Below are 60948 nucleotides of genomic sequence, written 5' to 3'. Positions count from 1 at the left end.
TTGACCATTTATTCCTGCCCTTTGTTTCCTATCTTTTAACCAGTCACTGGGTCAGGAGAAGACCTTCCCTCTTATCCCACGACAGCTTCCTTTGGTGAAAAGCCTTTGGTGAGGGACCTTGTCAAAGGCTTTCTGAAAGTCCAAGTACACTATATCCCCTGGATCCCCCTTGTCCACATGCTTATTAACACCCTCAAACAATTCTAAGAGGTTGGTGGGTCTTAGTTACCTTTAGCAAATCTGGGCTTAAGTGACTTCAAGGTCACACACGGTGTGTGTGATTGATCTGGGGCTTCTAAATCCCAGATTAGCACCTTGCCCCGTGGGCTATGCCTGCCTGTGACAGCGACCTACCTACTCTTCTCGATTCACTCTGTCCTCTTGGGCAAATTGCGTTCCCGCTCTGTGCCTCAGTTTCCCCAGCTGTAATGGGGAGCCCTTGCATGAGCTGCTTTGAAAGCCAGGTGAGAAGCCGGCTGCAGGGGGGTTTTATGGCTAAGGCACTTGCCTGGGGTGCAGGAGAGCAGCGTTCAGCGCCTGGCGCGGTTGTGGGCAAGTCATTTAATCTCTCTGTAAACCTCACCGCTTCTGCTGGTGGTGTCGGCGCAGCAGCTGGCACAATGGGGCTGCGATCTGAGTCGGGGTCTCTGGCTGCTACCGCAGGGCAAATAATACATCGTAAGACAAGGGAAGAACTCCCGTACTTTCCTGCCCCCGTTACCTGGGGCACGGTGAATGCAAACTGCACTTGCTTAGATTCTACACTGCATGGGAACGCGGGCCTGGGCCACTGTTTGTAAAAAGCCCCAAGCACAGCGATTGCTGAGAAATACCCAGGCTCACGCCTGACCCCCTCTGTGGCCCAGAGTTTTAGCTACAGCAGGCTGGGGGAGCTGGAGGTCTTGGAGATGGGTTAAAATGTGCCACCTCTCTGCTGAAGGGAACGGAGGGTGACCAGATGTCCCGATTTTATAGGGACCGTCCCGATTTTGCGGGCTTTTGCTTATATAGGCTCCTATTATCCCCCACCCCGTCCCGATTTTTCACATTTGCTGTCAGGTCCCCCTAAGAGAACGTGCCCTGAGCTACAAGCACGTTCACTGCAGCGGAGAGGTCTCAGCCCACCAGGCCATGCAAAGCCCAGGGGCAGCACAGCTGCCCAGGCTTGCAGCACCTAAGGAGAGAGAGCGTGAATAGAAAATGGAGACGAGCTGGAGTCGTGCCAAGTGTTTCCCAGCGAACTACATGTCCCAGCATGCCCCTGGAGCCTCTTCTGAGCATGTGCAATCATCCCTGGTGCTGGCATCTGATGCAGGGAGATGAGGACTGAGCAAAGCTGGTTCAGAAAGCCTTGGACACAGAATCATAGAATCAGGCTCTTAAGCAAAGGAAGCTGTTGTGGGATAAGAGGGAAGGTTCTCTCATGGGTCGGTAACTGGTTAAAAGATCGGAAACAAAGTGTAGGATTAAATGGTCCGTTTTCAAACTGAAGAGAGGTAAATAGTGGTGTCCCCCAGGGGTCTGTACTGGGACCAGTCCTATTCTGCATATTCATAAATGATCTGGAAAAGGGGTAAACAGTGAGGTGGCAAAATTTGCAGATGATACAAAATTACTCAAGATAGTTAAGTCCCAGGCAGACTGCGAAGAGCTACAAAAGGATCTCTCAGAACCGGGTGACTGGGCAACAACATGGCAGATGAAATTCAGTCTTGATAAATGCAAATAATACACATTGGGAAACAATCCCAACTATACATATAAAATTATGGGGTCTAAATTAGCTCTTATAAGCAAAGAAAGGGGTCTTGAAGTCATTGTGGATAGTTCTCTGAAAACATCCACTCAATGTGCAGTGGCAGTCAAAAAAAGCAAACAAAATGTTGGGAATCATTAAGAAAGGGATAGATAATAAGATGGAAAATATCATATTGCCTCTGTATAAATCCATGGTACATTCACATCTTGAATACTGCGTGCAGATGTGGTTGCCCCAGCTGAAGATATATTGGAATTGGAAAAGGTTCAGAAAAGGGCAACAGAAATGATTAGAGGTTTGGAACAGCTTCAGTATGAGGAGACATTTATAAGACTGGGGCTTTACAGCTGGGAAAAGAGACGGCTAAGGGGGGATATGATAGAGGTCTATAAAATCATCACTGGTGTGGAGAAAGTAAGTCAGGAGGTATTATTTACTCCTTTTCCTAACACAAGAACTAGGGGTCATCTTATGAAATTAATAGGCAACAGGTTTAAAACAAACAAAAGGAAGTATTTGCACAGTCAACCTGTGGAACTCTTTGCCAGAGGATGTTGTGAAGGCCAAGACTATACCAGAGTTCAGAAAAGAACTAGATACATCATGGAGGATGTGTCCATCAATGGCTATTAGCCAGGGTGGACAGGGATGGTGTCCCTAGCCTCTGTTTGCCAGAAGCTGGGAATGGACGATAGGGTTGGATCCTTTGATGATTCCCTGTTCTGTTCATTCCCTCTGGGGCACTTGACATTGGCCACTGTCGGAAGAAAGGACACTGGACTAGATGGACCCTTGGTCTGAGCCACTGTGGCCGTTCTTATGTTCTGACCCTGCACCCCTCCCTGATGAAGTTTCTGTTGAAAAGTGCTGAGGTCTGGCAGGCACAGCAGCTATGCGCCCAGAGGTCAGAGTGGAAATACTCCGGCCAAAGCCAGCTCTCGATGTGCAGAGCCGTGGGGGCTTGATTCCTACGGCTCCCAGCATACAGCGCAGTCACATCCCCGTAGGAATGTAATGGCCAGAATGGAAAGTGGCAGGGTGTGGCTACTACCGTGCCAGGCAACCACATGCTCGGGGGGATGGCTGCAAGTCTGCATGGAACAAAACCACATGGGAATGTTGTATGATTCGAGCACGCATGCCAGAGACCCCAGGCAGAAGCAGGGCCCAGTTGTTCTAGACGCTGGACAAGCACATACTAGAAGACAGTCTGGGTCTGGCAAAAACTGCTGATGTATAAAGTGAACCAAACCTGCCCAGCAAGGGAGGTTTCAGTTTGAAATTAGGAAGAACTTTCTAACTGTAAGGGGAGTTCAGTTCTGGGACAGACATCCAAGGGAGATTGTGGGATCCCTTCACTGGAGGTTTTTCAGAACCAGCTGGACAAACCCCTCAGGGATGGTCTAGGTTTATTTGGTCCGGCCTCAGCGCAGGGGGTGGACTTGGTGACTTCCTGAGGTCCCTTCCAGCCTGACATTTCTATGGAGTGGTGATCTGCACAAAGGGGACAAAATAGATTGGGCTGTGTCTAGTGAAAGGCTTGCGGTGGGGCTGGTCAAAAAGTCTCCATCAAAAAACTGGTGGAAAATTGGGGGTGGGTGGGAGTGGGAAGGGGTTTGCTGAACCACTTCTTTTCTTCCTTTTTTGCAAAAAGTATCTGCTTTCCGTGGAAAATTTTGATTTTATGTAATAAAGATGAACATTTGAAAACGTAAACATTTTGCTTTCCAGCCAACATTTTTCAGTATTCCAAAAAAAGAAATTTTTTTCCCACTGAAGTCAAAAATTCCGCTGGAAAATTGGCAATTGCTTATAGCCCCCGTTTTTACACATCTACACTGTGATACGCGGGTGTGGGCATCCCCTGAGGACATCTGGTGTTGCCTGTTCCTTAGTGGGGTAGAGGTTGCTAGAGGCTGCCGGTATGTCCCCCCAGCTCTCTGTGTCCATTTCCCTAACTCCCTAGCTAGTGACTGTCTGAGCCCCTATGGAAAGTGACCCACCCGCATCCATCTACACCAGCGCACACACGTGTAACATGCGTCTGACATGCAACATGTCCTTTCCGCACCAGATGAGTGAAAACAGCCCCAGCCCCCAGAGGGCCAGAAAGCAGGGCACCAAACTAGGACTACCAATCCCACAAAACACTGCAATACAGCAGAGTGGGTGGTGCTACCACACCCAGAATGCCAGGCAACAGGACAAAGGCGGGGGGTTGCGATACCCAGAATGCAATGCAACAGAACAAGGTGGGGAGGAGGAGCTGTAATACCCAGAATGCAATACAGCAGGACAGATTGGGGGCAGGATGCTGCAAAGCCCAGAATGCAATGCAAGAGGGCGGGAGAGAGGGGGTTGCAATACCCAGAATGCAATGCAACAGGACGGGCAAGAGGGGGTGCAATACCCGGAATGCAATGCAATAGGAGGAGCTGCAAAGCCCAGAATGCAATGCAACCGGACAGAGGCCGGAAGATGGGACTGCATCATCCAGAAATGCGACAAGACCCCGGGATGGGACTACAAATCCCAGAGTGCAACGCTGCAGGGCTACGATGACTGAAAATCCCAGGGTGCATTGCGATTGGGCTCTCCCACGCAGGACTACAAGTCCCAGCGTGCAATGCTGCTTGTCCTGTGAAGACTCGTGTGCATAGTGTATTGCAACTGCAAACTGCTGCTGGAGGGGCCTGCGAGCAGCAGAAGAGCAAGGAGAGAAGGGGTGCGGCTCCCTCTGGCTCCTGGGGGTTGCCCCCTGGCCCCCCCCTGCTGGGTTGCTTGGCTTGCACGCAGGGGCTGTGGGGCAGGGGAGTAGGGGGGTGCTGGGGGGTAGGTGCTGCACGAAGCAGGGCTACTGTGAATGGGGACTAGGCTGACTAGACAGCAAGTGTGAAAAATTGGGACATGAGGTGGGGGGTTATAGGAGCCGATATAAGAAAAAGAGCCAAAAATCGGGACTGTCTCTATAAAATCGGGACATCTGGTCACCCTAATGGGGACCTGAGCAGGCTTGAAACCCCCTGGGAAAAGCTAGCTCCCTGCTGGTGTCCCACTTAGAATCTTTGCTTTCCCCCAGCCAGGACTCCTGGGTTCCTTCCCTGGCTCTGGGAGGGGAGTGAGGCTTTGTGCGTTTCAGGATTGTGGGGAAGGGGAAGAGACTGGGAGGTAGGACACCTTGGTTCTGGTTCCTAGCTTAGCCGCTGATTTTCTCTGTGACTTTAGGCCTGGCCTTGGCTGGATCTGCTGACCTGTGACCGCCCTCGCGGAGCAGCGCCATGCGTCTGACCGCCTTGCTCGCCATGGCGGCGAGGATGAAGTTGCCCCCGGACTATCGCCACGGCATCTATCGGCCCTGGACGGCAGCGGCCAAGGCCAACAACCCCCCCGGGCGGAGACGGAAGAAAGTGTTTGTGGAGCCCATCAGCAAGGAGGACTGGAAGGTGTTCCGCGGGGACACGGTGAGCCCCAGCCATAAGTCGTCCCCCTTTGGGATTGTCTAGCATGGGGCTTCGCTGAGTTTCCGTGCCCCGAGCCGGGGGGTCCTGAAAGGAGTTCTAATGGGGATTTGTTGGGTTTCAGGTGGAGATATTAATTGGGAAGGATGCTGGGAAGCAAGGAATGGTGAACCAGGTCATCCGAGCTCGCAACTGGGTCTTTGTGCAAGGTTTGAATACGGTAAGGGAAGGACAGTGGGAAAGCCTCAAATCTCCTGTGTGTTGGCCAGTGGGAATCAGAACTGTTCTGCTGTGTGTCACATGTCCCATACTGCCAATGAGGATTCTCCTTTGGCTCAGGCAGCTGGGGCTTGGGCTCTCAGTGCAGGAGGATCTGAGTTCTATCCCCATTGCTGCTTGGGTAGTTCCGAGGCTCTGGTGTGCGGTGCCCAAGGAACCCCGAGAATGACTGTGCAGTGAGCCTGTTCCAAGCCCTGGGGCAAGTCACTCCTCTCTCTGTGCCTCAGTTTCCTCATCTGTACGATAGGGCTTACCTACACTATGTGGGTTTGGCTGTGAGGATTAATCAGCTTGTAATGTGCTGCAGAATGGTGGTATTATTCCCTCCACTCCTCCCCAACAGTCACTAGTGTTAGTGATGTGAGAGTGTAAAAGGCCACAATCCGGTTCAGCCACTGCCCTGGCCGGGATGGTCTCCTTGTCCGAGGGACCCCGGGGCGAGGCCAGTGGGTGAGGAAGAGGCGGCGGGTTGAAACCCAGCTTTCCATTTCCAGCATTACCACTACATAGGGAAAACCGCCAATTACCCGGGGACGTACATCGCCAGTGAGGCACCCTTGCTGCTCCGACAGATTGCCCTGGTCGACCCTACGGACAGGTAATCCCGACCCGGTGCTCGACTGGGCACGCTGGTGTCCTTCCAGCTGCCCGCGGGAGGCTGGCACTGTGTTTAAACCCTCACCTAAGGCACTGCCTGCGGCCATGAACCTACCAGATCTGTCTAGCCAAGTAGCATTAGGCCTGGCCAGTACTTGGATGGGAGACACTCAAGGTTAGAGTCTAAACTCTTTGGGGTAGGGCCTGTCTTTGTTCTCTCTGTACGGCACCTGGCACCGGGGGGGTCCTGGTCAATGACTCGGGCCACTAGGTGCTCCTGTGAGGCAAAGGGTAATAAGGGAAACCAAGAGTTGGGCTGAACATGGCAAGGAATCAATAGGAAACGCAGAATTGACCTAGTGTGGTGCGAGGGGGGTGCTGTGCCCTAGGGAGTGGGGGGCAGGGGCTCAGTAAGAGGTGCTCTGCCCCGCGCCAGGGAGTCCGTGCTGACCCCAATGCCCCAGCATGCTACTAGGGGACACTGTGCTGGAGGGAACAGTAGAGGGTGCTCCTTCCTCTGGGTGAGCACTAACTGCAATGCCCTTGGTGCAGCAAGAGAGACTTCCAAAGATGCCAATAAAAACCTCCCCAAAGGCTTTTGGCTGGTCTGAGCAACCCCTCCGGGGTCTTGTCTGATCCCTCCGCCCCCTGCCCTTTCCCCCTAGGAAGCCCACCGAGGTGGAGTGGCGCTATACCGAAGAGGGTGAGCGAGTGAGGGTGTCTCTGCGAACCGGCAGGATCATCCCTGCACCTGTCCGCCAGCGCCGGGACGGCATCATCCCAGAGCAGTGGAAAGGTGAGCGGTTTGCCGGGGGCTTCTCCCACCTGGCCCCGGGAGATCCGCCATTGCTTTCTGTTTGGGCACCTTTCAGCAGTTCCCATCAACAGGGCTGAAATGGGATGGTGTCTGCAGCATGTGGCACACTTAGGGCCTGATTCTCAGTCGCTCCAGCCCTGTGGCTGGCTCTAAGCTGCCTTTTGTGCTCTGTGTTCTGGAGCTGCACAGACCTTGGTGTAAGTGAGAGCAACCACAGAGCTGCTCTAATTTGCAATCTGCTTCCCAGGGCCAAGTGGCTTTCCAGTGGGCACTGGTGACATTTTCCTGAGGGCGTGGGGCTGAAAATCAGGCCGAGGAGTTTAAAGCATTCTGTGGAGCCTGCTTCGCCACTGGGCCAGGGAGGGGATAGTGTTTCCTTGCGTTATTTGTACTGTCAGTCGCCCCACAGCCTGGAGCACTGACTGCATTTGCAGCTGATGGCTCGGGTGAGGAGCCCAGGTCGGAAGAGCCTTGGCCTCACCCAGACTCGAGGAAGCCAGGAGTGGGTTTTGTCACACACCTCTCGTTAGCCCTGTTTCCACTGACGTTCGTTTCCCGTCTGGGAAGCGACCGTATAAACCCACGTGGCTTTTGAGTGTTGCCTTGGTGATCCCAGGTCCCAAGAGATGGGCCTGATTCTTCCCTGCCCAGCATGTTGTGTCATCGCTGACACCAGCATGGACCCGATCAGAATGGCGGCAAGCCCCTCCCCCTGGATCTGTGCCTCAAGCCAGGCTCGTTTATTCCTGCCCTGGGCATGATGTGGCCCGGTCCGATTCCCCTGAGACGTGAGCTGGACTAGAATTTGGCTAGTTCCAGAGCTGGGCCGGCCCCACAGGACTACATTCGAGCTCTCTCGCATACAGCTGGGCTGGGCTGGCCCCACGGGAGCGAACCCCCTTCTTCCCCACAGCCACCTCTGCTGTGCAGATCTGAGGTGCAAGGGGTGCTGTTCTCCACAGGGTCCTGGAGACGGGGCCAAGATCGAGGTTGTAACATGCTTCCCCTCCCCGGGCAGATGGGCCAAAGGACACCTCAGTGGATGATGCGCTGGACAGGACCTACCAGCCGTCCCTGAAACTATTCGAAGAAGAAATCCTGGAGCTGCAGGGCATCGTGGAGACGCGTCGAGCCAAGAAGTCCTATTGGTATTAGCACGTCTGCAGCTGTCTCTGCCTGTGACCCCGGCGCTAATGCCACATGGCTCGTGGGCGGCCCACTCTCCTGGAGTCCCCAGTTGTCTTCGTACATCTGGACAGCAAAGGTCTTGCTGCCCAGCCCAAGGCGACAGCTGTGGCTGCAGGCCCTTTGCATTCAGGGCCTGCCCGTCCCGTCGGCTGGCAATAAAGACATCCTGACCCCTTTTGTACGCCAGCCTTGGCCATATTTCTTTCTGAGCCGCAGGGCGCGCATCCCTCCTGTGGCAGCGAACGTGGCCTCTCGCTGCCACCACCTGGGCAGAGAGCCGAGCGGAACTGGGTCTGGCTTATGGATCCTGTTGGTTACGGCAGAGCGCGAGTGGTAGCCCGCTGTGCTCGGTGCTGTACAAAGCCAGTCCCTGCGCCACAGAGCGGACAGTCTGACCAGCCGCGGGCTCGGGGAAAGGGGTACGGCACCCCCGAGGAGCCAGCGCAGCAGTGGCAGCCAGTGGCATGGCAGTTTCCTGGGATCTTGTGGGTAGGTTTAGTTGGCAGGGGATGGACTGAACGCAAAGAAGGGGGGAGGGCATCTGAGAGAAGCAGGGTGGGAGTGGAAGGAGAGGGCATGCAGCTGAGTCTGAGAGACAGTGGGGGAGGGCTGGAGCAAACAGCCAAGCCACACAGGCCGAGACAGCTGGATATCAAATTCCCCCCCAAGCCTAAACTGGGGAGGGCAGAGTAGCCCCATTTGGCCCCCGTGTTTGGCTCGGCCTCTGGGTACAGAGGAAGGAGGCCTGGTATCTGGGGTGCCAGTTTGGGATCAGATCCTAGCTCTGCTACAGGCTGCATGGGTGACCTTAGGGCAGTCACTTAATCCCTGTTCCATTCTGTAAGGAGTGGGGTGGGGAATGATAATTCCTTCCACCATGCTGGGCGGGGGGGGGGAGTGGGATAAGTACCAGAGGGGTGAGCACCTCACAAGCTGGGATGTAATGGGATCCATAAACTACCCCCATTAGGATTAACATGGTGTGTTACGGCAGCGCCCAGCCTCGCCCATCGTGTTCTGCACAGACCCGTGGGAGAGTTTGTGCCTGTCCTCATGTAGACAAGGCAGGGAGCAGTGAAAGACAATGCAAACCTGGTGGTACATCCCACTGCTCTTTTGGGGGTTGTTTATTTTGGTTGAGAGGATCAGCTGAAGTTGGGGGGAGGGATATGCAAGGCCAGGAAGGTTGGGGAGGCAGGTGGAGGTGCAGAGCCTTGGCAACCAGCCAGTCAACATAAGAACGGCCGTACCGGGTCAGACTAAAGGTCCATCTAGCCCAGTATCTGTCTACCGACAGTGGCCAATGCCAGGTGCCCCAGAGGGAGTGACCCTAACAGGTAATGATCAAGTGATCTTTCTCCTGCCATCCATCTCCACCCTCTGACAAACAGAGGCTAGGGACACCATTCCTTACCCAGCCTGGCTAATAGCCATTAATGGACTTAACCATCATGAATTTATCCAGTTCTCTCTTAAACCCTGTTCTGGTTCTAGCCTTCACAACCTCCTCAGGCAAGGAGTTCCACAAGTTGACTGCACTGCGTGAAGAAGAACTTCCTTTTATTTGTTTTAAACCTACTGCCTATTAATTTCATTTGGTGACCCCTAGTTCTTGTATTATGGGAATAGGTAAATAACTTTTCCTTATCCACTTTCTCCACTTCACTCATGATTTTATAGACCTCTATCATATCCCCCCTTAGTCTCCTCTTTTCCAAGCTGAAGAGTCCTAGCCTCTTTAATCTTTCCTCATATGGGACCCTCTCCAAACCCCTAATCATTTTAGTTGCCCTTTTCTGAACCTTTTCTAGTGCTAGAATATCTTTTTTGAGGTGAGGAGACCACATCTGTACGCAATATTCGAGATGTGGGTGTACCATGGATTTATATAAAGGCAATAATATATTCTCAGTCTTATTCTCTATCTCCCTTTTAATGATTCCTAACATCCTGTTTGCTTTTTTGACCGCCTCTGCGCACGGTGTGGACATCTTCAGAGAACTATCCATGATGACATCAAGATCTTTTTCCTGACTCGTTGTAGCTCAATTAGCCCCCATCATATTGTATGTACAGTTGGGGTAATTTTTTCCAATGTGCATTACTTTACATTTATCCACATTAAATTTCATTTGCCATTTTTTTGCCCAATCACTTAGTTTTGTTGTCCCTGATTCGCTGCTGCAGCAGGGCCCTGCCGGGCTTTCTCTGGTGCCCGAGGCTGGCTCCTCTTGGACTCTTCCAGCCCACAACATGCCTTGCAGCCTCAGGAAACAGTGCCGGGGAGGGAAGAAACCTCCCTGCCCTTGAGTGGGGCTGAAGGCGGAAGGATTGGTCCTGGGTGGGCCACATCATCTCGCTCCCCATGTGCAACTGCTGCCGAACTTTGTGAGGCTGCTACAGCCTGCCACAAGCAGCCCCGGACTCCGCCAGTGCCTGCCTCTTCGTACACCGAGCGCCTGCTCCTGTCCCGTACGCTGTTAAACAGCTGCCACGTTCCTCCCCAGAGGCCGCGGCAGGCGATTCCCCTGCATCAGTGGAGGCTGGTATGAGTCAGTCTTCCCCTGCCAGGGTGGATAACGCAGAGTCCAGCCCAGCCTTGGCCGCCACCAGCACTAGGTTCCGGGGCGAGAAGCTGGGGTTAAACAGGGGAATCAACTGGCACTGGAAGCCTGCAGGGAAGAGTGGGAGGGACACAAAGTAGTTCACGTGGGGGCGGCCCCTGGGTTTGTAGTGAGTTCTTACAGGTCAGGCTGCTTGTTCGAAAGGATCATTTCCCGCCCCCTCCCCCAGACTCCCCAGCCGCACACATTAGCCTGGTGAAGAGGTGGCAGTAGAGACAGGAACACACGTGCTCGCTCACTGGGTGAACGGGAGGCCGTACGGCCGGACCCGCTCACTAGCCCAGCAAGTGGGAGCCGTACAGAGGGGGGCACGGGCTTGCTCGCCTGGCGAGGAGGTAGCCTGGGGAGTTACTGAGGCCAGGGCTCTGTGGCCTACAAAGGGCAGCTATTGGCGAGGTGAGGGACAGGGGACGGGAAAACACTCACCAGCTGCATCCAGCATCCCCAGGATGAACATGCTTGTCCATGCCAGGTGGAGGGTTTAAATACCTCCACGCTAGAGACAGACAGCTACAAGGTGCAGCTCAGGGTAAGGGCAAAGGGCTGGAGCCCACCACTACCCCAGTGTGAAGGAGCCGGGTGTCTGTGCCCTGGATCCCAGGCCAGCGCCGGGGGTGGGTTGGTCCGAGGCACTCACCTTGCTCCTGCAGGTAGATCATCCTATCCAGCAGGATGAGGGTCTCCACCAGTGGCGCCAGCAACAAGGCCAGGCTGAAGAAGGCCACCACGTTCTGTTGCTGGGCCAGCATAGTGTCCACACAGGCCCGATCCAGGGGGGCGGCGGGGTCCAGCCCCACGCACTGCAAGCCCAGCTGGGCGTACCTGCCAAGGGGAAATAGCATGGCCCTGTCAGCTCAGCCGGAGCTGACGGGACCCTGGCAGGGCCCCAGCCCAAGACCCCCCTCCGCACTTGCCACCCTGCCACTAGCTCTAGCCCCCAAGCCACTTTCCCATCCCCGAGCAGGGAAGGGAACCCAGGGGTTGTATACCACTCATGCATATACAGCTTTGGGCATCCGTTGTCAGACATAGCATGGGGAGCAGACTGGGCGTGTGCCCAGAGCCCACGAACCCCTGAGTTACCCTCAGGCGAGTCAGTCAGATGGCACGTTTCTGTGCCTCAGTTTCCCCAATCTGTCAGAAGTGACGAGTCGTGCCCCTAAGTTGTTTAAATAGCAATCAATGGGAGTGGAGAGACGGGTGCTAGGAACCAGGGGACAGTTGCCTCGGTCACTTTCAATGAGGTTCTGTATTCAAACAGCCCCCGAGTTCTGGGGAATTTCTGAGCAGGATCAGCTCTCCCATCTCCAGTAAGAAGCCAGAACCAGAGCCCTGCCTCTGGTCTCCCCGGCTTCTAGGGCTGTCGAGATGGGATGAGGCCTGTCTCTGCTGCGTGGCAGTTAGTCAGGCCAGACTATGCTAAGAGACACCGCGCCGGCTGACTCACTCCTCGAAGGCTAGCTGGTGGGCCTTGTTGATGGTCTGCACTCCAAGGCGTCTCTTGGCTGGGTCAGCCGCCCGGATCAGCGTCTCCAGCATGGCGCGGTAGCAGTGAGTCCGCAGGACGGGGCTCTCGCTCCTCAGCCGCAGCACGTAGTCCTCCACGGCGTGGCAGGCCACTTCCCGCGCCTTGTAGGAGAGGGCATGGCCCGGCAGGCCGGCCACCCAGGCGCTCAGGGGGTAGCCATACTCAGGTCGGTGGGCGGAAGGAGGGGGTGGTGCAGCAAGGCCAGGGGGGGTTGGCTCCTCCTGAGTGGTGAGCTTCATGTAGCAGCAGGCCACCGAGGTCATAGCCACCACGTGGGGGCAGCGGGTGAAGTGTCTGAGCAGGGCTACGCTGAGGTCTCCGCATGCGTGGAGGCCGGTCAGGAGCAGCCTGCCCTCCGCCAGCGGCCCCAGGGGATTTACTGCCATTGGGTGGCTCGGTTGATAAAGAGGGTGAGGCCCGTTGGGAATGCAGCCACGGCCTCTGCTTCTGAAGGGATCTGGGGATCCCCTCTGCTCCTCTCTTGCAGCAGCCATGCAGCCCCATCCTCCTGTCCCCTTCTCTCCAGCCTTGCCTGTCTCTGCCCTATCTCTGCCACCCCTACAAAGGGCAGTGGGGGGAATGATCTTCCGTGGCCCTGGCGAGTCGTAGGTGGCACCGGCCTCCGGGGACGGGCCGCTTTCTGCCATGGGAGAACGAGCTGAGTCTATTACTGACCGCGGTGGAAGGAGGAATTCCTGCCATGGTGCTTGGGGGTTGACCCACCCTGCCACATGACTCGGCCCACGGAGGGAGACCTCCCCCGGATCCTGCAGGAAGGGAGAAACAAGGAATCACAGCCAGCCACTCAGCGGTGGTTGTCTGAGCTCAACACTGCAGCAGCTGATCAGACTAAGGATCTGGCTAGGCTGGGGTTCTGCTTTCCAGAGAGGCCAATGCCGGCTGCCTGAGAGGCAGGTGCAAACTGCGCCGTCCCAGTGGGCCACCATGGAATAAAGGGATGTTCCTTCACCTCTGGCAGAAAAGGGTTAACTCCTAACTGCCTGAGCTCAGGATACCCTGGCCGTCCTGATCGGGGGCAGCTCAGATCCAGTAAGCTGTTAACGAAAAGTCACCCAGCAGAGCCAGGATGAAAACCCCAATCTCTGACACCCGGTCCCATGCCGCAGTTACTAGACCAGGGGTGGGCAAACCTTTTGGCCCAAGGGTCACATTGGGGTTGTAAAACTGTATGGAGGGCTGGGTAGCGAAGGCTGTGCCTCCCCAAACAGCCTGGCCCCCGCCCCCTCCCACTTTCTGCCCCCTGACTGCTCCCCTCAGAACCCCTGACCCACCCAATCCCCCCTGCTCCTTGTCTCTTAACTGCCCCTCCCAGGACCCCCAGCGCCTAACCGCCTCCCAGGGCCCTACCCTCTATCCACCCTCCCTGATCCCAGTCCCGACTGGCCCCCTGACCCTATCCACACCCCCACCCCGACAGGCTTCTTGACAACCTATGCCTATCCAACTCCCCCATTCTCTGTCCCCTAACCCCTATCCACACCCCTGGCCCCCTGACCTCTGCCCCTTATCCAACCCCCTGGCACTGGCCCCCTTATCAGGCCGCTCAGAGTAGAATGTCTGGCAGCCGTGCCGCCCAGCTGGAGCCAGACACGCTGCCGCGCTGCTCTGCGGGAGAGAGCAACCCCACCGCCCAGAGCACTGCCCACACAGCAGCATGGCTGCAGGGGAGGGGGGACAGCAGGGGAGGGGCTGGGGGCTAGCCTCCCCGGCTAGGAGCTCAGGGGCCAGGCAGAATGGTCCCGCGGGGCCTGTAGTTTGCCCACCTCTGTACTAGACCACGCTCCCTCAGCTGCAGCCTAGCTTCTTCCCTAGACAGTCTTCAGGGTAAAAATATGAACATCCTCTCCTTGAATGGGCCACATCCTGGATTTCCTCAGGGTGGGAAGCGTCAGGAGGATCTCTCTTTCCAGCGCCGGGTTATCTGAGCACCTCACTAGAAGAGATGGACCCCTGGGAGGTAGGGGACTTAGTCCCATTTCACAGACGGGGAACTGAGGCACAGGGTAGATTAAGGGTCGCTCAAAGAGCCAAAAACTCAACCCAAGTCTCTTGAGTCCTAAACCAGTGCCCTACCCACTAGGCTGTCTGTCCGACGTGAAGAGCCCACTGATCTGCACAGGGCATTAGCCTTAGGCCCCCTCCTCCGCCCCCACTGCACCGTCTACCTTGGCTTGTCGTGCTTGCTCCTTCTCCAGCGCCCACACCAGTTCTCGGTCAAACTTCGTCGCCATGTCAACCAGGCGTCCATCTCCCTCGATCGCCGTGACGGACAAACCCAGACCGAAGGCCAGAAAGCGAGAGAGATGGCCCTTGAAGGGGAACACACACCGACCGTCACCACTGCTGCCGCTTTGGGGGGTTTTGAAAGCTCCCTTCCCTCCCCCTGCACTGGAAGAGTCAAGGTTACTAGGGAGGGAGGGGGATGCATTTCCCCACACTGGGGCGAGTCATGATTTTTGAGTGCTTGCGTTGGGGGCCTGAGGCGGAGTCCTGAGAACCAGCAGCTGAATCAGCACTCTGGTCACTGTACATCCAATTTCTTCCCCTCCCGCCCCACCAAAGGGCCTGATTAAGGGAGGGAATGACTAATGTCTAACTCAGCCTGAGCTGGGGAGAGCTGAGGAGATAAGTAGCCCATTAACTGCAAGAGTAAAGAGCACAAGAGGGGAGTGAAAAGGCGAGAGAGAAAGCAAGGCAGGGCAGCAAAGCCAGGGTAAAGGGACCGCAGAGACACAACTCCTAGGTGAGTTCGGTCTCCATAATCCATTCAGTCCTTGGCCTCTCCACTAAGGCTGCCAGCGAGGGAAGCAGCTGGCACTGATCACGCCGGTGAGTTTTGGGATACGGTCTCCTGGGAAGTGAATTACTCCCCACTATGTCACAGGTGCCATCAGCTGGCAAGGTCTTAGGGTCACCCGCAGTCCAGGGCAGTACTCCAAATGGGTGACATAAAGATGAAAGGAACCCTGTGAGCCAGCCCATCACCCCTCCTATGCAGCAGGAGACAATGCACCTCACCCCTCCAGGGAAGGATCTGGGACACAAAGTATAATGCAAACCACGGAACTACAGGCTCCCAGCGACCTACCTGGCCAGAGCCAATATCTACCACCTGGTCACACCTGGTGATCTCGCTCAGTTTCTTCACCACCTGAGGAAAAGATAAAGGTAGACTCATCAAGGAACTTGTCAGCAGAAAGGCCCAGGCTGTCCAGCTTGGGTGCAGAGAGTTAGCCACCGAAATCCATGTTGCAACACCTAGGGAGCCGGACCGCTTCTCCGCCGACTTCAGGGTACAACATCTTGACAAACTGGGCCTCTTCTATTGGGCTGCTCAGTCAAGGATGCAGCTAGGAGAACCCTCAGCTAGGAGAACATTGGCCAATGGCCTTCGCACTTTTCCTTACCGTGACTCTATGTTGCAACTGAAAAAACTGTGGGGACCCCCTGATCAAGGGAGGACAGCGGTGACTGCTCTTGGACCTGTGTGTGACCTCCTTTCCCTCTGGACCTGCAACTCCCCAGCTGGAAACCCATGATCTTGGCCTTTGCCAGAGGAAGGACTGGACTCAAGCACTGGTCTTCCTGCTCCAAGAAATGCCATTCCTCAGAGCTGAGGAGAGTCACCTTCTAACTAATCTGATCACTTCATCACCCTGCTACTAGGAATTAAACTATGGAGGCTCTTGCTCATTCTGCATTGATGGCATTCCAGCCACATGGGCTGGAGACACAGTGGAGAAACGGGGAACGATACAGCCAGCCATAGTGGTGGATGGAAGGTGCATGATAATGGAGTGACTTGGTGGCACGTTAGGCTGCCTTTGCTTATGATACAGCATTGCTCTTAACGACTTGTGCTATCCTAGTGCTAGGAGCCTCAGTCATGGACCAGGACCCCGTGCTGCTAGGAATCTTCTCTCTGCGGCTCTGTTCCTGAGCACTCCGTGCCTGTTCCAATCAATAGGCATCTTTCCATCATCTTCAGAGGGCTTTGGGTTAGGCCCCTCATGAACAGTCTTTTCATGCAGGCTGTCTTCCAACATAGCTTATGGGGCTGTAATAAGCAGAGACACCAAGTTCTGGTGAGCTCAGTGCCGCAGGCAATACCGAGACCTCAACATTCACCGCACTGGCCACGGTACCATGCTGTCTTCTTTTCTGCCTAGAGGGAGATAGAGCCCGAGCCAAAGGCCTTTGGATTTGATGGAAAGACTCCTGTTGACTTCAGCAAATGCATCTTGATGCTCCTGGGGATGTGAAGTAGGGGAGGAGGCTAGGATGGGAGAAAGCTAGACCCCAGAGATGGGAGTAGACCCAAGGGCTGCTGGATTGGAGTCATCATTCCTACTGGGGACAAGAAATGCTAGCCACAGACCTTCCCGAGCTGCCAGATTTCATGCTGTTTTTTTGGCTTGACGTGCTTCCGGAAAAGGGGGTTAAGCTTCGAGCTCTGACATCGGTTCTCCCTGAACTCCTCTGGCCTCCTGTTCGCTGACGTGCCGCCTCTGCCACGAGGTGTTCTGGAGAAAGCCAATGTGTGCGCTGTAGCTTTAAAGGCCAGCAAGGAAAGCGGCCACACCACGCTGTAACTGGAAGAACAAGGACCGCAGTTAGTGTATGGACAAGGAGTTCCCATTGCTGTCGCACCAAAGGGACTGAATAGACTACAGCTGTACAGATCACTTCACCCACCGGGGAAATGCGACTACCTCTGGAGTAGAATGCAGCAGCTGTTTAACAGCACAGAGGAACAGTATGTGGAAGTTCAGGATGGGCAGTAATGAAGCAAATCATATCCAAGCTGAACTGAATGGGGAATTTAAGGAGGCAGAATGCTGGATTTAGGCCACTGGGAATACCACCCTGACTCTTGCGAATAAAAAAATTCTGTGGTGTCTTTAACGGCCACAAGTCTCTGCCTATCTGTATCTCTAAGCCTTTCCAAAGCACCTGTCAACATATCCAGCTACTGAGTGGTTAGGGTTTCATATCCTCTCTGATAGGCATTTCCCCTATCACCACAGCACTCCCTAGCACCATGCGAGGGCTTTGGTCTAGGACTGACTCAGAGGGAAAAACATCCTCTGTTATAACTGACAATGCAGCCTGCAGACACAAGCCCTGCCTGCGGTCCTATGCCCCTTGCAAACCCCTGCAGCTAAAACAAGCCCGCAGAGGACACTAGTAAAGCCCCTTTAACAGGAGCATGTTCTTACCAAACTTCCTCTGGTTTTCCTTTCTCGAGCAAGACAGCAGCGAGTTGTGGGGAGGGGAGATTGGTGAGCACTGCCCGCCAGGAATAAGGAAGCTTCCCCCAAAGATTATCAGTGAAAAACTCCTGCAGGGAAGAAAGGGTGATGGGGAAGGGGAAAGTTTAGGCAACAGCACTCATCATCCCAGCCCACCCCCAGCACTCAAACCCCAACTGAGATAATGGCCCCATTGTGCTAGGCGCTGTTCATATACATAGTGAGAGACAGTCCCTGCCCCAAATTGTTTATAATCTAAATAGACAAAACTGACAAAGAGTGGGAGGAGAAACTGAAACACAGAGTAGGGCAGTGACTTGAAAAGGTCTCAGCAGGTCGATGGCAGAGGCAGGAATGAATCCCCAGACTTCTAAGTCCCAGGCCAGTGCCCTACATGCTGGACTATGCCGCCTCTCAGCAACGCCCAATCGCGGTTTGAATAGGTCTCACAATGATGTAGGAGTCCACAATGGAGCCATAGAGAGAGAGGACATGGGTGATGTTCACTGCTAACTGCTTCTGCTCCTCCAAAGAGAAGGGTTGGCCGGAGAGCCCCGTCATGGCAGCAGCTGTGGGGTGAACCTGAGAGATGGGAAATGGTGCATGAAGAAAGAGTTAAAACCCCCTAAAAGGAAAAAGGGAGAGACTCACCGAGCAGGAAGGTCTGAATGAATGCGCTTGGCTCCTTTAATTACTCTCTGCAGCCAGGGGCTTCTTATGTAAAGGGTTTGGGGGCACTTCCTGGGGGAGAGGGAAGGCCAGTCCAGTGGGGGCATTCACCCCCTGACATCTCTGCCAGGTTTGGGAGTGGGCTGGTGACGTGGGCTCCTTTACACTAGCAAATGGGCTGAGGTCCAGCCAACTCATTTCCCGTATGATGCTGAAGAGCCCTCTTAAGGTCTGGATCCAAGCTGGCGCCTGAGAAGGGAAGGCCCCATAGCCCATTGCCTCGCGCCACTGCTGCGCTGTGCCGTGCCATACAGGCATTGGCTGGGTGGGGCACTGTGGCTGCACCGTCACACGGCACACTGTGCGTCACCAGGGGTTGCCATGACGTTACACTTACAAGACATTGTTGTGATGTCATGACATGGGGCGCCAGTGCGGCATCACTCAGTGAGGTGTGGCCGTGACATTGTGCTGTGACACCACGTCACTGTGACATCACCCTGAGACATTGCCATGACATTACATTGCAACATCGCAATGTATGGGGCATCAGTGCAGTATCGCTCGGCGAGGCATTGCCATGACACTGGGCTGTGACATCACCAGGAGACGTTGTCATGGCATTACACGGGATAACTGTGACGTCATGCTGTGATGCACCCTGTGACACATACCTAGTGTCGTGACGTCACACCACTGTGATGTCATCGCATGACGCGACGATATGGCATTACCCATGATGCATTTCTGTCTGTGTCGCCAGCAGACGTCACCAGCCCCTGTCCCCGCCCGAGGGAGGCGCAGCCCGAGGCTCCTGCCCCGCAGCGCCTTTGGCCCCATAGAGCTCACCCTCCGCACGGCTAGAGTGCCCAACGGCACATCGCATCCACTCACCGCCAGCTCTCTATGGTCTCCCTCCCCGCAGGACCGCGCACGCGCAAACGCCCTCCCAGCCCCGCGCGCCTCCCGAGGTGCACACGCATGCGCACAATCTCGCCTCTGTGCCTCAGCAGCCTCGGCGCATGCGTAAACTGTTTTACGGCTGACCCTCTCCCCCCCCCTCGCCCCACACACACTCACACCTCCGCCGCGCTCTCCCCTGACGCATGCGCACGACTCTCCGCGGCCCATGCTCCTTCCTGACGTTCGTTGTGTGTCTCTCCCCGTGTGCCCAGCGGCGGGGCCGTTTTCACTTCCGCTTCCGGCTGCAGCTGCCTGGCTTGGTGTGGCCGGCCAAGGAGAGAGGGTGAGGGGGGATGGGGCTCAGTGGGGGAGGGGGAGGGGGTCAGTGGGGGGGATGGGGCTCAGTGGGGGGAGGGGGGTCAGTGGGGGGATGGGGTCACTGGGGAGGGGGATGGGGGTGAGTGGGGGGATGGATGGGGATCAGTGGGGGGAGGGGGTCACTGGGGAGGGGGATATTGGGATGGGGATCAGTGGGGGGATGGATGGGGATCAGTGGGGGAGGGGGGTGAGTGGGGAGGGGGATGGGAATCAGTGGGGGGATGGGGCTCAGTGGGGGAGGGGGATGTTGGGATGGGGATCAGTGCAGGGAGGGATGGGGATCAGTGGGGGAGGGGGTCACTGGGGAGGGGGATATTGGGATGGGGATCAGTGGGGGAGGGGGATGGGGTCAGTGGGGGGAGGGTGTTGGGGATCAGTGGGGGAGGGATCTGTGGGGATGGAGATCAGTGGGAGGATGGATGGGAGATCAGTGGGGGAGGGGGATATTGAGATGGAGATCAGTGGAGGAGGAGGAAGCTTTGGGATAGAAAAGGGTCAGTGAGGGAAGAAGGCATTAGGAACGAGGCCTGGTCCACACTACGCTGTTAAACCGATTTTAACAGCGTTAAATCGATTTAACGTTGCACCCGTCCACACTACACTGCTCTTTATATCGATTTAAAGGGCTCTTTAAATCGATTTCTGTACTCCTACAAAATGAGGAGTAATGCTAAAATCGATATTACTATATCGATTTAGGGTTAGTGTGGACGCAAATCGACGTTATTGGCCTCATTCTTTTACAGTAGCTACCCACAATGCACCGCTCCAGAAATCGACGCTAGCCTCGGGCCACGGACGCACACCACCGAATTAATGTGCCCAGTGTGGACGCGCACAATCAACTTTATAATATCTGTTTTATAAAATTGGTTTTAGCTAATTCAAATTTATCCTGTAGTGTAGACGTACCCTGAGAGGAGACCAGTGGGTGGAGGGGGTATTGAGAGGAGGAGATGGTGGAGTGCTGGGTAGGGACGGGGGAAGAGTAATCACAGAGGGGATTGGGGGTTGATCAATGATAGGGTGGGGAGCAGCAGTGCTGTTGGGGCTGGTAAGGGGTGATCAGTGAGGGAGTCAGAAGGGAAGGGATGTTGGTGAAAAAGGAGGTCATTGGGTGCGGGTGAATGAGGGGGATGGTTTCTCTCTTGGGGGAGAAGTGTCACTGAAGAGGTTATGGGTTCATGGGGGAGGGGATGAGCAAGAGGTGGGGGTCAGCACAGTGTATCATTTTTTAAAAACCCACAAAGAACAAGACACTTCACTGCACCTGCATCTCCCCTGGGGAGAGGATGAGAGAACAAACACGTGGCAGATGTGGGTACCGTTGCTTAATGCATAACTGGAAGGTGCCCAGACGTGGTGCTGAGTGTACGACCCGGACAGAGACTAGACTAGGCAGTAGCAGGGAGTTTGAGTGGAGCAGGATGCACTAATGAAGCACTTGGGGGTCAGTGGGTGGGAGGGTTAGGAGGGGTGAATCTGGAGTCAGAGTGGGCTGGGACTGGGGGAGTTTGTTAGTAAACTTCTTTCAGCTCCCGTGGAGATACGGGCATTGGCAGTGCCCCTAGAATCACTTGCCACCTCTCAGGTACCAGCACAAAGCTGGTTTGGTTGCATCTCCAGCACTTCACTGAAAGGTTTCAATCCAGATTAAAATGGGTTATGCTGAAGGAGTGAAAGCCGTGTCTGTTGTTCTACACACATTGGAGCTTTGGTCTTTTACATACCCCGTATACGTTCCCTAAACCTACATTTTGGTTGGGTATTTTCCACACACAAGGCTAAGGAACCAAACCAAACCAAATCCCAAAGATGAGTCTTTCATTATTGGTTGGTTGATAAACCGTCTAACAAGCTGTCGGATGCCACTCATCCAAATTTCTCATGGTGGTTGTATCTGCTGTAGTGCCACAGACTGATCTCATCAGGTCACAGGCTGAGCAGGGTTGAGTCAGCGTCACAATAATGTCAAACCTAGAAGAGAAACCCAGGGGGTTCCCTGCAGTGTGGTCAGATATTTACTAAATGTTGCACCTGCCCTCTGGGGAAAAGTCCCGGGGCCCATATGCTTTTCTACTGCCAGTGTCGATTTTCAGTTGAGACATAACATGGAGACCTTGATTATTTCTACAAACGTAAGTGTGTTAGTCTTGGTGGCCTGGCCAAAGCCCCAAATCTCAGTCCTCCCTGTACTTTCAGCTGGTTGCTGGATTCTTTACTTCCTGGCCTAATCTGTGGTGTAGCACACACCAAGGAGGGGGCAATTCACTGGGGCATGGAGTGATTCTAATGTGGAGAGAGTTTCTCAAGCACTGAATTCTTCTTATGAGGAGTGGCAACGGTCTTGATTTTCTATTTCAGGTGAGGGCGTGAACCTCTGTCGAGCCGTGTGCATGGGGCTGCCTGCTTGTAGGGTGAAAGAGACTGGGGGCCCTTCTCCATCTTCCCTCCTCCTCATGTTTGCTGCCTTCCTCCAGAACCCACCATGTCGGATTTGATCATCAACCTGGACTTGGGCCTCCAGCAGGCTCCCAAGAGGGGAACCGACAGCAACCAGAAACACCAGCGCTTTGTGAAACGGCGCCGTTTCCTGGAGAGGAGGGGTTTTCTGAAGCAGAAGCAGCTGCCGCCGCCCCAGCATCACCCCCCCAAAGGCCAAGTCTCCCATCAGGACTCCCGCTCGTGGGGGAGGACCAAGAAGAAGTGGCTCGCCGAGGATCAGAACTCTTTCCAGACAGATGGGCTTTCCCATCAGCCAAAAACCTTCCCCAAGGCAAATAACCATTGTTGCTTTGACCAGCCCAGCGCCACCAGAGACTCTGGCTCCGCTCTGCCTTGTTTTCCATCAGGAACGAGGAAGGTGACCTGCAGATCAGCAAAGGCCAGTGGGACCCCTGGGAACTACAGCGCCCAGCCCCTCGCTGGCATGCAGAAATCCAGCCTGCTGAGCGAGTATGACAGCGGCCTGCCCCCAGTGCCCCAGCCGGGCAAGCCCAGCAAAGTGGTGGCCATAGACTGCGAGATGGTGGGCACGGGCCCTGGCGGCCGGATCAGCGGCCTGGCCAGGTGCAGCATCGTGAGTTACCACGGTGACGTGGTGTATGACAAGTACGTCCGGCCCGTTGACCCCATCATTGATTACCGCACCCGGTGGAGTGGCATCAGAAAACATCACATGAAGAACGCCACCCCATTCAAAACAGCCCAGAAAGAGGTAAGTGCCCAGGGCAACGGCTGGGCTTGTAGGGATACAGTAGGGGGCACTTTCCTCTCAGCCCAGCGCCGTGACCGGGAGCACCGTGATGTGCTTGACTCAGGAGGGGGCGCTTTCCTCTCTCAGCTCAGCACGGTGGCTGGGAGCACCGTGATGTGCTTGACTCAGGAGGGGGCGCTCTCCTCTCTCAGCCCAGCACCGTGGCTGGGAGCACCGCGATGTGCTTGACTCAGGAGGGGGCGCTTTCCTCTCTCAGCCCAGCGCCGTGGCTGGGAGCACAGTGATGTCCTTGACTCAGGAGGGGGCGCTCTCCTCTCTCAGCCCAGCGCCGTGGCCGGGAGCACCGCGATGTGCTTGACTCAGGAGGGGGCGCTCTCCTCTCTCAGCCCAGCGCCGTGGCCGGGAGCACCGCGATGTGCTTGACTCAGGAGGGGGCGCTCTGCTCTCAGCCCAGCGCCGTGACTGGGAGCACAGTGATGTCCTTGACTCAGGAGGGGGCGCTCTCCTCTCTCAGCCCAGCGCCGTGGCCGGGAGCACCGCGATGTGCTTGACTCAGGAGGGGGCGCTCTCCTCTCTCAGCCCAGCGCCGTGGCCGGGCGCACAGTGATGTGCTTGACTCAGGAGGGGGCGCTCTCCTCTCTCAGCCCAGCGCCGTGGCTGGGAGCACCGCGATGTGCTTGACTCAGGAGGGGGCGCTCTCCTCTCTCAGCCCAGCACCGTGGCTGGGAGCACCGCGATGTGCTTGACTCAGGAGGGGGCGCTCTCCTCTCTCAGCCCAGCGCCGTGGCCGGGAGCACAGTGATGTGCTTGACTCAGGAGGGGGCGCTCTCCTCTCAGCCCAGCGCCGTGGCCGGGAGCACAGTGATGTCCTTGACTCAGGAGGGGGCGCTCTGCTCTCTCAGCTCAGCACTGTGGCTGGGAGCACAGTGATGTGGTTGACTCAGGAGGGGGCGCTCTCCTCTCTCAGCCCAGCGCCGTGGCTGGGAGCACCACCATGTGCTTGACTCAGGAGGGGGTGCTCTCTCTTCGCAGTCAGTTTGGGGTAAAGGTTTCTGGTGCCTCTGGGAGCTGCCCTTCAGAGGCCTTAAATCCCTGCCCTGCTGGGGCTTGGGGTCCCTTTGTTTCTCCATGACTGGCATGAGGCCTCCCCCATCCTTTCCTGAGGTCCATCAGCCCCAATCTCTGCTGGGGCCTCTAGGCATTACCAGACTAAGAGAGCCACAGGGCCAGGGAGGTCGGGGTGCTCAGCATCTCTGAGGAACAGGCCGTTTGCAGCTACACTAGAGGTTTGAACCCATGCTGAGCTCGCACTGGCTATCCCCAGGCAGTCAGCACCTCCAAACTAGCTGTGCCCAAGGGGGCCAGCGTCCCCTGCTTAAACACCCTCCCTGACCACTGAGAAGCATTGACTCTGCCTATAACCTGTTTTGTCCAAAGCTCACTAGGGGGCGCTCCAGCCCTCCCTTTAATCAAATATGCTGATGCCTTTTTGTTGTTGCCTCTGAGACATGTTGGTGGGTGACGGGTTTCCCCAGTGTCAGCTCGGTGCAGTTGGCTCTCGGTGGCTTTTCGGCACCTTGTGTAATGGTCCAGGGTGCAGCCACTTCGAAGGCCGGTAGTAGCGAAGCTGTAAAACGATGGAGATGGGTTCTGGCCGCGCTGGGGTGAAATAAGCCAACAGGCAGAGCTTCCAGACAAAGCTGGGTCACTGCTGGAACCAGAGACCGGAGGAGATCGGGGGGTGGTTCAGGAGCAGTGTGGGTGACTCAGCAGGGGGTGCTCTCCCCTCTGAGCCAGTGGTGACCCCAGTGCTAGGGAGTGGTGTGGGTTTCTCAGTAGGAGGCACTGTCCCCTGGCGGTCAGTGCTGATCCCAAAGCACTGGCATGGGGCTGGCGGTGCTGTGCTGCAGGGAGCAGCATGGGTGACTCAGTAGGGGGCACCTTCCCCCGCAGAGCCAGCATTGACCCCGATCAGACGGCCCTGACACGTTCCGTGTTGCCTGAGCGCCAGTCCCTGACTTCCCCAGCCCCTGAGCCGCCCTGATTCTCTCTTAGATCCTGAAGCTCCTAGCGGGGAAGATCGTGGTCGGCCACGCCATCCACAACGACTTCAAGGCGCTGAAGTATTTCCACCCGAAATCAGTGACCAGGGACACGTCAAAAATCCCACTGCTGAACCGCAAGGCCGGCTTCCCGGAGAACGAGTCGGCCTCGCTGAAACGCCTCACCAAACAGCTACTGCACAAAGACATCCAGGTACGCTGTGCCTCTGGGACAGGCCCCCAGGCACCAACCATGCCCATGCTTAGCAATGCCCCAGGCCAGGCAGGCAGCCCTAGAAATCTGGGCCCAGGCCCACATCTTCTCTCTTCCTTGCTGCCTGTGCTGTGTCTGGCCATTTCCCCATCCTGAAAGTCCCCCCTGGTTCTCAGCATCAGCCACAGGGAGTCGCTCTAGAGCTGAGCTGCTACTTCAGGGAGGGGCGCCCTTGAGAAGCCAAGGGAGACGCAGTCCCGGAATGGAAAAATAAAGTGCTGTCCCGAGGCTGGCCAGGAGGCCTCACTAGAGAGTGAGGTGAGGCATTTCCTCTCCCAGGAGTTGCTTGCTCTGTGGCCCAGTGGATAAAGCACAGGACTGGGGCCCAGGAGTTCTATTCCCCCGCTCTGTCACTGGGTGACCTTGGGCAAGTCATGTCCCCTGTCTGGGACTCAGTTTCCCCATCTGTGCAGTTGAGCTAATGAGGTCGCCTGCTGTTCTGAGTGTGCTGATCACCTAGGGAAGCAGCGAGTGAGGATCAGAGCTGTCGGACGGTCACACTGGCTAGCATCTCTGATTCTAATACCCCTCATGGATCGTGTCTCTCTTCCCTTGTTCCTCACAGGTCGGCAAAAACGGCCACTCCTCAGTGGAAGACGCCAAAGCCACCATGGAGCTGTACCGGGTGATCGAAGCTGAGTGGGAGAGGCAGCTGGCGCTGAATCCCAAGCAGGAGTGAGTGGCCTTGGGGCTTGCCCCAGTGCTGCCAAGGAAGGAGCAGGTCCCGAACCCCAGAGCAAGCGAAAAGGGGATCAGCAAAACGCAGGGCGGGAGGATCCTAGGCCAGGCTGGGGAGTAGGAGTACGGGCCTGGGGCCAGTGAAAGCAGACAAGGGAGAGGCGGGCGGGCAGCTGGGAGCCTGGTGCAGTGTTTCTGACGCAGGTGGGAGTCAGAGGCGCGAGGAAGTAGCAGCCATCATGCGTCACCGCCAGGTCTCTGTTAGCGCACGTGCCTCACCAAGTGCCGCCTCTTCCGTGTTGTCTTAACCCCGGAGGGGAACTGTGCTACCTCCCAGTTGGGGAGCCCATACTTTGCCTGCTCCCTGGTGTTCCCGGCCTGGATCACGCCGTGGGTTCTGCTGGCCGCCCCTCGTGTCCTAGAACCCGCTTGGTCCAGGCTTCTGGGTGGGATTCGTGCCCTCTTCCCATGTGGACAGGCCCCGCATCATGTTCTCATTCTGATCTGATTTCCATAGGGGGCACGGGCCAGGCAGTGAGTTCGAATCAGACCTTTAGGGGAGAAGATCTTGGGGTCTGAAAGTGACGCTGGTAAATAAACGTCTCCAGAGGTCCTTTCCCTGGGAAGGTTTCTGTGGCACCGCAGTGGTGTTTGGTGGCTTCCCTCCAACACTCCCCCCACCATAGCTTTATTTTGGATCAGAAGTAAGGGACTCTCAGAGTTCCCCCACCCTGGGGGGCAGGGGGGATGGGTTGGCCCAGCTGTTTGCGAGTCTCACTGCCTCTAAGGGGTCTGATGAACGGCCCTGCAGAGCCCCAGCTGGTCGGTTAGTGGTGCTGCACTGGCACAGCACTGATTTATCCCAGAGAATCCGGTCCCAAATTCTAGACCCTGGGCATCGGGGCCTGTGCCACCTGCCATTGCCGGGGGATTCTGAGAGTCAATCCTCCCCGGCCCGTTCCCTCCTTGGCCCCCCGCTGAGGCTGGCAGTTACGCTGGAGACGGCGGTGGCTTGTTAATGCAGGCAGCAGGCGAGACCCACCAGACTCATCTCACACAAGGAGAAAGACTCTGCCGAGACACCCAGCCTGTGCTAGGGTCAGGGCAGCTTCCAGCAGTGAGGCTCTGTACCCTGTCTTTGATCCCCTGAGCCAGCCGGCACCACGATGGTGGCCTCTCTAGGGCAGCATGGGGTCACTTGGGCCACTGAAAATCTCATTAGAGGTCTCGGCTGCAGCTGACTCATCTCTGTCCCCCCCTCCCCCCTTGCCTTTGTGAGGGCCGTGCCTCAGCCTGGGGGAACCCGTCTGGGTTGACGATTCATCTCCCAGCACCATGCATGCGGGTCACCCGGAGCTGCTGCCTTCACTCCCTTGAGTCCAGCAAAGGCCCTGATCTGACTCTAGCCAGGAGGTGCTCTACTACGATTCCCTCAGGTTTTGGGGCCGGGCTTGGCTGAGCGTGGCGCATGGGCAGGAATGTCACTGCAGGTTTTGGGACAAGACCCAGGGGGTGGCCCCGAGTTTGAGACAGCAACGGGTGGGATCTTTGAGGTGGAGCAGCATCCGATCCGCAGTGCCTGGGGGCAGGCCACCAGACAGAGAGGGGCTTCTGGGTCTGTTCAGCAGGCAGGACGCGGGTAGCAGACTTACAGTCTGGATGAGCTTAAGGAAATCAGCGGAGATACCCGCTCCCCCAAACAACCCCTCAGGCTCCATGGGTGAACTGTGCCAGACAGAGAACTTTCGCTATAAGGGATGGAGGGAGGAACTTCAGATACAAGTCTGTAGGAGAGGGAGCATGGTCTAGCAGTTACAGTGGCCGCCCAGGGCGTTGGGAGGGTGAGGTTCTAATCACTGGGGTCATCCTGGGTCCAATTCCGCTCTCATTTACATGGGCGTAAGTCCTTTTGACTTCAGTGGAGCTACTCCTGATTTACATTGACATGACCGAGAAGCAACTCAGGCCCAACAGGTGACCTCATGCAAGTCACGCTGCTGCTCTGTGCCTCAGTTTCCCCACCTGTGAAATGGGGAGGATGATCCTGACCTCAGTGCGGTGCTGCGAGTAGAGCTGGCAAACGATTTCCAAACCCACCACTCTTCATGAATTTGACACACAATTTCGGCTGGTCACCAGATGGCCCGAGGTGGCGGTGGGAGTGGTGTTGCCCTGTACGAAGGGCACTCACCCGAGAGGTGGGGGAGAGTGGCTCAGATTCCCATTTTAGAAACAGACCTGAAATGGCCTTTTTGCCACTGAACCCCAAAAGTGAATTATTCGACCCACTGGAGTTGTGAAGTAAAGTCCTTCGTGATCCTTCACTGGGACGACTCTCGTGTGGCAGCTTGCATTTCAGTTTACGATCTCTTTCAAGTAGATTGGCACTGACTTCTTTAAAGGGCTGGATCCTCTGGCATGGTCATTTCCACCAGTGCAAAGTGGGGGTGAAATGTTGCCTCTTCCGAGCCGCCTCCGTTTCCCCTTTGCTTCGTATTGTTGTCGGTGAAGACAGGAGCAGCAGAGTGCTGGAGAACTGGATCCCAGCTTTAGCAGTGGGGCAGGGCTGGCGTCAGCTCTGGGGCTCCGTGGTTGAGCCGTTCGGTGAGAGGGCTTGCCCAAGTAACGGTTACTCGAATTCGCCTTTGCCGTAGTGCTCGGACCAAACTGTTTGTCTGGGGAGCGGAGCACGGTGCTTTTCACATACATATACAGCTCCGTGCACGAGCATCTTTCGAAATCAGAATGTTTCCGGGTCCTTTAATCCCTGCAGCAATGAACCATTCGGTCCTTTGAGGGAGTGATTTGGGTTGTTTGAAAATAAAATATGTCACTATCGAAATCACTCGTCAAAAAATAAATCCTAAAAGATCATTTCATTTCTGCTTCTGCACTGGGTGTGTGCTCACGGGGGGCTCAGAATGTCCGCAGGGGAGCTGTAGGTCTGGTTCTCGCCAGGGGCACTCTACTACAATTCCCATCAGACCCCAGGGCGGGGCTTGACAGTGCTGGGTCATGTTCCTGATGCCCAGCTACCATGGTGATGGGCAGTGTCTGGCACAACGGGGCCCTGATCTCGGTCGGGGTCTGGGCAGCACCTGGCACAGTGGGGCCCTGGTTTTGGTTGGGATCTGTACACCCCCAGGGGGTGGGATCTTGGTCAGACCTCTAGGTGCTATTGTCCCTCTTCCCGGGCCCTTTGCTAAGCCAAATTGAATTGTATAATGCCCCCCACCCGTACCAGCTCCCCAGTCAAACCTGGGGAACAGAGGAAATCATTGCTTGCATCACCATCTCCCCGGTGCCTAGAGAGGAAGTGACACGTGGGGGTCTTTAAAAATCTGGGGCTTTTGTTCAGACTCTCAGCGAATTTGCGGCTCTTCTCGGGTCCAGATGGGGCCAGACTAATGCAGCCGAGCAGCTGCAACCTAGGGGAGGATTTTGATTCCAATCAGGCCCAAAGCTGCCAGGATTTTGGCTGAATTTCTTCTTGCTACTCTCCAGAGTGCAGGGGAGGGGGATGATGGGGAAAGGGGAGGAAGTTGGGGGGGTGTCTGAGAAAGGGGGAGGGGTGTGTGTGTATTGAGGAGGGGTATATGGGCATGGACAGAATGGGGAGGGGAATGCGTGGGGGGAAGGGAGGGGCTGGGATAGAGGAATGCTGGGGGTGTAGGGCAGGGTGTAGAAAGGGGGACGGGGTGTATGTGTGTGGAGGTGGGTGTATAAGGGGGGTTATTCACACTAGTAGAAGTCAGATGATGAAACCCAAGGACCTGCTCCTCCTCCCCTTCCCCCCCCCCATCTCTCCCGTCTCTGCCCCCCTGGAGCTGGGCTGTGCTGTGACCTCCTCTGACAGCTGAGGCTGAGCAGGCCCTGGAGTTACTGGGGGTGGGGGTGGGGGTGGGAGCATTTCCCACATCTTTGCTGCACTGGGGCCGAGTGCCTGGATCCCCTTGATGTTGCTTTTCCAAATCTAAACCAGTCCGGGAGGGGGGTCAGCGAAGGGCCAGCGGGGGCTGGGGGGGGAGGGGAGTGTGGTTGCAACGGCAGCTTTGTACGCTGGGCGGGGCTGCTGGAACAAAGCACGACCACCCCCCCCCCCCCATGCACTGTGCAGGGTGGTTTGGCAGGGCTGGGATAGCAGGGGGCTGTGGGGCAGCGGCAGAGCTGGGGAAGAGAGGGTGGTCCCAGAAGGGGAACAGCAGGTCCAGGGCCGGCAGGTAGCACTGTGGCCAGGGGCCAAATAGACCAGAGGGACTGAACTCTCCTCCCGCTCTTGCAGGGAGGGACCCCTGGCAGGCTGATGTGTTTGGGGAGGAGGGGGTGTGCCCTGTGCTGCCCTCCCTCTCTGGGCTCAGCCCGAGGCCTCCCCCGGCTCTGGACTCCTGGAGCAGGAGAAAAAACCTCCACTGAACAGCCCTGTTCCCGGGCTCCCAGCGAGAACGGCTGCGTCTGTGGCTGCTGAGCTGTTCTGCAGGTATTTAGGCCCGTGGGTGCAGCGCTGGGGAGTGTGGGGGCCACTGGCCCTGTGGCCAGAGCCCGCTCTCGACACCGCTCTTTGTGCTGCCTTAGGTGCTCGTTAGCAGGAGACAGGACTGATTATAACATCTTCGTGTGGTTACAGCAGAGGGGCTCTGGGGAGCTGTTCCCAGCCCTGGGAGTTTGAGCTAATGGTTAGAGCAGTGACCTAGGAGCCAGGACTCCTGGGTTCTAGGCCCAGCTCTAGGAGTGGATGCGCTGAAGCAGTTAGAGCACGTGGCCGCAGGAGATCTGCTCCTTCCCGCCATTGGATATAGACCCCAGGCATCCTGACTCTCAGCCCCCTTGTATTAACCCGTGCGCAGCTCCTGTTGCATTCAGACGGCCCCCAGGGTGCTGCATGTCGAGGCGGCCGGGGGAGCCGGGGCTGATGGCAATTCCAGGCAGCTGGCCCCATTCCAGCCCTTGCAGAATGGGCTGTGTGACTCTGAGCCAGCCAGGAAATAGCAAGCCTAGGAGCTTTTCCATGGGAAGCACTTTTGAATCCGCTCCTCTTCCCCCACCCCCGGCTGCAGAGCGGAGGGGAAGGGCAAGCCGGTGTTAGGGGGCATGGGGTGGCTGCAGCTCCTGGGCTGAGCTGTAGCCGGGCAACACCTGACAACACGAGCAACGGGAGGTGGGAGTTGAAGACACCGATCTCAACACAGGCCCTAGTGCCGTGTGGGCAGCGAATGCCCCACCCCAGGCTCCTGTCGGTGCTGGGGGATGATTCTCAGTGACACTGGGGGACAGCAGGTGGAAATGGCCCCATAAGAGTCCCCACCCCACCCTATTCAGGTGTGGAACTGGGGGAAGGGCCCTGCATCCACTCTGCTCCAGCCCCCCATGGCTACTCCATGCCTCCTGGGGCCATGGGGAGCCAAGTGTAAGTTAGAGCAGCCCAGAGGCTGCTCTGACTGACCCCAGGGCTGGGCTGTACAGCCCCATACAGGGAATGCAGAGGAGACTTAAAGCTACCTTCCCACTTGCCCCCCGAAAGCACAGGGGTGGAGCAATGTGGAACAGAGGCCTGTGGTTTTTCCTTTGGGCCTGATCCTGATGTAAATCAGGAGTAGCTCCATTCCCTTTAACCCCTTCTTTTCTGCAGTTCCCTCAAACCCTCCCCTGCCTGCCTGGAAGGGCCCCTCGTCCCTTTGCCTTTGCAGTCCCTTCGCTCTGCTGTCTAGCCGCACCTCTGCCTGTTCCACAGCAGTGACGGCCTTTCCCCTGAGCCACGGCCCCGACGAGTTAGAACAGGGAGATTTCTCTTGTCTGCACAGCTGGGAAAAGCCAGCCCCGCTTCCTGGGGTGCCCATGTTCTAACCCTGGGGGAGACTCTGGGACCCTCACCCCTCATGGGGTCTCAGACCCCAAATGTCTACACTGCGGTTTCATAGCCCTGAAGCCCAAGCCCCAGTCAGCTGCCCCCGGCCATGCCATGGGTCTTTGATTGCAGAGCAGATGTACCCACAGGCGAGCTGAACGAGGGCTGTCCTGACTGGGGTTACACAGGGAGATGCTGACGGGAGGAGGGAGAGGGTGTCCTGAACCTTGACCCTCCCCCAATGTTTGGCACTTAGCTCTGCTTCTCCAGTAACTGGGGAAGGCAGGTGTCGGGGCACCTACATTGTGGGTGGGTCCCAATCCAGTAGATGTGCTTGGAGGAGTGCTGCCGGACTGGGCCCCATGGGTGAAGTCACACAAACCAGCTGGTGGGGGGAGTGGGAATGGGACCTCCCTTTAGCCTGGTGATATGGGGGAGACCCCGGTACAAGTCCCTCACTCTGCCTGATGAGACAGGATTTGCAGCTGCCAGCCTGTCAGCTATCCATCCACTCTCTCTCCCAGTCCAACACCATAATTAAATAGCTGAATAATTAACTAGGAAGAAACCTAGTCAGTGGGGAGGGCAAGCACCGGAGAGGTTGCAGATCCTCACCAGGCATGGGGGGGCTGGGCCCAGGGGCGTCCCAGGTGAGTATCAGCACTGCTGGACAATAGGCTATAAGAGAGGTGGGGGTGTCCCACCCCCCCAGCTGTGTGTTTGGGGTGACTGCTCTGAGGGCCCCGAGCTGGTAGGTGGCTGCTGAGACACTGACTAGATCAGGCTGCATGGGTGAAGTGGGAAGCCGAACGCCCAGCCTGGTTCCTGGATCGCTTAGGTGGGAGCTGAAGGTCTGGGTGCCCGGACTTGGAGACACCTGGGGTCCTTTTACTGCAAAGTCGTAGGCACGGAGCAGATTTAGGAGCCTGCGGGTTCAGCAGGACCATGGATCACAGCAGGATCTCAGAATGGGATGTAGCCGCCTGCGTGAAGCCCATCCCGAGTTTCTCCCGACCTCAGGTTCCATCTGGAAAAGGGGGCCAGTTCTCCTTTGTCTGTTTTGATTGCAAGCTCTGCCGGGTGGAGACTGTACAGCACCTGGCACAGTGGGACCCTGATCTTGATGATCAGGTGCCCTTCGCCTGGGGACGGGGCTGTGTGGATAAATACAGAAAAGGTTGGGAGGAGCCCAGATGCTACGGGTGATGGGCTCCCTGGATAGATAGGTAACCATGAGAAAGGTGCAAGGCTGGGACTCAGAGCCAGCTCCTCAAAGGGATTTGGGTTCCTAGGTGTTAGTAGCCTAGATACTTTCCCGGATCGGGGCCTACGTCCCCAGCCGGGGTGGAAGTGAACCCAGATTTCCAGAGTCCCAGCCGTGCCCTGGCCGGCCCTGAACCTTAGGACATGGGCCAGTACCCCTAGGTGGAAGAGCCGAGCTAATACCCTCCCCTGGATAAAGCAGCTGCAAGCTCTGGCCTGTCTGAAGTGCTGGGTGGGGGATGCAGGCAGGAAAGTGGTGGTGTGATTAATTAGGGAGGTGCTCCCTCCCCGCAGAGAGAGATGGCTCCTGCTGATAGCACCCAACCCCCCTCCGACTTGTCTTTTGATCTCCCTGTTGCCTGTCACATCCCGGAGCCAACTTCACCTTGGAACTTCTTCAAGTTTTGCTGTGGATCAGGATGGTTTTGGAGATGAGTGTGTTTTACTTCAGGCGGTGGGGGGTGGGTGGGCTTCTATTCCCAGCTCTGCAGGGGTGAGTGTGATCTAGCAGAGTGTAAGGCTGGGAGTCAGGACTCTGTGTGTGTGTGTGCGCGCGCGCGCGCAAAACTCTGGGAGGGAAGTGGGGTCTAGTGGTTAGAGCAGAGGACTAGAACTCAGGATTCTGGGTTCCACTCCCTCCTTTCCTACTGACCCTCTGTGGCAGCTGATCAAGTTGCCACTCTGTGCCTCAGTTTCCCTATCTATAAATTAGAGATCATATTTCCCTACCTTACTGAGGTAAGTTCAGGCTACTTTAGGAAGGGCAGAGTTGGCTGTGAAGGCCATGTACAGTAGTGGAATACTGTGCCAGGCATGGGATCTGTCATTCCTTTCACTACAGCTCTGTCCTCTTATGGTGAGGTGTGACAGCTGTTTATTAGCACTGCTCCCCAGGGTTCAGTCACCCAGCACTAAAATGCAACCACCTCTGGGGTGGGACACAGTACTGGCTTAACAGCCCTCAACAACGCTGTGCAGGCTTCACTCATCCAACACTGAAATGCAACTGCCTCTGGGGTGGGGTGTGGCAGTGGTTTAACAGTACTTAGCAACACTGCACAACGAAGGGAAATTTGGGGAGGCAGGCCAGGGAATGAATCTAATTAGAATTTGGCCAGGAAATCAGTGTGCTGAAGGGAACTGCCCGGTGACCCCTCTTTAAAAATGTCTCCCATAAAATACAGCTGTCTAATGTTTGCGTCCAACTTTTCTTAGCCGATTTGCTGAGGATTTCCAGGGCCTAGTATGCACCGAGTGGGGGGCAGGATGGATTCTGTCAGGCAGCTCTGCAGGCATCACCAGTCACCCGCCAGCATCTGCTTCCCCAGGACCTCTTTCCTCCTGTGCCTCGATGCCTGTTACAAATGAGCTTCCCCCGCCCGACCCACAAACCCTGAAACAGGTTGTGCCAGAGGGGCTGACAGCCTGGCTAAGTGTTGATGAAAGATAGCTTGGTGGGGCCCTGAGGGGAGGGAAACCCACCGTGCGGCTATAACCTTTCCTGCTGTCAGGCCAGGCCATGTGTGAAAATCCAGCTGATGTAGAGGGAGTGCTGTGCAGCAGAGAGCTCAGTAGGAGGCGCTCTCCTCTGGATCAGTACTGACCCCCATGTCCCTGTCGCAGGGAGCAATATCTTCCCTTTCAGAGCTGAGAAACCGGCTCTGATCCCTTTTGCTCTGGAAAGACCAACACCTACACAGGGAATGAGCTGGAGGTCCTCAGAGCCGACACTGCTGGGGTACCTGAATTTCCAGGAGGGTTATTTTTAGTGATATTTGGGCTCAACAGAATTCCGTTGCTAGAATCCCGACGTTTCTTTTTTAGCACATTTTGAGATTTTTATTCCATTTACATTTTCACCAGGGTGCAAAACGATGTATTGATCAGAGATGTTGAGACTGACCAAGTGAAAGCGATCTAACGGGCGCCGCTGCCCCAGCCCCGTTGAGGCCAGCCTGACGACACATGAAGGCAGGACTCGAAGAACTTCAGTTTTCTTACATTGCCAGACTGTAAATTTCAATTATCTTCTTTCCTGAGCTCCGGTGTGTAGGGTGAAACTGACGTTTGTCGTCAATAACAGTCGGACCCTTCCAAGCCTATTTGTATCTCAGTAGCACAAAGAGATCTTTCCCAAGATCAGGTCCCCATGGCGCTGGGCGCTGCACAGACACTCTGAGACAGCCCCTGTCCCAATTCGCTTGCAGCCTAAGCAGACACAGGGAGGCTTTCGAGCTCTATTCGACAGAGGGAAAGCAGAGGACCAGAGGGATGAGGGGAAGCTGTGGCAGAGCTGGGATTTGAAGCCAGGGCCCATCCACTGCCTCAAACACAAAGCTGTCCGTTTGTCCTCAGAGTGTCTCTAGTCTGTCTTTACCCCTGCACAGCGTTGGATGAAATCCAGCAAGTGCTTTGCAAACAACACCAGGCCCCCCGGCCCCTTTGCCTGCTCATCCTGCATGCCCTGACCCCAGGAATAAATGAAACAAGCCATAAGGCAAATAACTTTGGGGTCAGGTCCCTGCTGCCCCTTACTCCAAACTCAACCGGACCACCTCTGTGCTGACCCCCCCTCCTCCCAGAGCCTTTGATCTGTATAGGTTTGTGGGTGTCCTTCATCCCTCCAGAGACATAACAAAAAATCCTATCTGAGATCTGCTCAAGATACTGCCAGGAAAGACTCCAGGCTTAGCTTTCGTTTGCTTAAGTGTTTTCAATCTCCCCTGTGCGGTGGGAATGGCTGGGATGGCGTGAAGGTTAGAAACAGGCCCTGTTTACCCTCCGTTCTCATCCTGGGGGCCCCGCGAACAATGAAAAGTGAAAACACCCACCCGGCGTTATGATTGCAAAACCTCGGGACATGCCAAACTAATTAAGGCCTTTGGCTAGCTCCTTTCACATCTGCAGGGTTTCTCACACCACTCAGGGAGCTGTGTTTGGGGGAGGGGGCTGCACGGCTACAGGGCGGTGGGGGCATTGGAAACAGGATACGGAGTCTGTCACCTTAAGGTCACCAGTTTGAATCTCAGCCGGGCTGGGTGTGAGCAAAAACTGTCGCAGATTTGTTCAGTGACTTGTGTGAAATGAGTCAGGGGGTGGGAGGGGTTGTCTCAGACCGCCCTTTCACTGGACAGGGGACCCCATGATGCTTGTGGGTCTAGATGTCATGGAGGTGGGAGGAAGGCTAGTCCAGTGGTTAGGATGCTAGCCTGTAAAGTAGGTGATAAAGGTTCCAGTCCTTGCTCTGCCAGACTTTAGATTCACTCTGGGCCTCAGTTTCCCCATCTGCACAATGAGTATAACAGCATTGCCCTGCCCACAGGGTGCTGTGAGAATAAATACATCAAAGAAGGTGAGGTGCTCAGATACTTGTACAGCCCCTAGCACCGTAGGAGGTTCTTTGGTAATAGCGGGAGCCATAGATAGATGCAATTGGCTCCCCAGCCTGTTGCACCCGCTCTGGCTGTGGTAGAGGGACCCCTGTGTAGTGGCTGGGCACAGGATAGTCATGGGGAGAGAATGGGCTGCATAGAAAAACAGGGCTTCTGTCTGTGAGGCTGGGCTTCGGTGGAGCAGATGCCAAGGGCATCAGGAGAACAGAGATCTTGCAGTGCCCAAGTCCAGCCCCTGCATCTAGTGCCCCTGTCTGGCTGGAAATAGATGCCGAGGCCAGAAGGGACCAGCATGACTATCTGGTCTGACCCTCCTGCATAGCACAAGCCAGAGGCCATCCCCACAATAATGCCCAGGGCAGATCTTTGAGAATGGAGACGCCCCTTGGTCAATTGTTCCAATGGTTAAGAATTCCCACCATTAAAAATGTACAGTCTGAATTTGTCCAGCTGCACCTCCCAGCTGCTGGCTCACGGGAGCCCTTTCTCTGTGAGATAGAAGAGCCTGTTCATTGCCCGTGTAGGGACCGTAATCAATTCACCCCTTCACCTTCTCTTTGTTACCCTGAAGAGATGGAGCCCCTTGAGTTTACGACTGGAAGGCAGGTTTTCGAATCTCTCCCAAGGCTTTTCTCTGAACCCTCCCCAATTTACCCCTCTTGAATTGTAGGCACCAGGCCTGTACATGCAATCCTAGCAGCAATTGCACCAGCGGCAAATACAGAGGCAAAATGCCCTCTCTGCTCCTACTCGAGATTTCCCTGTTTCTGCATCCCAGGATCACGTTAGCTCTCTTGGCCCAGGGGCATGCTGGGAGCTCCTGTTCAGCTGATTATCCACCGCAACCCCCAGATTTTTTCAGGGTCCCTTTTCCAGGCTGTTCTTCAGCTGCGGTGAGCGAACGGCAGCATGGCCCAATGGGTAAGTCTAGCCTGCAAGTGAGAAGTCCTGAATTCCAGTCCCAGCTCCACCTTTCCCCTGCTGTATGACTTTTGTCACGGCCCTGCTCCGTGCCTCAGTTTCCCCACCCCCTCTTTGGTCTGTTGAGATGGTGAGCTCACCGGGCCAGGAACTGTCTCACTACATGTCTGTGCAGCGCCTGGCACAAAGGGGCTCTGATCTCAGGTGTGGCTTCTCTGGACAAGACTGTACCACAAACAATAACACAGTCATTGACCCAGATCCTCTTGCAATTGCAAGATGCTGACTGGGTGGGTTTGCTCCTATGGGGCAGTCCCTGCTCCATGTTTCAAAGGAAGGAGATGCTGTCCTTTATCCAGGGTCTCTGCTAACATGGTCTCAGATTTTGAGCATCAGGATAAACTGCTGATTCTGAGCAAGAGTCACCCCTGGCTTACCCGCTAGGCATGGAATCCCAAATCACCACCAGACTGCCTGCTCCTGCTGCCTTTAGGTGTGTCTGCATTGTGTGCTTCCAATCAATCAATCAATCAATCAGGTGCGGCCCAGGGGCCTTTACAAACACAGTTCTTTCCCCTTCCCTCTGGCCAAGTTTTTGCCTTAGTTACAGCCTGAGCAGTGAAGCCAGAGAGGGAGAAATCTGTCAGCAATTGCACTCTGCCCTGGTGCCAAAAACAACAGCCCCTGCCTGGACCCATGGCACCAATGCAAAGGTAAGGGGTGTGGAGGGGCTGGTGGGATGTGTGATAGCATGAGGTTATCATTGCTTAGCCAGGAAACACGTCCAACTTAATGGAGGGTGTTGGCCAGAGGCCCTGGTGATGGGAGCAGAACTCCAGAGCCTGCATGTGATCCTTCTGTCAGCTAGTCTTTGGGGAAACCCTGTCCAGTGACCTATATAGCCCAGCCTAGCGGCCAGAGAGAATGGCAAGGTCTGTCTGTCCCTAGCAGCCCTCTTCATATTTATCACAGCCCAGCCCTGCCTCTCTCCTATCACCAGGGCTGCTACAGGCAGCTGTAGGGTTTGGTAACTTTTGATGTGGTGGCTGCATTGAGCTCAGCGGGTTTTCTAGCCCTGGAACTGAAGCTCTGGAAAAGCAGGGAGCCTGCCATGGGATGTTCTTGTAAGGTTTACTTTATTCTCTGGCCAGCAAGGGTATCTGGGAGTCTCCCTTCCTCCCTGCCAGCACAGAGAGCTTGCTCAGTATTGGCAGCCCCAAGTGTTTCAAATTCATGAGTTGGGCCCCTAAAGTTGAGATCGGATTAACACTACAATGTATTGGGTTCTTTTTATTTTCCATCCGATGTCCGAGCCTTGTGGGGGAGGGGGGCATGCTTTTCAGCTTGGCTTTTCTTTTCTTTAAATGGAAGGGGAGACTGCCCTAACCACGTGACCCCAGGAGCTGGAGATTAAAGGGCATTGCCAAATATGGTGGAAGCTGGCAAGTGATGGGTGGAGGAAAAAACTGCAAACCAACAGGAGCCTCTGTCCAAAGCAAAACATGCTTCTCCTCCGTCCGCTCACCCCTCCTTTCAGGGTGAACAGATGGGCTTTGCAGTGGGACCTGAAGGTTCACACGTGTTGGCTGTGGTGGAGCAGCAGGGGATGTGAACTGTAGAAAGTGCTGTAATGCTAGAAGTACCCTCCGTGCTGGTAAAACACAAAAAATGTTTCTCCTGGCCATTGAAGATCCTTGGTGCCTTCTTGTGTGTGCAAGAGTTGGGGGCTTTAACGCCAGAGAGCTGGCTGAATTCTGAAAGGTGTCATTACGTTTCACCTCCATAACTCCTCTCTGCTTTCAGTTGTATCCAAACGTGCCCAACTTCCTGTCCCTACAGTTAAACAGCTGTTGTCCCCTACCCCAGAGATTGCTGCATTTCAGTGATGAGTGAATGATCTCTGTGCCATGTTCTGTGTGGCTGTTGTATGGTTACCATGCCCCACCCCAGAGGTGGCTGCATTCCAGGGACAGGTTTGTAAAATCTTTGCCTCTAGAGAAATTTGGGGCCCATCAGCTGTACCACCCAAGAGGAATTTAAAATATTCCCCTTCAGAGTCATACTCCTGCATATCACGTCCTAGGAGATTTTTACTTTGATTGTTGGCTGCTGCAAACATACCACACCCACAAAGGAAACATGGCCTTTGCATTTATATTTAATTTCTGTGGCATTTTATGGTCTGGGATGTTTGTAGCATAGGTTTTTTTCCTGTTACCATGGTGTGATAGTTAAACTGAACTAAGCAGTGGCGCTTAAAGCATCCAACCTTCCAGATGTTCGACCTTATTCGAGAAATAATGGAGAAGTGAAATAGACATTAAAACAATTGATCCCCAGAAATATTTCAGCTGTTGGAAAGGACCCACTAGCCACAACATAGTTGGAATAGTTAGTGCGTATATCCAGGGGTTAGGGGGAGTGTATGGGAGACCAGATGTGGAGAAGGAAATGTTCTGGTGATGGATGGAGGAGCTTCATGTGGGGACATGTACCAGAGGAATGGGCTAGCTAGTTCAGGTGTTCCGGAGTCTTTCCCAGCCTGTTCAGGGGTTCAAAGCTAGCCCCAAGGCAGTGGTGATTAAAAGCTGTTTCAGAACAACTGTTCAGCTGCCAGGTTCCACTTCAGAGGTAGATGCATTGCACTGATGGAAGGGCTATCCCTCTGTGGGAAAGCCGTGGCAGTTGCTTAAGCACAGGGAGGAAGGGCGGTGTTAGACTCAAGAGCCGGAGTTCGCGGTGTGTAGCAGGGGTGCTGCTGGCCCAGAGGCCGGTTCTAAGGAGGTGGTGAAGCCACCTGCCCTACCCTGGAGGGAGTGTGAGATGCCTCGGGGATCTGGCCCTGAGGGGCTCCTCCCAAAAACCGTTCCAAAACTGGGGCCCTGTCACGGATCCGTGCTAGAAGCCTAGGATATACCTTGCGAAATCAGACTCATGGTCTTCTATTGTGCTGCCTCTGGCTGTCACCTAGAAAGATGACTGCACTAATTAGCAACCAAAGGTTCCCACAGCACGTGGGGAGTTTGTATGTAGAAATCACCACCAGGGCCAGGAAATAAAGTTTATTCTCTTACTAACCCTCTGGTGTGTAATGCAGCTGTCTCTGGGGTGGAGCATGCCGGGTTGCGTCGGCGTTACTATGGGCTTTGGTAACACACAGTGCGGAAGTCCATGGAGGTAGGAGGCGCCTGAGGTAGACTTGGCTCAGGCTATAGCTTTAAATCTCGCAGAGAAAGTACCACTGGCTCTAGTTGTAGCTCCAGCGTTGCTGAGAGCCTCACAAGCACTAATGGATTTGACCCTCCCAGCACCTCTGGGGGGGCGGGGTTTATTCCTATCCCCATTTTACAGATGTGGGACTGAGAACCAAAGAGATTCGGTGACTTTCCTAGAGACTCTGGCTAAGCTGAGAGTTCAACCCACTTCTCCTAAGTCCCAGCCTCATGCACCATCCCTTCCACCTCTTCCTGTATGAGAAATTGCTCTTCCCCTCCCTGTCAGGGCACAGGTTGGCTGAACCTACTGGCTGCTTTAGTTACCTCCCAACAAGTCTCTGATGCAGTCTAGCTCAGGAGGGGTGGTGATAAAGTGATAGCAGAAGTGGTTACTTGCCCCGCTGCTCCAGGAAATGTGTAACCTGGGGGGCGTTATGTCTAGGTAACAACTCCTCTCTGGGTAAGCTGCAGGGAGCAGGACCTTCTGCCACTTCCTGAGGGAGGTGACTATGCACAGAAAGTTGGGGTGGAGCCAGGAGCAGATCCCATGTCTCCCAAACTCCAGTCCAGAGACTTAACCGCAGGGCTATCCTTCCCCTTTCTTTGGTTGCGCTCTCGTGATCTGATCTTAGCCTGCTTCCTTGCACGACAACGGGCCGCTGTGCAGGGATCCAGCCGAGTGGCCCTCGTGCCAGAGCGACCCAGAGGAAGATGTGAAATTGACTAGCACCAGGAGCTGTTTTGCATAATGCCTGCTCGCAAAGATGAACTGTATTATATGGTTCCTCTTTGTGTTGTCTCCAAGGCCTTGCCAGTTCCTCGGGCATGCCCAGCGTCTCTCTAAGGCCTCGTCTATGCTAGGAGATTAGGTCGGTATAACTACATCGCTATGGAGTGAAAAAAATCCACACCCCTGAAAGATGCCATTAACTCAACTCAACCTAACCAGCAGTGTAGACAGTACTAGGCTGATGGGAGAATTCTCCTGTTGACCTAGCTGCTGCCTCCTGGGGAGGTGGGAGCCAGACCCCTGTGGTTTTAAGTGTAGACAAGATCTAAGAAGCTGAACTGGGATGGTCTTAATACAGAACTCAGCTCCTGTTTAGCCACAGAAATAAGTGGTCCGATTTTTTTCAAAGAGCTCAAGGCCTTGTGTGCTGATCCTCTTTCGCAATCTGACCCTCATGAAGGGTCCTGAGGCCTGGAATATCTGGCCACATGTGTCTTGTCCCATACTGATCACTACTGGTCCTGCGACAGCACCTCCTGTCTGAGGAGCTGTAGGGATGCCAGCCCTCCAGGATTGTCCTGGAGTCTCCAGGAATGAAAGAGTCATCTTTAATTGAAGATTATGTCATGTGATGAAACCTCCAGGAATGCATCCAGCCAAAACTGGCAACTGTAGATCTCCCTGGGCTTTCCAAAAGGATGGGTGGGGCTGGTTTTCCTGCAGCCCTGCCAGGAATTGGCTGGAGGTGACAACCTCTAATGGAAGGTTTAATAGCCACACCCTGGAATGGAATGTAGGAATTAACAGACCCACGTCCATTCAGCCCAGTATCTCGTCTCTAAGGCCTTGTCTAAATGGTGGGGGGAGGGCAGGGCCAAGGTATCTCGCACTGAGTGTTTTGCACACTACCTGTTGCAGCTGAGAGAACCTGCAACACTTGTGTCCGCATGCAGCTGTTTCCTACTTCATTGTGCCTACACTGCGGGGACTTAGTCTGGAGTAAAGCGTTCTGGAGGGAGCTTTGCCTTGCTGCTGAGCTCTCTGCATTCTGGGATGTTTCTCGCTGTGGGGTACAAGCAACTGGAATTCTGGGACTTAAGAGGATCAAACTCAAAAATTCCCCGATTCAGAGGGAGGCGCAAGAAACTCCTTAGCGAGAACCTACAGAATCTTGCCCATGGAAGAAATTTCTTCTGAAGCCCCGGTGGTTGGAGCTTCGACCCAAAGAATCGAAGGTGACAGGTGCTTTCACAGACATCTAGGGCTGGATTCTCAGCTGGGATAAAGCCACCTCTGAAGTCAATGGCACTCCAGCAGTTCACGCTGGCTGAGGATCTGGCCCCAAAGGCAGCTGCATGCCCATAGAGGACACATGTCCACCAGACCCTAATCTCCTGGGTTACAACTTTACGATCAAATGTTCCTCAAACACGAACTAACCAAACATATTAATTCAATTGTTAAAACCACATTCGTTCTCGCAGCCTTTGAGCGTAAACTTTTATTTTTGTTATACAAGCTGCTGAAAGCCATTTGATAAAGTCACACACGGGATGGATCAAGGGTTACGGTCTCATCTGGAAGGATTTATGGCTGCCTGTAACAGAGATCTTAGACACCACTCCGTCTTAGTGGTGTAGCAACTTGGGGATTCGCTCTGTAACTGTCTGCACCAGCCTGAGACTCAGGGATTGACTCCTGGATTCTTTCCTGGCTCTGCTAGGTCAAGTCACTTACCCTCTGTGCCTCAGTTTCCCCTCTCCTCCTTTTGTTTGCAAGCTCTTTGGGGCAGGGGTCTGGAGGAGGTGTGGCCTCTGACTTAGCCATTCTCTGTTGCTACAAGTTGCAGGGGGAGGGTGCACGATAGGCCACACCCCTATTCCTAACCTCGGGCTGCCCAAGGTTACAACATGGCCTTCCCAGCAGCAATCTAGGGGACGTGCAAACAGCCTGCTGAGTGTGTAACAGGCCCCCCTCGGTGCTGATCCACAGAGGAGATGAGTCTGTTACTGCCCCAACTAGCTGGATGGTTCTGGAGATCCCTGGCTCAATCCCTGATACATCTACTATGATCTGGGGCAGGGGCCAGTCTGGCCCTGTATGTGTCTGGGATGATAGAGCTCAGAGCTCATTCAGGCTAAAGGAACAAAGCCTGACATCATCCGGTGTCTCTGCTTCATAAGTAAGTTAAATCATTTGGTTTTTTATGACCCTGGCAAGGTGAAGGGGAAAACTCCTGTCGCTGCCTGCACAATGTCCATGTGCTTCCGGAATCCAACCCTCTTCTGGCCTCTTCTCTTTCCGTCTGCCTGATTCCTAGAAAAGCTTTTTCCAGCTCCTCCCCTGCACCAATAGCCAGCCTGTGGTGAAATGGATGTGGCCCAGGGACCAGCTGTTGACTCAAAGTCCCCCATAAGAGGAACATCTGAATCCAGACAGAAGAAAAGGAATATGGAACATAGGGATCACCTGGCTGGATCAGATCACAGGGTCCATCTGTTCTGCTGTCTTTATTCTGATACTCACCAGTACCAGCTGCTTTAGAGAACCCAGCAACAGCAGAGATGAAATTTTTCCTCAAATGTTCCTTCCTGACCCCCAGTAATTAGTTGTTGGCTGATGTCCTGAAGCATGAAGGTTGGACTTGACATCCCTTTCAAAAGCTGTTTTTGGGAAAGCCAAGTTTCTAAACTCCATGGTCACAAATGACTTAATATGATCACCAGGCTATTTGCATGCAGGGCTGTGCTCTGCTGGGTCAGATGTCACCCTGTGCTGGGGGCTGGGTTTTTATTTCCTTAGGCTAGATGGAGGGAAGGACTGGAGGGTGGCAGTGGAGTAGCCTGGAACAGCTAACCCTGACGCTAGGGATGGACAAAGGGACTTGGGTGGAATAAGCCATCCTTGTGGATTGTATTGCAGCAATGCCTAGAAACTCTTACCCAGATTAGGGCACCATTGTGCTAGGGGCTGTACATATACCTATTGAGAAATAGTCCCTGCCCCCAAGAGCTTATCTAAATAGAGAAAGGGTGGGTAGGGAAACTGAGTCACAGAGCGGGGAACTTGCCCAAGGTCACCCAGCAACTGTGGCAGAACCAGGAATGGTACCAAAGTGTCCTAGTTCACTGCACAGAAGCCCAGCCTCTCCTCTGGAGGGATCCACTCAGAGTATCCCCTGAGGACAGTTCTCCGCTCCTTTACAAGAAGGCCAGCGCCTTCTCCCCGCCCCACTCCACCCCCGTGGTTGATCCAGGCAGGTTACCCAATCTGTTTGTGAGGGTACCACTTAAAATAACCCGGAATCAGGTTCCTTCCTTTTCTCTCCCTACGAGGTCCTTTCTGCTACTCTCACGCCGAGATGTTCCTGGGTCACTTTGCAGGTACCTGATCCTCAAGGCCTGGCCCCCACTTCCCCGAGCTCATTCCCACGAGCCACAAGGCTCAGGCAAATGGACAGCGCAAGGAAGCTTTCAGAGGAACTTTCGTTAGAACAGGGGCAACGACTTCCTTCCTTGTCACTGAAACGGGAAGTCGTAGAAACGTCTGAGAGCTCCAGGGCATAAAAATGATAACTGGCCGCAGAATGGCAGGAATGTCATCTACATGCTCCGAAAGCAACCCTGTCCTGCAATCCCCGAGCATCTGCAAACGCACTCAGGGGGCTGGATGGCTCCGAGTAATTCTGGGGATCGCCCTGTACTGAGGACAGCTCCCCCGCAGCATGTTGTCAGGCCAAATTCTGCTCCCAGTTCCACCTGGAGTAACACTAATCACAGCAACGGAGGCTGTAGGGTCTAGGTTTATTTATCCTTTCTTTTAAAAAGAACAGCCAGGGCTGGTTCTTCATGGGGCCCTTGATTTCTCCCGTACCCTGGCTTGAGAACCCCTGGCTCAAGGGACTGCAGATGGCGCACCAGGATCAGTCCAAGCCAAGTTGGCAAAACTGTTGTCAGCTGACGGACGTTGGGTGGCTCTGTGTGAAAGGAAAGCGGGGGTTTCTAAGGGATAAACCTCCTTAAGGCAAAACAAAAGGGTCTGTTCGGTGCAGTTCCTGGCCTGCTGAATGTCGCTTCCCCGCTTCGTGCCTCAGTTTCCTCATCCGTAAAATCTGACCTCCTTGGTAAAGCGCTTTGCGGTCTGTGGATGGAAAGTGCTAGGTATTGCTGTTACTTACTAAAGCCTCTGGCACTAACCAGCTGCATGGTTGGCCGTCTGGGCACAATAGCCAAGTGTAGAATGAGTCCTGGAGAGTGAGTCCTCCAAGTCAGGCGCAGAGACGCTGTGTTGGACACGCTGCCCAGGACGGCGCTGGCGTGGCTTTTCCCAGCACTGCATCTGCGATCTGATGCTCAGTGGAAGCCATTTGCCTCCGGTTATGTTAGACCTCTCCAGGGGTGGGCCTTTCCTTGTCCTGGGGCTGGAGGGCTCCGCAAATAAGCCGGCGATGTGTTCTTTCCCAAGTTGCAGAAATCAAGAGGACCCAGTGAGTTTACCCAGCACGCAGGCACCTGCCATGGTATTTACCCTGGCTCTTTCCTCTACATCCCAGCACAATGCTAGATTTTACCCCCCCTTGGTACCGGTGGAGGCGTGGGGCCATGGGGAGCCAGTTTGCCTGGGGGTGAGAAGTCAGTGGCGTTGCCACCTCAGCTTTCAGACAACAGGGCCACGTGTCCCATTCACACTGAGGCTCCTTTCTGGCCAGCGTAAGGCGACGCTGCTCCTTGGGGGCGGGGGGGAGTGGGGATGAGGTGCATCCCCTTAACTCATCCAGGGAGGTCTGGGGGTGGTAGCTGGACACAGTCCAAGGCAAAATTGCTCTAAGAGTAATGGTGACTCAGAGGCCTGGTTCTCCGGCTATCAAAGGCCGGGAGACAAGATCGTTCCGTAACGGCCGATGCTCACAGCTAAAGGGGCTGGTGGCATCTCCCAGGGGGCCAAAGTGGGGTCTCTGCATAAGTGCTGGAGCTAGGGGTGCAGGGGGTGCTGCAGCACTCCCGAATTTTGAAGTGGTTTCCATTATTTACAGGATTTACAATTTGGTTCAATGGCTCACCACACCCCCACTATAAGAATTGTTCCAGAACCCCCAGGTCTCTGACTGGGCTGAGCTAATTCTGCCCCCTCAGCCCACTCCCAGCAGAGCTGGCCTGAGGTGCTGACCGTTCTTAAAGAAAGACTAGGTGATCAGACAGGGTGAACGTGGGAGGGGGAAAGCAGGAGAGGGAAGCAGGGAGCTTTTGTTCTGGCCTGTGTTGCTTTCCCAGTCGAGGTCAGCCAGGGTTCAGAGCTGGCTGCTTATCACCCAGACGGGCGTCCTTGGGGAGCCGGTCACCGCGGGTTCCCCCCTTGCGCCTCGCTAGCACTCAGACTCCTGGCTGCCGGTGGCACCACCGGGCAGGAAATGTGGAGCGAGGCCAGCGGGGCACGGCCGGGGGCGGTGGGTTCCAAATCTTGCCCTCTGAGCAGCGGTTACGTGCTGGAACCCATTCGCCTCCTGGGGGAAGGAGAGGGACCGGACCACCCCCTTTGGAGAAACAACCGTCTTCCTTTCCCCGCCTGTGGCCGTGAGGCTGGGGACCTGATCCTCTCTGGTTGAACAAAAGTAGAAAGGGCCTTCCATGCCCAGCCACAGCATGGTGCGGGAGCCGGAGGACTAGGTCCTTGCCACCCCAGGCATGCTCAACCCCTGCCCCTCAGTCAAGTGATGCATGAGAAACCCAGCACCCTGGGCAAGGTACGGGTCTGCAGATGGAGTCACGGGAGCTGGGCCTCCAACCTGGGCCCTTGGAAGCTAAAGGACCAGGCCTCTTAACGCCAAGGCAGGTGCAGTCGGTGGGTTAGGCGCGAGTTACACCAACCCCCAGCCTGTCCCTGAATCACACAGAATCAGAGGTCACTTTATCCACCTTCCTGCCTCGCCCCGTGGGTTGGTGGAGAGCGGGGAGCTCTGGAGGGAGGGGTCCAACTGTGTTTCCACTGGGACACCTGAGGCCTGGCTTCTGTTCCTAGCTCTGCTGGCTGCCCTTGACCAAGTCACTATGCTGCCCTGTGCCTCAGTTTCCCCACTTGTACAGAAAGTGATACTGACTTCCTTTGTTAAAGTGCTTTAAGATCCACCTCTGACATGTACTAGATAGCAGCAGCCAGGTCTTTATTTCCTCCAGGGAATATAGTGACAAATGCTCATTGTGGCAGCCCAAGAACCGTGGGTATGGCCAGCTTACTGGCAGCGGCCAGCAAAGCGCCTGTTATCCCCCCATTCCATGCTTCACTCTTGGCCTGAAGGAGGCCTGGATGGGATGAGACAGCAGAAAGGAGGAGGGCTGGCCTGGTGATTAAGGTACAAGGCTTGGTCTCCAGAGATGAACTCCCAGCTCTGCCACAGTCTCCCTGTGTGCCCTTGGGCAGATCGCTTTGTCCCTGCACCTCAGTTTCCTCATGTGTAAAATGGGTTTGCCAACTTGTCCCCAGTTGAGTCTGTAAAAATGTCTCGGGCAGAGCCGCAGCCTCTTGTATGTGGAGTCGGCACCTCCAGACAAACAGGCCCGAAGCCTGGGGTGCAGATCTGAGCAGAAGAGTTGGGGCTTTGCATGCACCCGTGTGAAGGACAGTGTGGGGTGTGTGTGTGTGAAGTTCACGATGTTAAACACTCCTGAACGGACACGCAGCCGGGGCGTTCACTCCCCCGGTGCTGGCCTTGGGAGCTCTGCCCCATGGTTGGATGAATTCCAGCCTCTTGGAAAACTCTCTCTCTCTCTCTCTCTCTCAAAACTGGCCCCAACCCCATAGCCTGGTCTCCTCCCCGTCCCATGTATCCCTTGCCAGCTGATGGGCACAAAGAGAGACAAAGCTGGTGTCTGCCGCTCCCCACAGAGAGACCCCCAGCCCACCTCAAAGCTCTCGGGGGCTGAATAGACCAAAGAAGGATCATGCTGTTTGTGGCGGAGGCAGGGATGGAACCCAAATCTCTGGTGCCCCATGGCCACTCTTCCTCTCGTCCAGCTGTGCCATCTCATCACCCCCGCAGCTGGCAGTGCGCGGTACCTCGCCACCGGGCACAGCCCACTGCTCTCCCTGAGCCCTCGAAAGATGAAAGGCCTGTCCGCTAATCCGGGCTGGGGGAGAAGGAAGTGCCTGTCAGATGGGCTGGCTTTCTTCATTCTTTCCATCAATTAACACCCCCCTGGGGCAAAAGACCTCGCTGCTGCAGAGGGCTAGCCAGCCAGGGGAAGGGGAGCAGGAGGCCGGAGGTGTGGGGGTGGCGGGCAGGGGAGAGCTGATTTTTCCAGGCCTAAGCAAATGTTGAGAAAGGGGGCAGGGTGGTGGGCTTGGATCCACCAAATTGCCCCTCCCCCCCCCCCCCGCTTCATCTTTCCTTCTGCAGGCCCTGCTCTACTGGCTGTTTATTCCCCAACTGATCCTACAGGGTTTTATTTCCCCCTCCACCCCACCCCCACACACAGTCCCCTGGGAAATTGAGGATAGTACCTGGGTGGCACCTGCATCTAGCCACGCCATCCGCCCCCACCCAGCATGGAAACCGAGATTGTGCCGCTTAGCTGAGCCAAACGGTGGGATGTGTGTATGTGTGGGGGTCTTCAATTCTCCCCTGGCTGGAGCAACCGCCATCCATTGCTCTAGCTCATCCTCTGGTTCCCAGATCCCTCTTCCCCTTCCCTCCTTGCTCCCCCAGTGCTACCTCGGCCAGAGTTAAATGGAAAAGGCAGCTGAGGCCAGCCCGGGGAGCAATTCCCTGTACCGCTTCCAGAATCCATCCCCCGTTAGCTGTGGGGTTTTGTGGGGGGGCACTTTATGAAACAAACTTCTCCCCCCTTTACAAATAGACCTTCATTAAAGTACAAAGGAAGCATATCCTGACAGTCACCCCAGGGGAGAGCGGGTGTGCAGTGGAAGCCCCGGGGAGCGAACTGGTTATTTATTTGCCAAGGAGGAGGGGAAAAGAAAAGCCGTTAAAGTTGAAGGCACAAAGGAAGGTGAGATTCAAGAGAGGAGAGCACTTGGGAGCCGTTGTGTCTGGGCTAGATTGGGAGGCAATTGAAGCAGAGGGTTTACGACCCGGGTTATAAATGGCTGGTCATTAAAATTTTTTACGTCTTTTGAAAATTAGAACCAGGCAGGCCCAGCCCCATCTTGTCGGCAGATGTTGGACGAGCCCCTTCGAACGCGGGGAAGGCTCCTTGGGTTGGGTTGTTGGCACGAAACGTAGACAGTGGGGTCAGAGAGCGGCTGGCACGTGGGAGGGGTCGCAGCTGGGCGAGGTTCGGCCCGGAGAGATCTTGCTAGCATGGAAACTAAGCAGCGAGTGGACCAAGTTGGGATCCAGAGCACGTGACAGGTCGGGAGGGGGGGGGGGGGGGGATCCTGATCTAATGTGGCTCTGAATCTGGGAAGTTTTATGTCTCTCTGTTGGAGACAGAGCCCTTGCGAAAAGGAACCCCTGGGACCTGTGAGATCGTGCACTTTAAAGGGCCTTGATCTCTGTTCTATGTGAGTTCTTCTTCTGCGTGTGCAGTAGAGTGTCTTGTTTTGATAGGGTCCTTGGGGGTGAGGGTTTTGTTTATTGCAGACAGGGCAGGCCAAAGAAATGGATCGGGAGGTGGGGGGAGTTTGTGATGGGGCCCTAGTTCCTGGAATTCATTCCCCTGGCATGGACTGGCCCCAGAAACGTGCCTGTCTCCTGCCCCGATGGGACAGTTTCCATTTGGCCAGAGAAGCGGCCTTGTGGATCGAGCTCTTTTTTTGATTTGCGGGGCCCAGACCCCGGAGTGCCTTGATGCCAAGGTCTCGGCCCTTTACATTTTTACTACCGTGTGTGTTGGGTTGTCGTGTCCGCCAGGGCAAAGCGGGCATACACAGCTGGTGTATCAGAATGTTTTTCGGTGTAAACAATAGTGTCAGGTGCTGGGCAATGAGGAGTCAGGCCCTTTATCCTGGCTGTAAAAGGTGCTTTCTTGCAGGAGAGCAATTATGGCAGCAACCAGCAAAGCACATATCAAACCGCCCCTGAACTTGGGGACTTTGGAGCTCACAACCTTTCCTGGCAGGGGGACGATGCATCGGTATCCTGCTGATTGACTCTGACAGCCTTCAGCCTGGCAAGGAAGCTCTGCTTTCTCCCCGCCCTGCCCAAAGGGGACGTGAGCAGGTGTCACGAGCCCTGTCCCTATGCTTGTGCTGGAACAGGCCGGTTCTGCCACTCTCCGGACGCTCTGGACCGTTACACTGATTCCCGGGGGGCAAGCGATTTGGAGGGAAGGGCTGGTTGGTAGTGGAGGAGTGGGGGTATGAAACAACCCACTGAATCCTTTGTCTAGCCACAGCAGGCCTGATTCTCAGATATTCCATTCCGGCGCTTGGGCAGGGAACGGGAAGTTAAAAGTGGCTTTAAGCTACTAATGTGCGTCCCAAATTCTGGGAGCGCGCAGGACCCTGCTCAGCATCCAGTGTCAATTAGAGCAGCCTTGGGGCTGCTCTAATTTACTCTGCCTTTCATGGCCCCTGGGAAGCACAGAATACCCATAATGCACTGTGCTCTGACCATGCCCCCATGCTGGAGTCTGGAAGCAGGGCTGGGGCAAGTCACTTACATCAGGTCCACACTGGCTGGGTAAGCCCCCTGCATAGGGAGGGGAAATTTGGGGGGTCATTTCCATCCTTTTAAGGCTCCTTTAGGCTGCCAGAGCTGCACGCAGGGGCCCGACTGTAACTGAGAATCTGTATTAGTAAAGAGGGAAATTTCTCCACTCACTCTAATAGGAGCTGGGTCAGGCCCTGAAAGGTGGTGAGATGTACTCGCTTTTCATGCAGCTACGTGGCACCCGGGGCTTTACCACCGGCCCAGGCTGGCAGGGTCCCAACTCCACCCTCCTTCCCATCTTGGCAGGATGCGTCACAGCGAGTGTGTCCAGCTGCATTTCATTTCCCCCTGCAGAGCAGGGAGCGTGGAATGGAGTCAGTCCTGCTTGTCCAAACAGAGGAGCTGGCTGGGTCTTTCTATGGCGCACGGGACCTCGGCTTGGGGCCAGTAGAAAGGGATGAGAGGCTGGGACTGGGAAGCCGCTGGTTGGGCCAGGGCATTGAGTTGAGCTGGGATGAGTTTGCATTGGGATACAGGGAGAGGGGATAACTTTCCATGTCTAGCAAGGGAATCAATCTCTCAGGTGTGGCCAGTCGTGGTGACCACAGGGGATGGCATGGGAAGGGGGTGTGGAACCTGGGAAAGAGAAATTAGCCAGCTCCACCCAAATCCCAATGGAAAATAACTGGCTGGATCAGGTTTTCATGAACCTCCAGGTGGCTTATAGAGGATTTCAGGATTGCTGGCCCCAAACCTCCAAATATCATGAGCTTTTCGTAAAAAAAAAAAAAAAAAAAAACAACTCCACCATTAGATATGAATAAATCACTGTTGGGTTCTTCTTTGCCTTCCACTTTTTTGAGCCTTTAGGGGTCAAGTTGTCAAGCTTTTACGATTATTAGGTGCATTACTGTAAAGCCATAAACCCCTTTGTGCCAGGGTCTGTACAGACAGAACAAAACCCCAGCCGTGAGTAAGTGACTGCCTGGGGTGCCAGGGAAATGTGAAACATGTCAGTGCACTGAAGAATCAGGTCAAGATTATTTTTTCTTCCCCCTGAATACCACCTCTTTTGCAAAGTTGAGTTGCGCTAATTGAAATGATCGGATGCAGCTCCTTTGGCTTTTGGGACTCACCGTGCTCTGAATCATCACGTTGCCTCCCCCAAGGAAGATCTTAAGGCCAATAATCACATTGAGATGTGAAGGGCTGAAGGTCCCTGGGGTCTGTCATTACAAAAATACACTCCTCCCGTCTCTTGCCAGACCTCCGATGTGATGAAGGGGAGATTAGCAGGAAGCCAGAACTGGGGTTCTTGTAGCCAGGATCTGGGCCCCTTTGCTCATAGTGAGAGACAGCCCCTGCCCCAAAGAGTTTATTACCTAAATAGACAAAGCAAACAAATGAGGGGAGGGGAAACTGAGGCACGGGGAGGAGTACTTGCCCAAGGTCACACAGCAGGTCAGTGGCAGGGCTGGGAATAGAAACAAGGTCTCCCATTTTTGTGCCTTTTCCCTGAACAACACTACTTCCTTATATATTAACGTCCAGCCCCCAGGCCAAAGTGAATTGTATAATATCTCAAGGTGCCGTCCCGCTACGGTGTCGATCCCTGAGCCCCTCTGAAGTCAGCAGAGCTCTGCCTATCCAGGGCTTTTTGCAGAGCTGGGATCCAAGGGCTTGGTGTATCCTGGCCCATAGGCACTGCCAGGCTGCGTGAGACCTCAGGTCTATCTCATCCTGTCTGTGGTGGTGGCCAGCAGAAGCTGCTTCAGGGGAAGGTGTAAGAACTTTGCGGTAGCAGATGTGAGATAATCTGCACCCGGAACATTAGGGCTTATTCTGATCTCTGAAAACTAGATCTGTGTTTATACCCTGAAGCATGAGGTTTAATTTTCCCCTCTCATAATTTCCATTAATGATGGTACCTCTAGATAGCCTTGTTATGGAGTTCAACAAAGTGCTGTGAAGTCTAGTGGATAGAACACTAAATTAGAAATCACGAGACTGGCCTCTGTTCCCAGTTCTCTCACTGGCTTGCTGGGTGACCTGGCGCAAGTCACTTTCCTGCTCTGTGCCTCGGTTTCCCCTTCTGTAAAATGGAGCTAATGATACTGACCTCCTTTGGAAAGTGCTTGGAGATTGAATACTTATTAAATATTATTACCACTTCTTCCATAGAGCCTTTCAGGAGTCAATGTTATTTTATATTAATATCTGTATTTATTAGGGTGGATGGGGTTGTCAGGGAGGGGTAATACCTCTGATGGGGGAGCAGTCGTACTCCTAGGAGTACCTCATCCACTTTGGTCCCCACTTGACACCCAGCTCTGACCTGTGGCTCCAAGTAGCTGTCAGCATGCGGCAGCGGCCACACCTGGAAACCGTCTCGACTGACGGACTAAACCAGGTGAGGGCAGCCGATGAGTCTGAGACCCTCGGTGAGTTAGGGCCTGTCTACCCATTGCATGCGAAGGCTGGATCCAACTGACTGAGGAAACCTGGTTCAACGGTCAGGAAGGCGGGGACAGCAAGTGTTGTGGAACGCTCAAGAGCACGACAAGAGACATCGGCGTCCTGGTCATCCACTGCGCCCTGCCCTGTCTCCAAGCGTCTCGACTCTTGTCCTGCCACTGGATACAGACAGAAACTGGGAAGAGAGAGCGAGATTGACGTCGTGCAACTCTCCCTCACTTTAATCCAATCTATGCGCAAGTCTCGACATCATATCACATCATATCAAGTCCTGTGGCGATGGGCCAGCGACGACGCAGCAGGTGTGGATACACTGGGAGCTGTAGCCGTGGACCTGCACACAGGTATCTCAGGTATAATGGTCATTTCTCACTGACCGAAGCAGCAGTGGAGCTCGGTGTCTTATTGAGCGACTGAGCAGCCCTATTCAGGATTGCACTGCTCACCTCAGTAGAATGAGGAGGGGCTAGAAAAGATGCCCTAAACATTGCCTGCTTCACCTTACCCTGGCCAGCATACCGCGGCTCGCGGGCATCCCATAAAAGCGGTCGAACAAAAGCAAAACTTAGTGACACCGATCACCATTGGCACATGGAATGTGCGCACGCTACTGGACAACATCAAGGCAGACAGACCGGAGATCGGCAGACAGCACTTGTCGCCAGAGAGCTCGCACGCTACAACATTGACATTGCAGCCCTTAGCGAAACTCGCCTTGCTAACCAAGGACAGCTGTCCGAGTCAGGCGGAGGCTAAACATTCTTCTGGAGTGGGCCGCAGCAGTGATGAGCATCGTGAATCTGGAGTTGGCTTCGCCGTCAAGAATCATCTTGTTCGGAAACTTGCCAGTCCCCCCAAGGGTGTGAATGACAGACTCATGACAATGCAGCTTCCGCTTCAAAAAGGAAAACAAGCTACTTTTGATCAGCGCATACGCTCCCACAATGACCAACCCAGAGGAAGTGAAGGATAAATTCTACGAAGAACTAGATGCTCTGCTATCATCAGTGCACCGCACAGACAAGCTGATCCTGCTTGGCGATTTTAATGCAAGAGTCAGATGCGATGCTGCAGCCTGGGAAGGAGTTATCGGGGGAAAAATGAAGTGGGAAAGGTGTAACAGCAATGGCCTGTTACTACTGAAAACTTGTGCAGCACGTGACCTTCTGATCACCAATACAATCTTCCGCCTCCCTACCTGTAACAGGACTTTGTGGATGCATCCCTGTTCCAAGCACTGGCATCTGATTGACTATGTCATCATCGGGAGCAGGGACAGACAAGATGTCGGGTTACAAAAGCTATGTGTGGCGCTGACTGTTGGATGGATCACAGGCTCATAATATCTAAAATGAAGCTTCGTATCATGCCGAAGAGACGACCACAAGGCTGTAAGGCTCTCAGAAGGATCAACATGTCGAAGCTGAAGAACAGCCGCATCACTGAAAATCTAGCGGAAGACCTAGAGAATGAGCTTGCTGATCTCCGTATTGAGGATGACGCTGAGAGAGACCTGGGAGCGATTTCACAACACTGTCCATACAGCTGCATCGAAGGTATTGGGGCCCTCCACGCGCAGGCGGCAAGACTGGTTTGATGAAAATGATGCAGAAATCCAGGCCTTACTTGCTGAGAAGCACCGCCTGCATCGTGCATATCAGAACTATCCATCCTCAGCGGCAAAGAAGACCGCCTTTATCAACGCTCGCAGAACAGTACAGACTGCGCAAAATGTGGGACTTGTGGCTGAGCGCCAAAGCAGATGAAATACAGGCGTATGTGGACAGGAACGACTATAAGCAGTTCTATGAAGCCCTCAACACACTCTATGGTCCACAGTCTTCTGAGAGCTTTCCCTTCCTGAACTCTGATGGCACTGTGCTCCTTACAGAGAAGATGCAGATTCTCCAGAGATGGGCTGAACATTTTGAAGCAGTTCTCAACTGCCCCTCCGTCATCAGTGATGAGGCCATTGACAAGATGCCCCAGGTTGCAGTCAATGACTCCATGGATGCTTCACCAGAAGAGGATGAAATGAAGAAAGCCATCAACCAGCTGTCAAGTGGCAAAGCCCCAGGGTCAGATGCCATACTAGCAGAGGTGTTCAAAGTCGGTGGACCCGTGCTGCTCCGGAAACTCACTGAGCTGTTTCAGTCCTTCTGGAAGCAGGGATCCATTACACAGGAATTTAGAGATGCATCCATCGTGCACCTCTATAAGAGGACGGGCAATTGCCAGGTATGCGACAATCACTGTGGAATCTCGCTGCTCTCTACAGTGGGGAAAGTTCTTGCACGGGTTCTGTTGAACCGATTGATCACTCACCTGGAGCAGGGCTTACTGCCAGAATCAAAATGCGGCTTCCACAAGGGACGTGGGACTATTGACATGATCTTCGCTGCACGTCAGCTACGGGAGAAATGTCAAGAGCAGAATCATGAACTCTACACAACTTTTGTAGACCTCACGAAAGCGTTCGACTCTATCAGTCACCAGGGCCTGTGGAGGATCATGTCTAAATTCGGCTGTCCAGACAGATTCATATGAATGGTACGTCAATTTCATCATGGTATGATGACTCGTGTCCTGGATGACGGTGAAACATCTGAGGCCTTCCCAGTCACCAATGGCGTCAAGCAAGGGTGTGTTTTAGCACCCACTTTGCTCAGCATGATATTCTCTGCTACTCTGATGCCTTTCAACACTGCACTGAAGGAGGAGGCCTGAAGTACAGAACTGACGGGAAACTTCAATCTGAGGCATCTGCATGCCATCACCAAGGTGAAGGAAACTGCTCTTCGAGACTTTCGATTTGCCGATGATTGTGCTCTGAATGCTAGTACAGAGCCAGAAATGCAAGCCAGTATGGACAAGTTTTCATCTGCTTGCAGAAACTTCGGTCTCGCCATTAACATCAAGACGTCTGAGGTCATGCACCAGCCAGCTCCCCACGCTCCGTACTCAGAACCGTCCATCACTGTAAATGGACAGAGACTTCAGGCAGTGGACCACTTCACGTACCTGGGCAGTACCCTTTCCTGAGCAGTGTCAATCGACGATGAAGTAAACTGCACAACTGCTAAAGCCAGCTCTGCATTTGGCTGATTGCGCTCCAACGTCTGGGAACGTCGAGGGATCAGCCTACCAACGAAGCTGAAGGCCTACCGAGCAGTGGTGCTTCCAACTCTGCTGTACGCCTGCGAGACGTGGACTGTCTATCGGAGTCATGCACGAAGGCCCTAATCACTTCCACATTTCCTGTCTGCGAAAGCTTCTAAACAGATGGCAGGACAATGTGTCCAATACTGAAGTCCTTACCAGAGCCAGTCTGCCGTCAGTTCACACACTGCTGATGGGAGCCCAGACCAGATGGGCCGGACATGTTGTGAGAATGTCAGACGAGCGCATTCCTAAACAGCTCTTCTACGGAGAACTCACCCATGGAAAGCACTCCCATGGAGGACAACAGAAGCGGTTCAAGGACATGCTGAAGACCTCTTTGAAGTCCCTCGAGATCAACACCGCCACATGGGAAACCCTCGCACTGAACTGTCCAGCACGGTGCAGCCTCATTAACACAGGCGATAATACCTCTGAGGGAGGCGTACTGCTGAGGCTGAAAGAAAGCGTGAGCTGCGCAAGTCCAGAGCTGCCCGCACATCATCAATGGTGCCATCGCATGTCTGCCCGACGTGTGACAGGACGTTCCATGCCCGAATCGTTCCATGCCTGAGTCATCTTCGGACGCACAGAGCCCAGTCATCGAACGAATGAGTTGTTCGTCCATCGCTGTCGATGAAGACCTAAACATCATCTGTATTTTATTATTGTCTAAACATCCAATCCTTTCTTTTCCGCTCGAAATGACTTTTTGTGTAGAAATGTTTGTTCATTTATAGTTAAACCCTTATTTAAAAAATAAAGAAGATTGACCTTGAAAAGAAATGTCTTGAAATGATCAAACTGAAACATGGACCTAAACGGATTTTTTTTTTTCCTTTTGATTTTTTGGGTGGCAAAATTTTCAAGATTTTGAATTTTTTGTCCCTATTCAGCGTCGGACTTTTTGAAATCTTGAAAATTTTCCTGGGACGGGAAACCCAGTTCCTGCCCATTGGTGTTTATTTTACTCAGGGAATGAGTATAAATTATGCTGGTAAAAGCACTTAAGCAGTATCAGCTGTGTCTACATTAGGAAGATGAGCCTAGTGTAGATCTGGCTTTGATGTACAGATTCTGAGTCATGGAAGGAATCTCTTCCAATGGTTAATTACCCAGCATGGCCAACCTCCTGTGCTCGGAAATCATGAGTCAGATCTGGCCTCTAAAATCATGACATTTAAAAAAAAAAAATAACTATGGGGTTCTTCCTTGCCTGCTGGATCACACTCAGGTCACATTTTCGGTCTTGTCTGCAGCCACATGGGCTAGAAACTCCTCTCTCTCTCTCTCTAATATATATATATATATATATATTATATAATACATATACATACACACACATGATTTATTTAATGCAAGCTGAGATTCTCCCATGGCCCCAGGACCTGGGGCTTCAAGAAACACACCAATTTATTGTGAGATATGTGATAAAATTGCAAGAGCTGAAAACACTGGTTCTTCTCCTTGTGAAAGAGAGGGGCCTTTTTTTCTTCTTCTTTGTTCCCAATCTGAATTTTTCCAGCTTCTCTACCACTTTATGCCCTAATACAAAGCAATGTGTGTCTGAACTTCCAGCTCAGATTAACGCAAGAGGCTGGAGTCACTTGCTCCTTATTTTCACTTTTTGAAATCGGTTGCTTATTTCCAGATTCCAGTGGTGCATTCTGAAAGCATCGCTGCTGCAGGCTCCGAAGGCCTGGGTCATTCTTAGGATGTGCAAGAAGACTAACTGCATTTTGGGCTATATAAGTAGGGGCATTGCCAGCAGACCAAAAGATGTGATCATTCCCCTCTATTTGGCATTGGTGAGGCCTCATCTGGATACTGTGTCCAGTTTTGGGCCCCACACTACAAAAAGGATGTGGAAAAATTGGAAGGAGTCCAGCGGAGGGCAACAAAAATGATTAGGGGGCTGGAGCACATGACTTATGAGGAGAGGCTGAGGGAACTGGGATCGTTTAGTCTGCAGAAGAGAAGAATGATGGGTGATTTGATAGCAGCCTTCAACTACCTGAAGGGGGGTTCCAAAGAGGATGGATCTAGACTGTTCTCAGTGGTACCAGATGACAGAACAAGGAGTAATGGTCTCAAGTTGCAGTGGGGGAGGTTTAGGTTGGACATTAGGAAAAACTTTTTCACTCAGAGGGTGGTGAAGCACTGGAATGGATTACCTAGGGAGGTGGTGGAATCTCCTTCCTTAGATGTTTTTAAGGTCAGGCTTGAGAAAGCCCTGGCTGGGATGATTTAGTTGGGGTTGGTCCTGCTTTGAGCAGGGGGTTGGAGTAAGATACCTCCTGAGATCCCTTCCAACCCTGATAGTCTATGATTCTATGATCTATTTGTGGCAGCCGCATCCCATCCCTGGAGAGGATCGGAAAAGCTGGGAGAAGGAATGGGGCTGAGGATCGGCATTGGGTGGTGGGGGTGGGGTTGGGATTTGCTGCTGGGAGAAGAGTTGGATTGGGGGAGGGTTTAAGCGGCCGTGGTTTGGATCAGGGTGCTGTATCTCATGGCCACTGATCGGAGGCGCTGGACTGAGTCTCTCTGTTCAGGATGCGTTGCAGTGTCTTAGCAGCTGGTAGTGGGGTTGGGTCCCTGTGGTTGGCTCAAAGGCCCCCAAATTACGGACCTGGAACAGGGTGGTGGAGGCATACGGAGGGTAACACATTAGGGTCCTAGCACATGCCAGAACTGTGCCTGCCTGCGGTGGGGTAGGAGGACAGAGCCCTCCAAAGGCCAGGGGCCGGGAGATGAGACCGCACCCTCCAGGGCAGATCCAGCTGTTGGCCTCTGCCACCTGCCAACTAGCGCCAGGCAGTGGGAGGGAGCAGTGGTGCTTGGGAGAAGACAATGCTCCTTGTAGGGTGACCAGATGTCCTGATTTTATAGGGACAGTGTCTCTCTTTTTATTATATAGGCTCCTATTACTCTCCCTCCCCTGCACCATCCCGACTTTTTACATTTGCTGACTGGTTACCCTAGCTCCTTGCCTGTAGCATGTCGAGTGCCTCCTGACTGCTCCCAGCGCCCAGCCTTCCCCTCGATTTACTGTGCAATTTTGTTTTATGCGAGGATCAGAGTGTGGAATGTTGGTCTCTGAAAATCCCGCCTGCCCTGGGGGCTCCTGGGGGAGAGGGAAAGGAAGAGAAGGGAGGTGGGGGGAAGAATAGAAAAAAGGGTTGATCTGACCTTTAAAAGCAGAATTTTTTCCAGATGCGCGAGTCTGCCAGCTCGTGCTCTCTCTCTTTGTTCTGGCCTTGCTGAATAACCAACTCCAGCGCCAGGTGGCTTTCCCTTCCCTGTCCCATTTGCTGAGCAGAGGCTAAAGCTGGATCAGATGGGAATGGGCCACAGATCTAATCAGCGAGTTGCTTGTAACAGGAAAAAGGGCAGGACTCAGACTGCTGGTTAGAGCCAGAGGCTTGGCACTCAGGGTACCAGTTCTGGCAGGGAGATCTAGTGGTTAGAGGGGGTGGGGGCTGTGAATCAGGGCTCCGTGTTCTGTTCAGAGCTCTGGATGGGAGTGGGTTCTAGTGGTTAGAGCGGGGGGGGCTGGGAATTGGGGCTCTGCGTTCTGTTCAGAGCTCTGGGAGGGGAGGGCTGCCTAGTGCTTAGAGCAGAGCATTCTGCGGGTCAAGACTCCTGGGTTCAGTTTCTGACTCTAGACAAGTCGCTTCCCTACTTGTCTAATGGGAGTGAGGACGCGGAGCCTCCTCAGGGATGTGCTGTCAGGTTTTATCCCCCGTTGCTGAGCTCTCCGAGTGGGTGCAAAGAACTGGTGGGGTTACTGTGTGGGAAAACAGCCTTTTCAGTTTGCATCCTCTTTGGAGCCTGCACCGGGTCCACCTGCTTTATATTTATCCTGCGGCTGGAGGGAGGGGTGCAAAGTTGCTTGTGAATGATAGAGATTTTTTTTTTCCATTCTCCAGAAACACTAGGGTTCGCATTTCAGCATATGACTCAGGTCCTGGCTGCTTGTGGCCAGCCCCGGATATCACAGCATTGTTCATAACAGCAGGGTCCTGAGCAAATTCTGACTGGTTCACTAGATTTGGGTGCCCTACACTTCCCCCTGGAGTTTCAGCTGCACACAGGATCCTTTTCTCTTCGTTCTCTGACCTGCAGGAACCTTTCCCCAAATGCGAGACGCTCATAAACTTTAAGGTCAGAAGGGACCATGGTGATCATCCAGTCTGACCTCCTGCACATCCCAGGCCACAGAACCTCGCCCATCCACCCACTCCTCTGTGACCCTCTGCCTGAGTCTGCAGGGAGCCTGGGACAGTTACTCCAAGTGATGAGCTGCCCCATTCACTTCACCGGAGGCTGACTCCGGGATGATACTTGACATGTTGAAGTGTTCATGAAACGGGACAGAGGATCTGAGTATGGGGCTCACAGCTTGTCTACACTGAGCAAGCACTCAGAAAAATATAGGGTGGGGTTAAAAAGGGGTGGAGGCAGGGCGTGATGGCCTTAGTTTTTTGAAAGCCGAGCCCCTCTTTAGAAAATCTGGGAAACACTGGGCTAGAGAGTCCTTCATTTCTTGTTCAAACCTGTATTTTGACTGGAGCTAGGATTCTGCTTCACTTCCTGTCCTAAACTTCTTTTCCAGCTGGTGCCAGTGTTCACTTCTGGGCCTAAACTGAATGCATCTTGC

The 60948-nt window shown here is 54.4% G+C and overlaps 3 protein-coding genes across 5 annotated transcripts; 2 read left to right on the top strand and 1 right to left on the bottom strand.

The window, feature by feature from the left end:
• Positions 1-4366: 4366 nt before the first annotated feature.
• MRPL24 (mitochondrial ribosomal protein L24) lies at positions 4367-8279 on the top strand. 2 transcript variants are annotated; one of them, XM_050930537.1, is made up of 6 exons: positions 4367-4484; positions 4985-5220; positions 5342-5437; positions 5991-6094; positions 6759-6889; positions 7929-8279. In XM_050930537.1, exons 2-6 carry the CDS (start codon positions 5038-5040, stop codon positions 8063-8065), a joined length of 651 nt encoding a protein of 216 aa, XP_050786494.1. In that variant the 5' UTR covers positions 4367-4484; positions 4985-5037; the 3' UTR covers positions 8066-8279. The 2 variants fall into 2 exon arrangements, with proteins under 2 accessions (XP_050786494.1, XP_050786495.1); XM_050930538.1 differs by having other exon boundaries at positions 7873-8071.
• Positions 8280-9207: 928 nt separating this feature from the next.
• METTL25B (methyltransferase like 25B) lies at positions 9208-19177 on the bottom strand. Of its 2 annotated transcripts, none has more exons than XM_050930501.1 (9): positions 19087-19177; positions 17974-18105; positions 17491-17612; positions 16650-16863; positions 15360-15422; positions 14437-14580; positions 12170-13017; positions 11360-11544; positions 9208-10770 (listed from the first exon to the last, which is right to left on the bottom strand). In XM_050930501.1, the coding sequence occupies exons 2-9, from the start codon at positions 18082-18084 to the stop codon at positions 10652-10654; spliced, it is 1806 nt and encodes a 601-aa protein (XP_050786458.1). In that variant the 5' UTR covers positions 18085-18105; positions 19087-19177; the 3' UTR covers positions 9208-10651. The 2 variants fall into 2 exon arrangements, with proteins under 2 accessions (XP_050786458.1, XP_050786459.1); XM_050930502.1 differs by lacking the exon at positions 19087-19177 and adding an exon at positions 18867-19049.
• Positions 19178-19338: 161 nt separating this feature from the next.
• Positions 19339-28563, top strand: ISG20L2 (interferon stimulated exonuclease gene 20 like 2). The gene is made up of 4 exons (XM_050930530.1): positions 19339-19438; positions 21838-22690; positions 24746-24946; positions 25572-28563. Exons 2-4 carry the CDS (start codon positions 21962-21964, stop codon positions 25683-25685), a joined length of 1044 nt encoding a protein of 347 aa, XP_050786487.1. The 5' UTR covers positions 19339-19438; positions 21838-21961; the 3' UTR covers positions 25686-28563.
• Positions 28564-60948: the final 32385 nt, after the last annotated feature.

This window comes from Gopherus flavomarginatus, chromosome 20, assembly GCF_025201925.1.
Source record: "Gopherus flavomarginatus isolate rGopFla2 chromosome 20, rGopFla2.mat.asm, whole genome shotgun sequence".
In the NCBI taxonomy this organism is placed as follows: domain Eukaryota; kingdom Metazoa; phylum Chordata; order Testudines; family Testudinidae; genus Gopherus; species Gopherus flavomarginatus.
The sequence above is the reverse complement of the archived record's forward strand: the minus strand, read 5'-3'. Positions and strand labels throughout refer to the sequence as shown.

Bases quoted from the DNA above. Each gene is read 5' to 3' on its own strand.
- METTL25B (XM_050930501.1), bottom strand. From the start codon at position 18,084: ATGACGGGGCTCTCCGGCCAACCCTTCTCTTTGGAGGAGCAGAAGCAG. The intron at 17,613-17,973 runs GTGAGACCTATT...TCTTCCCTGCAG, and splicing joins TTGTGGACTCCTACATCATT to GAGTTTTTCACTGATAATCT. The intron at 14,581-15,359 runs GTAGGTCGCTGG...TTCCCCTTCAAG, and splicing joins TAGATATTGGCTCTGGCCAG to GGCCATCTCTCTCGCTTTCT.
- ISG20L2 (XM_050930530.1), top strand. From the start codon at position 21,962: ATGTCGGATTTGATCATCAACCTGGACTTGGGCCTCCAGCAGGCTCCC. The intron at 22,691-24,745 runs GTAAGTGCCCAG...ATTCTCTCTTAG, and splicing joins TCAAAACAGCCCAGAAAGAG to ATCCTGAAGCTCCTAGCGGG. The intron at 24,947-25,571 runs GTACGCTGTGCC...TGTTCCTCACAG, and splicing joins TACTGCACAAAGACATCCAG to GTCGGCAAAAACGGCCACTC.
- MRPL24 (XM_050930537.1), top strand. From the start codon at position 5,038: ATGCGTCTGACCGCCTTGCTCGCCATGGCGGCGAGGATGAAGTTGCCC. The intron at 5,438-5,990 runs GTAAGGGAAGGA...TTCCATTTCCAG, and splicing joins TTGTGCAAGGTTTGAATACG to CATTACCACTACATAGGGAA. The intron at 6,890-7,928 runs GTGAGCGGTTTG...CTCCCCGGGCAG, and splicing joins CATCCCAGAGCAGTGGAAAG to ATGGGCCAAAGGACACCTCA.